Source organism: Gossypium arboreum, chromosome 9 (genome assembly GCF_025698485.1).
Source record: "Gossypium arboreum isolate Shixiya-1 chromosome 9, ASM2569848v2, whole genome shotgun sequence".
NCBI classification, from domain to species: Eukaryota; Viridiplantae; Streptophyta; class Magnoliopsida; order Malvales; family Malvaceae; genus Gossypium; species Gossypium arboreum.
Window position 1 is genome coordinate 24954201 of NC_069078.1, and position 72089 is coordinate 25026289.

The 72089-nt window shown below is 35.9% G+C and overlaps 2 protein-coding genes across 2 annotated transcripts; one reads left to right on the forward strand and one right to left on the reverse strand.

Annotated features, from left to right (window-relative positions):
• Positions 1–25913: 25913 nt before the first annotated feature.
• Positions 25914–28787, forward strand: LOC108454113 (sorbitol dehydrogenase). Its single transcript, XM_017752437.2, has 6 exons — positions 25914–26211; positions 26346–26413; positions 26767–27003; positions 27706–27996; positions 28137–28324; positions 28419–28787. Exons 1-6 carry the CDS (start codon positions 26094–26096, stop codon positions 28609–28611), a joined length of 1095 nt encoding a protein of 364 aa, XP_017607926.1. The 5' UTR covers positions 25914–26093; the 3' UTR covers positions 28612–28787.
• Positions 28788–29957: 1170 nt separating this feature from the next.
• On the reverse strand, positions 29958–34373 carry LOC108457522 (zinc finger CCCH domain-containing protein 48-like). The gene is made up of 9 exons (XM_017756642.2): positions 33449–34373; positions 32992–33087; positions 32430–32519; positions 32214–32315; positions 31661–31807; positions 31421–31540; positions 31266–31325; positions 30630–30727; positions 29958–30533 (listed from the first exon to the last, which is right to left on the reverse strand). Exons 1-9 carry the CDS (start codon positions 33893–33895, stop codon positions 30398–30400), a joined length of 1296 nt encoding a protein of 431 aa, XP_017612131.1. The 5' UTR covers positions 33896–34373; the 3' UTR covers positions 29958–30397.
• Between the last annotated feature and the right edge of the window lie 37716 nt (positions 34374–72089).

Below are 72089 nucleotides of genomic sequence, written 5' to 3' on the forward strand. Positions count from 1 at the left end.
CCATACAGAACTTCAAATGGAGACATTTTCAAACTGGTATGATAACTATTGTTATATGCAAATTCAACCAAAGTAATATGCCTTTCCCAGTTTAGCCTAAAATTAATTACATAACTTCTTAACATATTCTTTAGAACTTGAATAACTCTTTCAGGCTGACCATCTGTCTGATGATGAAATGTAGTACTGAATTGCAACTTAAATCCCAATGATTCTTGTAATTGCTTCCAGAATCTTGAAGTAAACCTTAAATTTCTATCTGAAACTATGAAAGATGAGATTCTATGCAGGCGTACTATCTCAAAAATATAAAGCTCAGCTAACTTCTCCAAGGAATAAGTAGTATTCACTGGTGGAAAATGAGTTGACTTAGTAAATTGATCTACTATTACCCAAATTAAATATTTTTTTGAAGAACTGAGGGCCAGCCCTGACACAAAATCCATGGTGATCCTATCCTACTTCCACTTTGTTATCTCCAAAAGATACAACTTATCTAAGGGAACTTGATGTTCTGCTTTAACTCATTGACATGTTAAATAAGTTGAAACATACTTTTTGATTTCTATTTTCATCCCAAGCCACCAATATGAGCTTTTCAAATCTATATACATCTTGATAGCCCTTGGATAGAGTGAAAAGGGTCACTGATGAGCTTTTCTTACTAGTTCTTTCCTTAAACTATTCCCATCTGGAACAAACATTCTTTCCATGAATCTCAATTCACCATCTTTACCCAGACTAAAATTTGTTGCCTTACCAGACATAATTCATTGTTTATATAAATCATACAGTGTATCTTTCATCTACTCATACAGAATTTGAGAACAAAAAGTTGGCTTAACATTTAATTTTGCAAAAAATGATCCATCATTAACCATACTCGCTCTTACTCGTAGTGATGTCAATAATGCCACTACTTTTCTACTTAAAGCATCAACCAAAACATTTGCTTTACCAAGATGATACTCAATGGCCAAATCATAGTCCTTTAACAATTCCATCCAACACCTTTGACATAGATTCAAATATTTTTGTGTCATCAAATACTTCAAAATTTTATGATTAGAGAAGACACAACACTTTTCTCCATACAAATAATGTCTCCATAAATTCAATGCCAATACTACAACTACCAATTCCAAATCATGAGTTGGATAGTTTTTCGCATGAGAATTAAGCTAGCATGATACATAAACTATAACCTTTCCCTCCTGTATAAGCATACATCAAAGCCCATTCAAAGATGCATCAGTATAAACTATATATTTTGCACCATACTCTAACCATGCTAAAATTGGAGCTTCAGCCAAAATTGATTTCAACTTCTCAAAACTTTGTTAACACTCATCTGTCCACTCAAACTTTCTTTCTTTTTCAACAGTCGAGTAAGAGGTGTTGCTATCTTTGAAAAACCTTTCACAAATCTTTTGTAATAACCTACTAGTCCCAAGAAGCTATAGACTTCAAATACATTTTTGGGCAGATTCCACTCAAGTACTGGTTGTACCTTATTAGGATCTACTTTAATACCCTCAACAAAGATCATATGGCCTAGAAAATGTACTTCTCTCAGCCAAAATTCATATTTACTGAACTTTGGATATAACTAATTATCACGCAAGGTTCTCAACATAATTCTTAAATGTTTCTCATGATCAGTTTCATTCTTAGAGTAAACCAAAATATCATCAATAAAACCTACTACAATCTGATCCAAATATGGATGAAATATTACGTTCATCAAGTTTATAAATACTGCAGACGTATTAGTCAAACCAAAGGGCATCATTAATTCATAGTGACCACACCTCATTCAAAAGATAGTCTTAGGCACATCATCACCTTTAATCTTCACTTGGTAATAACCAAACCTCAGATTAATTTTAGAGAAAATTGTATCCTAACATAACTAATCAAACAAATCTTCAATTATAGGAAGAGGATATTTATTTTTTATAGTTACCTTGTTCAACTGACGGTAGTTTATACATAAGCGAATTGTTCCATCCTTCTTCTTCACAAACAGAATTGGTGCACCCCAAGGTGATACACTTGGTCTTATAAAACCCTTATCCAACAGATCTTGCAACTTTTCTTTCAGCTCTTTTAGTTCTAATGGTGTCATTCTGTAAAGAGTACAAGAGATAGGTGTTGTACCAAGTTTCAATTCAATTGAAAATTCTACATCTCTCTTAGGTGGGATCCTTGTAAGCTCTTCTAAAAACACATCTGAAAATTCTCTCACCACTAAAAATTGACAAACTTCCTTTCTTGACTCATATAAGTCCATTATTTATGCCAAATAAGTGTCTGCACCATTAACAATCATCTTTCTAGTGGATATAGCATAAATTATTCTGTTTGCTAAAGTCTATACGTCGAGTATTAATACTTCCATACCTTTAACAGTTATTATACGTACACCTCTAGCACGGCAATCAACCATAGCATTATGTTTAGTCAACTAATTCAATCCAAAAATAGCATCAAATTCATGAAAACTTAGTAACAACAAATCTACCAAAAATGTGTACCATCAAAACACGAACGAGCAATTCTTTATCATCTTATTCACTATAGTACTTTGACCTAGTGGATTAGTTACTAACACATTTTTTTCAGAATACAACTTCAATTCTTAGACCCTCTATAACCTTAGTACAAATATATGAATGAGTGGATCCTAGATCTATTAAAGCATAAATACTATTTCTGAGAAAAGATGATTTACCCGTTATAACTTCTGGTAGATCAACATCCTACTTTGCTTTCATTATATATACTTGGGCTAACACTCGAGAAGTTGGTTTACTAAAATTTTTCCTTGGTGCTCCCTATATTGAACTAGACTTTGTTGCTATTCCAAACTAGTCTCTTATTGAAACTTCTGAGGTCCTCGGATAGACTACTTTGTGCTTACTTTTATCTTGGAGGGATAATATTTGACCATATGATCACTGGATCCACTTCAAAAACATGCCTTAGAATGTCTCCAACACTCTCCACCATGGTTTCTACCACAATGTTCACATTTAACATTTCTTACCACTTTGGACCCACAATAACTTGCCGTTGAAACAATTGGTCTATTAAATCTTTCACGCCTGAAACTTGTAGACTGTGAATATCTTCTTGAAGTTGAAAAATTTTGATCTCTAGACTTCTTAAAACATGCTAGCGATGAAGAACTAGTCATTCCCCTCTATATCTTTTCTCTTTCAAAATTTTTGTTTCTATCTCTAATAATAGTTTCCATCTTATAAGCCTTGGCTATCATGATTGCTAAGCTTTTATACTTAGAAGCTAGTACTAATGTACAAATTTCATCTCTCAACCCCCATTCAAGCTTATCACACATTTCTTGTAACAGTCCGTTTTTAGTCAAATCGGAACAGTGGTTTCGGGACCACAAATCTAAGGTTAAAATATTAATTTTATTATCATTTTAATGATTACAGCATGATTAAGTGATTACGTGAAGATTTTGTTAAGAAATATTATCGTTAGAATGATCAATTTGATAAAAAGGACTAAATCGCGTAAAGTGTGAAAGTAGAGTTCTATTAGCTAAAAGTATCTAATAGCTATAGAACCTTAATGTAAAGGTCCTTATGTTGAAATTAGACCATTAATGAAATAAGTGGACATATATGGACTTATATTAAGGTGTTTTAAATGGTTTATAATAAGGTTAAAATAGTAAATTACGTATTAACTTAAGTAAATTAACATAAAATAAATTATCATTTTTTTGTTTCTTCTTATTCAACCAAAAATCAAGAAGGGAGGAAGCCATTTTTAAGCATTAGGGTTCGGTCACTTTAAGGCTAAATTGGTAAGTGATTTTGACTCGATTTTTAATGATTTTTATGTTTTTGTGATCGTTGCAACTAGTACTAGCTAGCCCAAGGACTATTTTGAAAAATTGTTAAAGATTTTGAGTGATTCCATTGATGAATACATGTGCATTTTGAAGTTTCTTGATAGATTATGAATGATTGTTGATAGATATGCAAGTTTTGTTAAGTGATTTTTAGTGAAAATGTAAAATAGGGATTAAATTGAGAAATATTGAAAATTTATGGTTAAAATGTGAAATAAATGAAAAATATGGGCTCCTAGGGTCTTAATGGTAATTTGACTAAGCATGGGTCTTTTGAAATTTGCATGAATTTGTGATTTTGTGTAATAAGGACTAAATTGTAAAAATGTGAAAGTTTAGGGGAAAATGTGTAAAATAGCCCTAATGTATATTTTGGATTGAATTGAATAAATAGATGATTAAATAAGTTAATTTTGAATATATTTAGATCAAGAAAAGTGGAATTCAAATCTAGATTGGGGGAAAACTAAAGTTATCGACTAATCGACTTATTTCTTCGTTTCCACATTCGAGGTAAGTTCATATGTGATATATTTCAATAAAAATGTATTTCATATGCTTTGATATTGTATAAATTATGAATACGAGACTGTGGATATGAATGATAGTGATTCGACGATGATTCGACATTCGAAATCCTGATTGAACTTTAGGAATAGTTTAGGATGCTAGTGACATATCATTAGGGGATATGTTGAGTTGGCTTCGGGCCATGACATAGCACTTCAAGTGCAAGTTATAAAGATTTGGCTTTGGGCCATGCATATTGGCTGATATGGCTTCGGGCCATGATATCAGTATTTCGGAGATAAGTTACATTGATTTGGCTACAGGCTACGGTATAGGTACTTATCGTGTGAGACCCTTGAGTATCCGACTTCTATTTCAAATGGTTTAATGGGTAAATGAAAGACGAGAATATGCATGAGATTGATACGAGATAGTACAGATATGTGCATAAACCATTTTAACGTTGAATTGAAAAAATGATGATGAAAGTATATACTTTTGTGAATGAGTATTTGAAAGGTTTGTTAGCTAATGTAAGCTACATATTGGTGTATTTAAAATTATTGAATTATGTTTATATCATTGCTTTAAGCTTATTTCATTCGAGCTTACTAAGCTTTATAGTTTACATCATTTAATTTTCTATGTTTTATAGTGAATACAAAGCTAGCTCGGATTTGTGGATCGTCAGAGATCGCTTCACACTATCCACCTATCTTTTGGTACCTATGAACTTTGGTATTTAAGTATATGGCATGTATAGGTATTTAGAGTCATTTTGAATATGGGCTGATAATGATTTTGGTTATAACTTGTTAATGAATTTAGCCATATGAATTGGCATTGTAAATATGTATGTTTGATTAATAAATATAGCCATTAGATATGGCTTAGTTTGGTAAATTTGGTTGTGTGCATATATGTGCATATATAGTTGATATTTTGAGTTCATGGATGAATATGTGAATGGCTTATATTATGAGGCTTATGGATATTGATATAGTAAATGTTAAATGGTTGATATTAGATTTGAATTGTGCTTGTGAATTGGTGCAAAATGATGAATGTCTGGTAAAGGCTTAGTTAGTTGACTTGTATATGTGTTTTGGTATGTTTTGATCGAGTAAAACATAAGTTATAAGCATGTTGGTTGTTAGTATTGGAAATGATATGAATTAGTCTTGATTGTTGCTAAATTAGATGTTCATTTATACTTTGAATTGGTGTCATTTGGGTTGCGTAGGTACATGCAAATTTGGGTGGCAAATTGGCTTGGTAAATAGCCTATTTTTGTCCACACGTGCAGAGACACGGGCGTCTGTCTCAGCTGTGTGTGACACATGGTCAAGTACACGGTCGTATGTTTTCTGGTGTTAATTTTGAAATTAAGTCAGTATGCTCCACACGACCTCACACATGAGCGTGTGACTTGGCCGTGTGGCATAAGTCAGTATACCCTACAGGTTTGGCACGGCCTAGCACACGGCCTGGCACATTGGCATGTAGGATCATTTTTAGGGCACATAGGCTAGCCACACAGATGTGTGTTTTGGCCGTGTGACCCAAGTCAGAGAGTTACACGGGGTCAGACCACACGGCCAGTGACACGAGCGTGTTTGCTAGCTATGTAAGACACACAGTCTGGCCACACGGGCGTGTTAAAGTTTTGTGAAAGTTTCTTAAGTTATCAGTTTAGTCTCGAACCATTCCCAAAGCATGTTTAGGGCCTAGTAGGCTCGTAATAGGGACAAATTGTTTGAGATTGAATGATGATTGTATGAATTGATTAAATGTATGTGAAAAGTATGTTTAAATGTGATGTAAGTCTGGTAATGCTCCGTAACCCTATTTCAGCGTTAAATACGGGTGAGGGGTGTTACATTTCTTTCTCTTTTGGAACATATTTTTCGTATATCTACTAAGTCTTACAAATTCTCATTCATATTCCATCACAGATATTCTTCCTTGTCTCAGATACATAAATTCTTTCTTCATTTGTTCTACATAAATTTGGTTTACATACCTTTCCCTAAATTTTTCCAGAAATAAGTCCAAGTCAATAATCTCTTTCGGAGTCACACTAATTAACGTTTCCTATCATTGATAAGCTTCTTCTTCTAACAAATATATGACATATAATAGACTGTTTTCTGGTGTACACTTTAATTCTTTTTTCACTCCGTATACACGAGACAATCATTGTTTAGCCACAGTGGGATAATCACTTTCGTCCTCATGAAACTCCTTAGCACCCCTTTTTCGAATTTCTTTCATAAGATCAACTTTAGGAGGAGTTGCAATAGTTACTGTGGGGCAGGTTGTGCTGGGTGAACCACTTCAGGCTATAGTTGCTGAGGTTGTTGTGGCTGAGACGCTTGAGTCTTGTTCCCATAAAATAATCAAACATTTGTGCCATCATTGTAAAGAAAACAATTTTGAAGGCATTTCCAGAAGCGTCCATACTATTTGCAGGAGTCTGCTCTGAGTAGCATGAGGCATATGACTTTCTATTTCCTCTCCAATAGCTTTCTTTGATCCGTTTGACATCTTTCTTATATCATTACAAGAAAATTCAAATTAGTTCAAACAATAAGGACTAAGCCAAAGGCGTATCATGTATGATAGGGTGTGACATAGCCTTTAATTTTTTTGAGAATTGAATCAACCTTAGCTCTGATACCAAATTTGTAACACACCAAATCCGACCCTATAATAGGATTCAAAAATAGTGTATTACTACTTGAAAATAAATTGAATTAAAAACATTTTGGAAGAAGTTTGAAGAATTCTTACAAAGTTATAGATATGGCTTTTTTTAGATGTTATTTTACCAAGTTGAAGGAAATATCATCAAATTGAAAATAAAATACAATTCATATCGCGTATAAATTCAAATACGGTAACTTCATGAAAGAAATGTATTGACTTAAATCCAAATATTAGTACTTTGTAAAAACCTCTTCAAAATAGAGTCTTAATGAACATAAATTCTTTGTACACATCATTTTCAAAACACACCTATGTGCTACCCCCATAAGACATGCATGATACAGGCACAAAGCAGTCACCTCACAATTTTAATAGCACAATGGCGTAGTTCTTGAATAAAATCTTCATTCAATCCGCAAATCCTGAGAAGGAAAAAGGATAACAGAATAAGTTCGAATGACCTTAGTGAGTTCTAAAAAGAAATCATACATTACATAACATAATACATCATCTAAACCCTTCGAGAGATCTTACATGTATAACACAAAGTACACCTACTGGAGTATACATGACACAAACAAACTCATTACGCCAACTCATATAACTTGGGCGTATACTGTACGCCAACTTAACATAACTCATACAGATCCATCTTCATGCCATCCACATACTCAAAATTCAGGATCAGAAGCATATCTTACAAACTTATTCACATTCATTCTCTCGTAACTCCTCATATCATTTTTATTCAGAATAGCATGTATAACCATGATCTGCTAATCCAATTTACAATATATTTTCCCCACCGGTGGCTACACAAACGTATCACCACTTCTCATTCATCAAATATTAGATCATATCATTTCATACACTTCAAAAGTAGGTGGTAGTGGCTTAAGCATGAAGTGTAACACCCCAAACCCAGCCTAGACTTTATGGCCGGATCAGGCGATGTCACATGGTAGTGTGTTTGAAAATCGTGACTATACTTTAAAATAATTTCCGTTTAGAACCTTTTACTATTACATTATCAATTCTAAATCATGTTATTTGCTCAGTCAAAAGTTTATAAAACGTTTATTCGATGCGGAAGCTTTTAAAATGGTTTGCGTATTGGTGAGTATTTTGTTAAAATATTTGTTTCTTTTGAAAACCCGAGTTTTCCTAATACTAGCAGTTATAAACCATCACCAATAAAAATCCCAAATTAAAATAAAAATCCATAGAGGCCATATTACATTAAAATAACCAAATAAAACTAAAAATCATAAATAAGTACGAGACAATGTCAAAGGGGTCGTGTGGCCACCATCGAGTCCTCCGTTGCACCGATCTATCAAGTCTAAGGATTACTTGTATAGATAAAACAGAAGGGTGAGTTTTCAAAAACTAAGCGTGTAATCCCCATGCAAATAAACAGACAAACACAATCTGGGCTTAAGCCCTTTTTCAGTATCGGTCTCAGTCCAGTTTGGGCTTTAGCCCGTCTCAGTACAGAATCAATCATGCAGTAAAGCCTTAGACCATCACAGTAACAATAGCAGTATCAGGTATGCAGTCACAAAATCCTACCCAACCAGCCTCTACACACCATCTCCGTCCAACCCTACACTCTATGTGGGGATATAATCAACCCACCCATCCCTACACTCCAAATAGTACCGAATACGGCACTAGACAGTAATTTGCAGCTATACTGCCAGTAATTTAGGCTCGAAGCCTTTTAGTACATTTGCCCCGCATTGATGATTTGTTCGATCAGTTGAAAGGTGCTGCTTTGTTTTCAAAAATAGATATTCGATCTGGGTATTATCAACTGAAAATTAAAGAATGCGACGTGCCAAAAACTGCCTTCAGAACTTGGTATGGTCATTACGAGTTTTTGGTAATGCCATTTGGTTTAACTAATGCTCCTGCTGCATTCATGGACTTGATGAATCGAATTTTTCAACCTTATTTGGATAGATTTGTGGTTGTGTTTATTGATGATATACTAATCTATTCGAAGACCGAGCCTAATCATGCACAACACTTGAGAATTGTGTTACAGACCTTGAGAGAGAAGCAGTTGTATGCAAAGTTCAGCAAGTGTGATTTTTGGCTACATGAGGTTGGATTTTTGGGTCATATTGTTTCAGCTGAAGGAATTCGAGTAGATCCAAGTAAAGTGTCAGCAGTGGTGAATTGGAAAGCTCTGAAGAACGTAACAGAAGTGCGAAGTTTCCTGGGATTAGTGGGATACTACTGCCGATTTGTTAAAAAAGTTTTAATGATTGCTTTGTCGATGACTCGACTACTTCAGAAGAATGTTGAATTTGTATGGTCTGAAGAATGCCAACAAAGTTTTGACCAGTTGAAGAAGATGTTGACAGTAGCTCCAGTGTTAACTCAGCCAGAATCAGGTATACCATATGTTGTGTATAGTGATGCATCTTTAAATGGTTTGGGTTGTGTTTTAATGCAGTCAGGGAAAGTAGTGGCATATGCTTCTCGGCAATTAAAACCGCACGAGAAAAATTACCCTACCCATGATTTGGAGTTGGCTGTAATTGTGTTTGCTTTAAAAATCTGGAGACATTATTTATATAGGGAAAAATGTTATGTGTATACCGATCACAAAAGTCTAAAATATTTGATGACACAGAAAGAGCTAAACTTGAGACAGAGATGGTAGCTTGAACTATTGAAAGATTATGATCTTGTTATTGATTATCACCCGGGGAAAGCTCATGTGGTCGCTGATGCACTTAGCCGAAAATTATCATTGTTTGCACTTCGAGCAATGAATGTTCATTTGTCTAAGCGAGTGATTCAGATTTTAGAAGATATGTTCAGGTGTTGTATACTTGAGTTTGGCGGCAGCTGGGAAAGGTATTTACCTTTAGTCAAATTTCCTTATAATAATAGTTATCAAACTAGTATTAAAATGGCACCATTTGAAGCTCTGTATGGAAGAAAGTGTAGAACTCCATTATATTGGTTTGAATTAAGTGAACCGAAACTAGTGGGAATGGACTTGATTCGAGAAACCGAAGAAAAAGTTCGTATTATTCGAGATTGTTTAAAAGTTGCCTTCGATCGGCAAAAATCATATGCAGATTTAAAGAGAAGAGATATAGAGTTTAATGTGGGTGATCGTGTATTTTTGAAAGTGTCATCGTGGAAGAAAGTTTTGTGGTTCGGTAGAAAGGGAAAACTCAGCCAACGATTTATCGGGCCGTATGAAATCATTAAAAGAATCGGTCAGGCAGCTTATAGATTGGCTTTGCCCCCGGAGCTTGAAAAGATTCATAACGTGTTTCATGTGTCTATGTTGAGACAGTACAGATTAGATCCATCACATGTAATTCCTCATATGGAAATAGAGCTCCAACCCGAAATGACTTATTCAGAACAACCGGTGAAAATTCTAGCTTGGGAAATTAACGAATTAAGGAACAAACGAGTACCATTAGTAAAAGTGTTGTGGCATCGACATGGTGTGGAGGAGGCAACCTGAGAAATAGAGGAATCAATGAAATCACAATATCCAAACCTATTTTCAGGTAATAAATTTCAAGGACGAAATTTCTTAAGGGGGGAGAATTGTAATAGCCTAAATTTTCAGTGGTGTCGGAGCAGTGACTCGAGATCACTAAATCCAAAAAATGAGTAGAAAATATTATTGATTTAGTGAATATAAGTTAGATATGAAGTTAGGAAAATTTTTGAAGTAGCGAATAGTGGACTAGAAATAAATATTAAAATAATTATAATAAAAAAATGAGGTATCGAGACTTTAAAAATTTTAAACCGAGACATAAATATTTATAAAAATATTTATGGAGTTTTAATAAGTTAGTATTAAAGTTTCGTCAAGAAATTTTAAAGTTCCGATAGTTAATTGAATAAAAAGGACTAAATTGTAACAAATGTAAAATTTTGGAAAATGATTAAATAGCTTAAATGATAAAAGAAAGAGGGTTTAAAAGGCAAATAGACCCAATGTCCATTTGGGCTGGACGGCAAAGGCATGAAATCAACAAGAAAATAAGGAGAATTAAGGGTAAAATTGGAATATTACAAAATTTACTTAATAAAGCTAGGACTAAAGTGGAATTATCTAGATTTCTCTTTATTTTTCTACATTCTCATCAGAAAAAACACCATAGAAGGGTTTCCTTAAGCTGTTTTTTCATATTTTTACTACAAGTAGGTTCAATTCTTGATTATTTCTTGAAACTTTTGTGTTTTTGTGACTTTTACAACTAGGTCCACTTGTTGAATTCATTAGTTTTTGATTCTATGAAAGAAATTGAAAGTTTCTATGAATATGTGCTGAAAGTATATGGTGATTTAGCATGGAATTAAAGCTTTAAATTGTTTATATGCTAATTTTATTGAAAGAATTGAATAGAAAGTGAATGTTTGGGACCTAATAGTGAAAGGGTTTGAAGTTAGGGTTTTATGTGGAAATTCTAAATTTAAATAATTGTGAAATAACTTATAATGTCTAGATAAAGCATTAATTGGGAAAAATTAGCTTAATTGAGGGGTTAATTGAGCAAAGACTGAATTGTATGAACTGTGAAGTTTGGGGAAAAAATCGAAATCAACATTTGCACTAAAACAGTTTTGGACAGCAGCAGTAGTCTAATTTTGAAAAATCACCAAAAATTTTAGAAATCGAATTAGAGAATTAATAAAATATTAAATTAAAGCTTATTGAATCTAGTTTCTTATAGAAAAAATGGTGTAAGCAACAGAATTGTAAATCATGAGATATAATAGATTTTGTGAGACAATGTCAGAATGATTTCAGATTCCCCTATTCTAAATTTGAAAAATCATAAAAAAATGGATAAAAATAATTAGGGGCTTAAATTTATAGTTTTAAAATCCCTAATGAGTTATTTTCAATAGAAATAAACACAGACATCATATGAATTCCGTACGATGCGATAATTAATTTTTAGTGAAGAAGGGTCGGAATTGTCAGACAGCAGAACAGGGGTGACTTTAAAGAATAAACTGTACTTATTGGCTAAATCAAAAATTCTAAAAATTTTATAATAAGAAGATATATGAGTCCAGTTTCAGGGAAATTTAGTGGATCCTAATTTGGAGTTCTGTAGCTCAAGATAAAAATAATTTAGTGACTATGACACAGATGGACAGTATTGGAATATACATAAGTAAATAATGAAATTATAGATAATATTACTTATAAGCAGGTTATAAGCATTAAGAATGTGAAATAGAGTGAAGATGAAGTCAATACTGATAAGTGAATGATTTTACAATGATAGATCGAGAACCCAAAGCAAGTTGAGGAAAAGAAAAAGTAGCTGATTAGTCCCTAAACTTTCACAAATTTTGCAAATCAACCCAGGTAAGTTCATATGGTTGAAATTTAATGATTAAAAGTTAATTTTATGAATTATATAATGTATGATGAGATATATTTATTGATGAATAGAGAATAAAATAACAACCCGAAAACCGAATAAATGATCAAATTGAGCGGAACGTCTACTTCTTATCTGTGACAAGTGATAAGTGGTAGCCTCAGCTACACTTATCTAATCAGTGACAAGTGACAAATGATAAGTGGTAAATTTAGCTACACTTATCTGATCAGTGACAAGTGATAAGTGATAAGTGGTAGCTTTAGCTACACTTATCTGATCAGTGACAAGTGACAAGTGATAAATGTGATCAGTGTAAGACTGTGGCAAGACTATGACTTCAAAAAGTGATAAGTGATCATACGCAAGACCATAGTTATACTATGGCAAAGTGGAAGTGAAGTACTCAATTTTCTGTAACTGTTCCCTAATTTGATTAAGAATGATATGTGACAAATGGGGCCAAAAGAATTAAAGGAAATGGATAAGTGGTAATGAGTTTATACAAGGGAACTCACCAATGACTGTGGTTGACAAGTGAACTTAATAATTGTGTATATTGTATAAGTGTATAAATATTTGGTAAGATTTATGTTTTATGCCTATGAACTTACTAAGCTTCTATAAGCTTACTTGAGTGTAATCAATGTCTCTTGTAGATTGACGTGGAAGTATACGGAGAATCGGATCAACACAGAGGATCATACTATCCAGATTATCTCTGGTAGCTTTTGTAAATTTCCTTTTTGATTTATATGGCATGTATAAGGTTTGATGATTATATAAATGTTAAGACTTGTTTAATGAATATGCATTAAAGTAAAGAATGATGAATATGTTAAATGGTATAATTATAATAGAAGTATAATTTGGTATCAAATTGGTTGAAATGAATTGGTTGGTTGAATTGGTCTCGGTTTTAAAGTTTGTAGGGAAGGTTAGATATTTTTAAAGGGGTTATATCGAGCTTATAAATAATAAAAAAAACTTTGGGATTTTGCGAAAAATTCCCTATGGTTTCGATTTAATTCTGGTTTGGTCCCGAAGTATGTTTTGGGCTTTGAAGGCCCATCTATAGGACGTCATGACATGTTTTAGTAAATGAATAGTATTTAACTCATAATAACGGAAAATTAATTCGGTAAACTCCGGTAATACCTTGTACCCTATTTCGGCGACGAATAAGGGTAAGGGGTGTTACAAAAGAGGTTTTCTGAACTTAAGTTTTCAAAGAATTTTTAGAGAAAATCAAGAAAGAATAAGAAAACATAAAGGTGTTTATAAAGACCACTGTTATCCTTATATACTTAATCTCGGAGACAATAATTGGTGGCAAAATTAGATAATTCCACTTACTCTCTTAATTCCCGTGATTAAATGCTCTTAACTTAATTTAAGTCTTATCATCACAATAGTCTAGTTCCTTTCTAACTAAGTCTCAACTTAACTAACCAAATAACCATACTTACATAATAAACAAATCTAAATAATTGCGAACTTACTGAGTTCACTCAAAACATCTAATTTGGGTGAATACTTACAGAAGAGTCCGTCAAACCATAGAACATGCCAAAACAAAGAGTTTGTCAAATGGCGCATCATACAGAATCCTATACTTAGTCAAGACAAACACTTTACTTACTCATACCCATCTTTATTTTACCAATAACACACCAAACAATAACTAGATATAGAGACTTCATCGGGCGGGTGTTACAGTTTGGACGCTGACTCGGCATTCGTAGGGCTCAGCTCAGAATATTGATTTCTATATAAAAATATTTTAGATTAGTTATTTTATAATTCAAGTTATTTGAAACTATATTAATATTGTAGTGGCATGAGACTTTGTTTACTGTTTTTACTTAGGCATGCATTACATTTAAATCATTTAGGGTATTAGAATATGAATTGTATCTAATTATGCATGAAACATGATTTTTATTAAAATTACGTTAATATTACTTTTTTATGCTAAATTGTAAATGTTTTTGTTAAAAAGCAATTTAGATTTTTAACTAAGTTTTCAATAGTAATTGTTGTTATAATGAATATGTTAAACTTAATTATTTTTCTTAAAACTCCGAGTTTTTTGAAAAGAAACCATAGCTTCTTTCTAAAATAAACAAATGTTTAAAGGTAATTGTTTTTAAAATTATAATAATTTTACCAGGCTATTTCGGTGGCTAATGTAATCCCCCAAATTCGAGTCTAACGTCTAGGCTGGGTTGAGGAGGTTACATTTAGTGGTATCAGAACCAGTATTATAAAACTCGAACTATGAAAATTTAAATAAGTCTACATGCATGTTATAGAAAGGGTGTTTTGGGAAAAACCATGCCATAAAATTCTTTTTAAAGAATTGGTTTTCTTCAAGAAATAAAATTCGAGACTCCAATATTGGTCCTGCTTTAGTTATTAATACTTTTGGGAAACTTTATATAAACTGTGATTGTTAAACTGTTAACTCTCAAGAAGTAGTTAATGTTTGAACCCCTTTGTTTGAAACTTGTAGATATCCTTTAAAACCTATATTTTCATGAGATCATTATGAATACCCAAGGTAGACATGGTAGGGGTAGACCGCATAGGGCTACACCTATAAAGCCACCGATTGTTCAGGGTTAAGACCCAGTTTATGGAGAGGAGTATGTAAAAAATTCCACCACCAATGGTGGTGGAGGCTACGAGAACAACGATGATGCCGTGACATAGGCGATCGTGGATTGATTGACTAAGTCTACGCACTTCATACCAGTTAGGACAGATTATTCTCTGCAGAAGCTGACGAAGCTTTATACTTCTGAGATAGTGAGACTGTATGGGGTACCAGTTTCAATTATCTCTGATAGGGATCTTAGTTTCACGTTTCGATTTTGGAAGAAGGTACATGAGGCTCTAGGTTCAAAGTTGGACTTCAGTACTGCGTTCCATCCTCAGACTGATGGTCAATCGGAGAGGGTGATTCAGATACTGGAGGATATGTTGGGAAGTTGTGTTATCGAGTTTCGAGGCAGTTGAAAGGAGTATCTGCCGCTAGCGAAGTTCGCTTATAATAACAGTTTCCAGTCTAGCATCCAAATGGTAGCTTACGAGGCTCTGTATGGTTGTAAGTGCCGCACTCCCTTGTGTTGGACTGAGTTGGGTGAACGACGTGTTCTGAGTCTTGAGTTAGTTTCTGAGACTGAGGATAAGGTCAGATTGATTTATGGATCGACTAAAAATGGCATTGGACAGATAGAAATCTTATGCAGATTTGAAGAGACGTGAGATTGTGTATTCTGTGGGGGACTTCGTGTTTCTCAAGGTCTCGCCATGGAAAAAGATTCTGAGGTTTGGTTGTAAAGGTAAGCTGAGCCCTAGGTTTATTGGGTCGTACCAAATTCTGAAACGAGTAGGACTGGTCACTTATCAGTTGAAGCTACCTCCAAAATTAGACCATATTCACGATGTGTTCCATGTCTCAATGTTGAAACGCTACCGCTCTGATCCCTTGCATATTGTCCCTGTTGAAGAGATTGAGGTTAGGCCAGACTTGACCTTTGAGGAGGAGCCAGTTCAGGTTCTAGATCATGACATTAAGGTTCTGAGGAAGAATTTCATTCTACTGATGAAGGTTTTGTGGCGTAATCATAACACTGAGAAAGCTACGTGGGAACCTGAGGATGTGATGTGCCAGCAGTATCCTCACCTTTTCTGACCAGGTAAATTTCGAGGACAAAATTTTCTTTTAGGGGGTAGAGTTGTAACGTCCCAAAATTCTTATTTTTTGGTTATTGTGAAAATGTGACACAATTGTATATTTACATTAGTGGTTAAGTGCTCTGGATGTGTCTGAGAGTCTTAAGTTCAAGCCCTGACTTTGGCAAATTCTAGTATTTTTCTTACTTAACCCCTATTTCTGGCTAGTAAACTTTTAACTAAAAGTTTGTAAGTACTTACCAAAACAGGCCTGCTAGTGCGGTGGTTAAGGAGAGTGTTGGTTGGTAGAGGGTTAGGAGTTCGAATCTTTGGGCGAGCGTAAGGACAGATATTTTTATTTGTTCATCGGTTGGAGAGTTTGAGTTGTATTAAAAATCTGAGTAATGGGAGTTTGGTAGAAAGAATTTAGGGGAGTTGATTTTGGGGTTATTAGATTTTCTGATTATTATCATTTTCTTTTTGTAAAATTTTGATTTTTTCAAAACTCCCACCTTTCTGACGCCATCTTTTCTCCTTTTCTTCTTCTCCTTTCATTTTTCTGTGGTCAAGCCCGAATTCTTCTTTCTATTCTTCTTTCTATTTCCGTCTCTTTTTGTTGGCTACAACACCTTCGTTCCGTTAGGTCAATTTTCATCACACGTTCTGCATCTTATGTGGATTAAGGGTCTCATCGTGCTATTGCGTAATCAACTATTTCGAGGTGCTGGGGTTCTAGAGTGCTCAGGGATCGTTGTAGCATCAGGCAAAACCAGGTGTGTACCCGATTGTATAGGAAACAGGGTTGTAGTGAAAGCCAAAACCCTATTTTTGACACCACAAGACGTGTAGTTACCCATGTGGTAGGCCGTGTGCCATAACACGGGCGTGTGATTGACGAGGCCTAGCTGTGAGCATAATATGCCACCGTATGATCGCCAGGTAGGCCGTGTGCGACACACAGGCTAGATTGATTTGGGTTGTGTGGCCACACGGGTGTGTGGGTCCACACCGGTAGTCCATATGAGCGTGTGAAATTCAGGGCCAAGCCATGTGATCCACACGGCCAAGGCCAAATTGGGCAATATGGGCCCACACGGGCAGGTTGCATGGGCATGTGAGCCCATGTATTTGAAATGTGCTCTAAGGTCGCATGGGTCGCCCAAGTCGACTTTGAACTTACTGTAGGGTCGATAAGCACTACTTAGGCCCCTTGTATGTGTGATGATTATATGCATGAATACTGAACTGTATGTATAACTGGAATTCGAGTATTAGCATATCATATATTGTATGTTGCATTGCATTGGGTTGGGATGTTGATATTTAGAGGAAGTGTACTAAAAGGCTCTTAGGCCTATTATCTGGCAGCCAGCTGCAAATTACTGATTATGTGCCGCATTCGGTACTACTTGGAGTGTAGGGATGGGTGGGTGTTTTAAACCCCACATGGAGTGTAGGGACGGTCGGAGATGGTGTGTAGAGGCTGGTTGGGTAGGACTCTGTTTACTGATTGATGTATATTTAATACTATTACTGTGATGGGCTTAGGCCCTAATGCATATCTGATATTGAACTGAAATGGACTAAGGCCCGGACTGCTACTGAAACTGAAATGGGCTTAGGCCCAAACTGCATTTGACTGCTGTTATGATTGACTGTATGCATGTTTTCTATGGGGTTACACACCGATTTTACGTAAACTCACCCATTTCTATTTTTGTCTGTATAGGTAATCCCCAGACTTAAACTGATCGGTGCGGCGGAGAATCTACGGTGACCACTTGTCTACTGAATGGTTTCAATTTCATTTATGGTTTTTATTGCTTATTTTGGGTATTTGATGTAATCTGGGACTTTGGAGTGTTTACCATTATTTTGGGAGTTTAAACTGCGAAACTCAACGAAAACTCGGTTTCACTAAAAGTAACATTTTCCTAAATGCGAATGATTTTCTTAAAATGTCACGGTTTTAAAAGCTTCCACTATAAAGTATGTTTTTAAATAGAACAAATTAACTAGAAAATAGTTTTAAAATTAACGAGATATTAATAGAAGCTAGTAAACGAAAATGGTTTTAAATTGATTAATTTGATTGCAAAATCTATTCCATGTGACATCGCTAGATTCGGTCATAACGTATAGGCCGGGTTTGGGGTATTACACTTTTACACCCCCAGGTCCCTCCCATATGGCAACATGGGGCGTAAAAAGGAAAGAGGAGGATGAGGTTTCTCTCGCTTTTGGCAATCGAAAGCCCGCATGACGGGCTATTAGCTCAGTAGTAGAGCACGCTCTTGATAATTGGGTCCTTGTGCCTGGGCTGTGAGGGCTCTCAGCCACATGGATAGTTCAATGTGCTTATCAGTGCCAGACCCTAAAATGTGGATCATCCAAGGCATATTAGCATGGCGTACTTCTCTTTTTCGAATCAGGGTTTGAAACTAAATTTCTCCTCAATAGGATAGATGGGGTGATTCAGGTGAGATTCAATGTAGATCAAACTTTCTATTCACTCGTGGGATATGGGCAGTCTGGGGGGGACCACCATGGATCCTCTCTTTTTGATAATCAATACATCCCTTATCAGTGTATGGATAGTTATCTCTTAAGAACATGTTTAGGTTCGGCTTCAATGAGAAAATAAAATAGAGCACCTAACAACGTATCTTGGTAGACCAAGAACTATGGGATCACCCCTTTCATTATGGGGTGATGGAGGGATCGTACCATTCAAGCCTTTTCTTTCATGCTTTTCCTGGAGGTCTAAAGAAAGCTGCAATCCATAGGATCTAACCGTAAGAAAAATGTTTGCTTGATAAATAATTCACTTTTTGGTCTTCGACTTTCTCAATCATTATGAATGCCATCGACCAGTGGAAATGGATGTGTCTATTTATCTATCTCTTGACTCGAAAAGGGAGCAGGTTTGAAATAGGATCTTAGAGTGTTTAGGGTTAGGCTAAGAGGGTATTTTAACACCCTTATTTTTTTCTTCCCATCGGAGTTATTTCTTATTTCACAAATACTTGCCATGGTAAGAAAGAATGGGGGAACAAGCACACTTGGATAACGTAGTACAATGAAAAGTTGTATACTGCATTCGGGAAGGATGAATCGCTCTTGAAAAGGAATCTACTGATTCTCTCCTAATTGGTTGGACCGTAAGTGCAATGATTTACTTCATGGGCAAGGTCTCTGGTTAAAGCCCAAAATGGCCTAGCTAGGCCAAGGAAAAGAATAGAAAAAGCATCTGACTCCTTCATGCATGCTCCACTTGGCTCGAAGGATATAGCTCAGTTGGTAGAGCTCCGCTCTTGTAATTAGGTTGTTGCGATTAAAGGTTGGGTGTCTAATTGTCCAAGTGGTAATGATACTATCTTGTACTTGAATCGGTGGCTCAGTTTTTCTAAGTAATAGGGAAGATGACTGAAACATGCCACTGAAAGATTCTATTCAGACAAAGATGGGTTGTCAAGAACGTAAAAGAGGTAGGACGGACGGTTGGTCAGATCTAGTATAGATCGTACATGGACAATAGTTGGAGCCAGTGGCTCCCCTAAGTTCCCCCATCTGGGATCCCTAGGGAAGAGAATTAAGTTGGCCATTACGAACAGCTTGATGCACTATCTCATTTCAACCCTTTAAGTGAAATGTGACAAAGGAAGGAAAATCCATGCACCAACCCTATCGTCTCCACCCTGTATGAACTACGAGATCACCCCAAGGACGCCTTCAGTATCTAAGGGTTACGGACCGACCATAGAACCATGTTCAATAAATGGAATACATTAGTTATCCACTCTCAGGTTGGGCAGTGGAGAAGGGTAATCACTCATTCTAAAAAACAACATTCTTAAGACCAAGGAGTCGGAGGGAGGAAAGCTCTCCACCATTCTTAGTTCTCCTATAGCAGGATCCTTTGGAACCATAAGAATTCTTAGTTAGAATGGGATTCCAACTTAACGCCTTTTGAGATTTTGAGAAGAGTTGCTTTTTGGAGAGCATAGTACGATGAAAGTTGTAAGTTGTGCTTGGGGAGGGAGTTATTGTCTATCGTTGGCCTATATGGTAGAATCAGTCGGAGGCCTGAGAGGTAGTGGTTTACCCTATGGCAGATGTCAATGGTTCGAGTCTGTGACAGCCTTAAAACGACCCTAGTCGGAATGTGGTTTCGGGACCACAAAACCGAGGCATAAAAATAATTTAATATTTATTTTATTGCCTATAATATGTGCTAACTCATGTGTGACATTTTTGATGTTTGATTTAGAGTTATAAATGTGAATTTCACTAGAAAGGACCTAGTAGAAAACTTTAAAAGTATGATGAGGAAATGTGTGATGACTAACTAAAGCATGCATGCAAAACAATGGCCTTGCATGTCAAATATCCCTCTTTTTATAGGAGGTGGCCGGCCATGACAAGGGAGGATGGGCAAAACATGTCATAGACATGTTTTGTTGGTGCATTAGGGAGAAACATTAAACTAAGGGGTATGGGTAATAAAAAAATGAAAAAAAAAATGTGTGTGAAGGCTTCTCCCCTCCCTATTGCCGTGTATTGAAGAAAAGAAAAGAAAAAAATTTGCTCATCCATTTCATTCTCTCTTGACCGAAAATACTAAAGAGGAAGGAAGGAATTTTTGCTTCATGTTTGGTTTGGAAGGGGATTAGGAAGAGATTTGGCTATACTTGCATCAAGATTAAGGTATGTTTGAGGTTGTGCCATGAGATTCATGCATGTTTTTAGTTGCTAGCTTGATGTTCTTATTAGCCCATGGTTCAAATCTTTGCTATGTCATGGAATGATATTCGCCAAAGGGATGTGGTGTTAATGCCATTGCATGCTAAATATCAAGCTTGATAATGATACATGCGATGGGGATTGAGGACTCTTAGATTTTCTTTTAGCATTTTGAATGAGATACTAAGTTCTTTGTTTAACCATGACCAAATTGAAACGGTATGGTGTTGTGGTGTATTCGCCATGGTATATCCATAAGTATGATTCATGCATGTTGCATGGTAGGTAAGATTTGAGCTTTGGATATGTGTTTATATTTGGATATAAGCAACTTGGGATTCGGCCCTTGCACCTACATGAATATATGTTTGCACATGATGTATTGGTATGACATATATGCTATTTCAAAGTGTATATTTGCTTGTGATGATGTTTCGGTTATGAAGTAAATGAGAGATGTGTATTGAGCTACAATATGTAATGCGTTAGTTAGTAAAATGTATGCTGTTTTGTGTGGTATTAAGTGTATAATTGGCCTCAACATGGACATGCATATTCGCCACATGAGGGAGTTGGTGTGCATGCATTCGGTTAGAGGCGAGCATATTGATGCCTATTCTTGGCTTGGAAAATTCGCTAAGGAGAGTACTAACTAATGTGTTGAATTGATTCGTGATTTCATACACATGTGACTCTAATGTCTAATGTATATAAAGGCTAAGTACCTTGAGCTTCACTTTGATGATTGAATGAATTGTATTGAATTGCTTGTTGTGATTAAAAATTGTGCATGACCATTGAGTATTTGAGCTAAAGGATGGCCAAGGCCATAGGACCATTTAAATTTCCTTATCATATTCGGCCATAAGCTATCATAATAAGATTTTAATAAGTTAAATTTGTGTGAATTAGCTCAAGAGCTTAGAGGACCACCGTTGGATAAGGGAAAGGAAAAAGTGATCGAATAGCCGTCGAAATCGTTCGACAACATCCGAGGTAAGTCTTCGAGTAATGACCCTACTTGAATTATATTGAAATCATGCTCCTTGTGTGTGTGGCTATTGAGTCGAAATTGTAAAGGTTTGATAAATATTTTGTGTTTGAGCCTTAGTAACGAAAATGAAATATGGATGTGTCGTGATTATTGATATATGTGTACATGAGCATTTGAATGATATCCGGCTAAGTCCCGAAGGCATTTATGCTAGTGATTATATCCGGCTAAGACCAAGGCATTCGTAGGAGTTGTTATATCCGGCTAAGACCAAGGCAATTGTGCAAGTTACCAAATCCGGGTTAAGACCAAGGCAATTGTGCTTGTGGTTATATCCGGTTAAATCAAGGTACGTGAATTCGAAATGAGCAATCTTGCTGTAAAATTTCAGTTTATACACTTGTGAAAATTCCAGCAATGAGGTATGTTCGTATGTGCTTGAATTAGTTGAGTCCTTACAAGTAAGAATTCGCTCAGTTGATAAACGAGCTACCGCCTTTGGCTAAGTTGTTCTTTTGTGTATAAACATAAGGGTCGGTAATGTGAAGTAAGTATGATTATGAGAATGTGTATTAATAAAGTGATTCATTTAGTTATGTAAACGTAATACTTTAGTCAAAGCTGATTTCATTACTTGAGACTTACTAAGCATTAAAATGCTTACCCGTTGCTTTGGCTCTCTGTTTTATAGATTTTGCTCGTTAGTATCGGATTCGGGATCATCAAGTCGAAGTCATCCACACTATCAAAGCCCCATTTTGGTACAATTTTGGTTGAACTTTGAAATGGCATGTATAGGACTACCCTCGGTTGTAGGTCATGTACCTTTCGGTTTTGTGTAAACTTGGATAGCCATGCGAAAATGGCTTATATACGTTTTTAGCATAGTACTATAATCGTTTGTATGTTGATCATTATGAGGTATGGAATGGTTTTGAAACGATTAGCCATTGGAATGGTTAATCATGATCACACTTTGTGCTATATATGCAAAAAGGGCCAATTGAATCATGGAAATCATGAAATAGGTAAAGCCTACCTTAAAGGCAGATGCTGACAGCAGCAGTGATGTGGATGTGAAAAATCACTAAAAATAGTAGGAATGGTATTAAATAGTGAATAAATTATGTAAATGAACCTTGATGAATCTACTTTCATATGGAAGAAACGAAACGGTCATATGAGTTATATGTTAAGAGATATTAAAGTTCTCGTGAAACAGGGCCAGAACGGTTTCTGGATCCCCTGTTCCGACTTTGGAAATTCATTGTAAATTAACCAGAGATAATTAGGAGTCATTACATATATGTATAGATTCCTCTCTGAGTCTAGTTTCTATGGAAACAAACGGCATCAGTATTGAAGCCCTGTACAGGGAGATATCCAATTCGTAATGCGTGAAGGTCAGTGTAGTCGAACCCTGGATTAGGGGATACTTTAACTAATAAACTGTACTAATTGGCCTGACCAAAAATTCTAGAAAAAATTATGTTGATGGACTTATGAGTCTAGTTTCAGGGAAAATTTACGAAACTGATTTTCGAGCTTTAAAACTCAAGATATGATTTTTAAGGCGACAGTGATGCAGTAACCAGCTAGTCTGGAAATTTATTTTTATGGACTGTGAAACAATTAAGTTAAGTCTGTGTGCACCTTGTGTTCGACTCCGGTAACGGACTCGGGTACGGGGTGTTACAGAGTCTGCTTATCTCCAACTCGTGAACTTAGCCAAAACAAAGCTATATGATAGTGTCCAATTTTTTTTGATTCAATAGTTAGTTTGATCAATGATTTATCATTCATGGACGTTGATAAGATCCTTCCGTTTCATTTAGTAGCACCTTACGATGGCATAGCCTTAAATTAAAGTAAAGTAAAGTTAAGGGTGAGGTTCAAACGAGGAAAGGCTTACGATGGATAGCTAGACACCTAAAGACGAGGAAAGGCATAGTAAGCAACGAAATGCTTCGAGGAGTTGAAAATAAACGTAGATCTGGAGATTCCTGAATAGGTTAACCTTTTGAATTGTTGCTTAATCCATGGGCAGACAAGAGACAACCTGGCAAACTGAAACATCTTAGTAGTTGGAGGAAAAGAAAGCAAAAACGATTCCCATAGTAACAACGAGCAAAATAGGAGCAGCCTAAATTGTGAAAATGGGGTTGTGAAGGAACAATAAAATTGTCATGCTACTAGGCGAAGCGGTGAAGTGCCGAACCCTAAATGGTGATAGTCTAGTAGCCAAAAGCATTACTAGCTTACGCTTTGACCTGAGTAGCATGGAACACGTGGAATCCTGTGTGAATCAGCAAGGACCACCTTACAAGGCTAAATACTCTTGGGTGACCGCTGGCGAAGTAGTATCGTGAGGGAAGGGTGAAAAAAACCCCATCGAGGAGTGAAACAGAACATGAAATCGTAAACTCCCAAGCAGTGGGAAAAGCCCAGGGTTCTGACTATGTGGCTGTTGAAGAATAAGCCGATGACTTATAACACTCTTATTCGGTCTTTAAATAAAATTATTGGTGTTGCGCTTGCTCCAACCTTTAAGGATTTCTCTCGGTAGTTCTCAATGATCATAGCACACTCCTCGTATCTTGTAACAAGATAGATTGTGATAAATAATGTGGGTATGTAAATATCAATTCTTGAATGTTTATTACCTAAATTCTTTGTAAATAATTGTTTGAGATATTCAAACATGTTATACCATTGCAGATAACGAATCTATTATTAATTAATTTCGATATCCAAATCTATTATTATTTTTATTTATTTTAATTCATTTTTAGATATTCAGATTTGCTATACTGATAATGATATCTAAATTCATTATCTATCTTTAAATTTTTAAAAAGCAACCAATAGTATTAAAAAATTAACCCAAATCACAAGTAAAGCGTCGAACCATTAAAGAATCATAAAGTACACTAATCCAAACCATTAGACATACCCTGTACACCCAATCCTACATCTATCTTCAATGAGAATAATACTATTAGTATTAGGCTCTAATACAATCATGAATAAAATCACTCAAATTATAGTCAGCATGCAACAAAGCACTCTTAACAAATTTATGAGTCCCCCTATTAACTGTTCTATGAATCTAGTAAAGACATTTAATGATTCATATTCGAATAATATTAATTTTTCTTTTGTAATTAAGTATTAAATAATTAAATTAAGACATTTAATGAATGGGAATAATATTTAAGTTTTATATGAATGGTAAATTCAACTTCAGATTATCATTAAACTTGATGGCATGGCACCCATAACATTTGGATAAGGGTTTTAGACTATAAGAGAATATGGCACACGGCAGATGGCTTTCACACGTCATGGTTGATAAATGTGTATTAATTGGCTTCCAGTTCTATTGCCGATCGTCCACTCCAGTCATCGTCCATACCAAACACATTTTGATAAATCGTCTTACTCCAAAACAAGATAAATAAATAAATGATGACGAGTGATAAATGCAAGCCAACATTCAATATCATTAAATTATAAGTAAGTGTATGTTTTAATTATTCGTTACAAAACAATTATTAAAATATTTAAAATTTTTATTTAAGTTATTAAACTATTAAAATAATTGATATATAATTTTATTTAGTCACACTATCTACATTAATTAAAAACTCTTCATTTCCTTTTTCTACAATTCATCTTTTTTATAAAATAGATTTGACAATCATAAATTCACAGACAAGATTTAAACAATTTTCTTTTCTAATCCTTAAAATTAATCGTCGAGATAGATTTAAATTTAAACATTAATCGTCAAATAAATTTAGAATTTAAATTATGTTAACCAATCTACCATACCAATTATAAAATTATTAATTGAGCTCACTAATCAATTTTTTAAAAAATTAATAATCTAAATAAAAATTTTAAATAATTTAATTATTTAAATAAAAACTTTCAAATAATAATTTTAGTATGCTACAGCCCCAAAAAGAAAACCCAAAGGGACCAGCTGACACTTTAAAACAATTATTTCGTATATAAAATCATATCTTTAATATTATTGATTTTATCCGCCACCTCTGATTCTTATTCACAAACATTTTGAAGAGGGATGCTAAAAGGTTTCAACTCTTAAGTACATAAAATCCACTTCTTTTTAGGCAAAGTGCAGCTTTGTGTGTGTCTATCCAACGAAAGCAAGAAGATGGGTAAAGGAGGGAAATCTCACGAAGAAACCAAAAGTGGAGAAGATGAAAACATGGCTGCTTGGCTTGTGGGTCTCAACACCCTCAAGATTCAACCATTCAAGCTCCCTCCATTGGGTATGCCATCCAATCCATATCACCATCTATTTTTTACTCTGGGTTCTTTATGTTGGTTTCTATTTTTAGATTTTATAACACTTTCGCTCGCTTTCTTTCTTATTGACTAAATTTGCGATAAATATTTTGTGAAGGACCCCATGATGCCAGAGTTAGGATGAAGGCTGTTGGTATCTGTGGAAGTGATGTTCACTACCTAAAGGTATATCCTTTTCCCAGCAAGTTCTTTCTCTTCTTAATTCTAATATGGATTAATCAGATATTGTTCCTACTAAGATCTGCCCTTTCATGCTGAACTCTAACAAATGAATTAAAGACAGAATTTTGGTCTTCCTACAAGTACTTGGCTTGAGTATATTGCTTGGCCTCCTTTTACAAACAATAGTATGCAACAGTAGTTAGGATTGCTGCTTTTTCGATCCCTTACCTCCATTTCAATGCCAATCAAATAGTTAGTGATAAAAAGGAACCAGGATAATGGCTAAAATGATTTCTGTATTGTTTCTCTCATCTTTCCCATTAGTTTTATTTGTATTTCTTTTCTGTTTTTTATAGACAATGAGGTGTGCTGATTTTGTGGTGAAAGAACCAATGGTGATTGGGCATGAGTGTGCTGGAATCATAGAGGAGGTTGGGAGTGAAGTCAAGAATTTAGTGCCAGGAGACCGTGTGGCTTTGGAACCGGGGATCAGTTGCTGGCGATGTGATCTTTGCAAGGATGGTCGATACAATCTATGCCCTGAAATGAAGTTTTTTGCCACTCCACCAGTTCATGGTTCTCTTGCCCATCAGGTTAACCTTTAAACTGCATTTCAGCATAGGTTCTGGTTTACTTTTCGGTGCTTATTTTGCTACTAAAATAGCATGTTTATAGTACCCAATTACAATACCGATTAAGTGATGCTTATTAAATAAACTATCAATAGTGTGAAACTAAGAGTGCTGCATACTCATTACAGTGACTTAATATTTTCTTAGGGGACCTTGATACAAAAATCCTCAATTTTTATTTTCGAGGTTTATTAATGGGTGATTTTCAAGGTTCAGATTCAAAAGGCTTCCAGGATACAATTGTTATAGTTAACTCATTTAGTTGTTTCTGTTGTGGTCTCCATTGAATATAATGTTTGCTGTAGTTCTAAAAGCCATTTATTACATCTAAAATGATGCTTCATGTGAGACTTTAAGACATTAACAAGCTAAGACTTTCCATATTGTGTAGAGTATGAGAACCGAAAAAAAAGGAAGTGTTATAAAAGATATCTAACTATGCGATCTTCTTCAAAGCTAGCATAAAGGTGGGAGATCTGACCTACAGTCAAGTTGGTTTGAAGCTTCGGCTTCATGTCTGACATCATACTTGGCAGCTGTGATGAGAAGCTTATTGTGCATGTTGGTCATTTTCTTTTGCATTTTCCTTGTATTGGAAATAAATTTGATGGAATCAAATCTTTTGGGCTGCTGAGTTAATATATAAGTTGATTGTCAATGTAGGTTGTGCATCCTGCAGATTTGTGTTTCAAACTGCCAGACAATGTGAGCTTGGAAGAAGGGGCCATGTGCGAGCCCTTGAGTGTGGGGGTTCATGCTTGTCGCCGAGCTAATATCGGCCCTGAGACAAACGTGTTGGTTATGGGGGCGGGACCTATAGGTCTTGTTACAATGATGGCAGCTCGTGCTTTTGGGGCACCTAGGATCGTCATTGTAGATGTAGATGATAATCGCCTATCTGTTGCTAAGAATCTTGGTGCTGATGGGATTGTTAAAGTTTCAACTGATATGCAGGTTCATAACATCCTTGAAGTCCACTTTTGCTTTTCCTAGCTAAATATGCCAAGAAATTGAATCATTATTGTTTGCCACGAGGCTCTTTTACTCCATTGTCAGACTGTTAGAGAGTTTCATGTTTTCATTATATATTACAGGACGTAGCTGAAGAAGTTGAAAGAATATGTAAAGCAATGGGAGGAGGAGTGGATGTAAGCTTTGACTGTGCAGGCTTTAACAAAACAATGTCAACTGCTCTGAGTGCCACTCGTGCTGGTGGCAAGGTCTGCCTTGTGGGAATGGGCCATCATGAGATGACTGTTCCGCTTACTCCAGCTGCTACAAGGTACTTATTTTGATGATGCAGTGAAAATTTTGTTTTATGAAGCACTTGCTATATGCTTTGAACACCAATCATGGGTTGATGGTTTAAAATGCAGGGAGGTAGATGTGATCGGAATCTTCCGGTATAGGAATACATGGCCTTTGTGCATCGAGTTTCTAAGAAGTGGGAAGATTGATGTGAAGCCTCTGATAACCCACAGGTTTGGGTTTTCACAGAAAGAAGTGGAAGAAGCTTTTGAAACCAGTGCTGGTGGCGGCAGTGCCATTAAGGTCATGTTTAATCTGTGATTTCCAACAGCATAAAAAGAATAAGCGTTTATCAGCATCTAAGATTGCATGTTGTAATAAAATAATATCAGTGGATAGTATGTACACAGTGGACTTTGTTTTAAATCACTTGGAGGTATTTGATGCTCTTGCAATCCTTTTATGCTAGATATCTGTCTGAGTTTCTTGGCGTATAAGCCGCTGTGAAGTACTTTTACATTGTTTTTCAAAAGCACTTCTGACTCCAGAAGTACTTCTGAAAAGTAGAAACTAAAATTTTTAGCTTTTCCTCTCCTAAAAGTACTTTTAGTGCTTAATTATTTTTTCACTCTTTCAATAACGTAGTACTTTCCCTTTTTTCTTGATATTTAATTATAAATGTGTTAAAATCATTAATTAAAAATAAAAAATATTTTTAAAATACTAATTACAAATATTTAATAGCTATATTTAAATATTTAAAATATAGTTTATGTATTCTAATTAAATTTTATAAATAATTAATATTTATTGCTTAAAAATATTTAAAATTTATATTTTATTCATTAAAATATTAACAAGAAGTTATAATAATTATTTTATATTCTTATTAAAATATAATAATATTAATTAATTTAAATATTATTTAAATGCATATTTGTTACTTAATAATATGTTTAAAATAGATATTTTATTTCTTAAAAGTACTTTTTGACAGCAATACTAAACATTTAAATTTTAAACTAAACTTTTGAAAAGCACTTTCTAAAAGTATTTTTAAACTTTTCAAAAGACTTTTTAAAAGTACTTTTAACAGTACTCTTCAAAAATATTGTCATACTAACCTTATTTTCACTGGAAACTACAAGTTTCTTTAGGAAAAAAGTGCAATTCAAAAGATGAGGCAGTGGACATCCGGGATTCATCTTTTGCCTAGGGAATATTAAGAAAAATAACAAAAGTTTTGCTTTTATCAATCAAACTTAAATCTGTCGATCCATTTTGAAATATTACATAATATATAAAAATTTAAGAATATCTGATTAAAATATACAAAATAACTAAAATGCTATAGACCTTTTATAAACATTAAAAAATAGTTAAAATAAGTAGAAAAAGTTATAAAATTAAAAAAGAGGGATGTTTCGATAAATTCATCAAGGCAGATGGATTGTAACTAAATCCAGAACCCAAAAATTTCCTAACCAGAATTTCACAAGGAAAAAAAAAATCAAAATCCTTAGAATTTGAATTGTTTTCATGGCTTGATACTAATGTCTTAATATTTTGTTCTACAACGCAGGGAACGATTAAGTTAATTTTGATTTTCATTTTCACTTAAAAGAACACGATGAAGCAGAAGTAGTATAAAAAGAAAAATAAAAAGATGAAGCAGAAGACATCCAACAATTTTATTTTATTATACAGAGTTTTGCTTCTCCCATTTGTTTACAAGTAAAAGAATTGCTGAGGCAATTTAATAAACTCAACGCCAACAATCATCAGCTGATTTCCATAGAAAAAGGCAGGGACATATATGAGATGTAATGTAATGTAGCTTCATCCCCTACAACTTCAATACAGTGACTGCTAGACATTTATGAGCGTTCTATTGGCACACACTTAAGGTGAAGGGCTTGGTTGGTTGGTGCTATTAAACATTCCACCACCACCCCATAATTGTTTTCTCTAACTCAAGTAATTTCTCCCGCAAACTTAAAAAAAAACCTACAAATGACCCCTCACCGGATGGATGACAAGAAATAAAATGATCAACACCAAAAATACATTATCGATTGATTAATATGTTATCCGTTGCTGCAACACATCAGGGCTTGGGAACCGCTTCTGCCCACTTCCACACTCTAAAACCAGTTCCATCTCCAGTGAAAAACAGCCCCCCAGGGCCTACCTCTATCGCACGAATCTCCTGCTTTGCAAATATTTTACCCTTCTCCGAGAACCTTCAATCACAAGGATAGCAAATTCATATACCCCCAATAGGTGAAACAACAAATAGATTTGTACTAAGATCAAAGGCCAAGTCTCTGTTAACTTACGAGGGCAGATCATAGAGCCGGACAGAATTGTCGTTGCATGAACACATCAATACAGGCTTGGATTCTGAGTCAGGCATTCCACGAAGGTTCAGCAAGCCCTAAAAAGGAGTAGGAAACAGTTCAAAAACTTCACAAGAGCCTAAGAAAATAATAATAAAAGATAAATCTCAAAATTATACATGAACTTTGATTTAATGTGCAATTGTATACATGAACTTTAATTTGGTGCAATTATTCAATTGAAACTCTAATTGTGGTTCAAATATATACTTGAAACTTCAATTTTAATCTAATTATACATATTTAAAGAAATAAATACATCAAATTATTTTATATTGGATAAATATAATTATTTATGTATGCAATATATAAACATAAAATGATGTTATATTAATAATTGTGTTAATAATTTACAAGAATTGGATCAAATCAAAATTTCATGTATATAATTGCACATTAAAACATAGTTCATGTATAGTTTTGAGATTTAATAATAATAATAAAGACCATTGCTGATCTAATCTCCTCTACCTTCAGTCTTTACTTCTCCCATTGTGTCCCCAAACCCCTTCCCATTTACAGCTAATTTCATTAAATCAAAATGCAGCATGCATATGTAGTAATGAAACAACATACATGTTCTTCTTTGTGAGAGTATGTTACTTCCAAGTTTCCACTCTCAGTAGCTACCCACACCTGCACAAAAAAAGATAACCCAAACATCTTTAATATCAGGAAAACAGGATAACAAAATAGAAAGGATTAAGAATAAACCATAAAATAGCACTAACCTTTATTGTTTGGTCCAGTGAACAAGATAAAAGAAATTGTTCCCAGCAAAGCAAGGACATCACAACATTAGTGTGCTCTGTCAAAGTCTGTAGACACTGCAAAGTTTCTAGACTCCAGGCCTGAAAGAAAACAACTTATATGTTAGCAAAAATGATAATTTTCTGAAAGAAAAAAAACGAAAATAACGGACTAAAGCAAAAATGATAATTTCTAAACCAGGATGACTAAAATACTTTTACCTTTATAGAATGGTCCATGGAACCAGAGTACAGTCTATTAGCCCCAACAACTAATGATACAACTGCGAGGGTGTGACCCTTAAGTGATGCTGCTGGTTCAAAGTTGTTGGTGACGGCATTAAATTTCCATGCTAAAATAGTACCATCCTGCAATAAACAGATACTGTTCCCTGAGGATCCGGACTGGAATGCTAGAGAAATAGAGAGATGGTAGTAAATGATATAAGTATTGACATATAAATGACCCAGAGTGAGACTCATCCTACACAAACTCCAATTCCTCCTCAAATCTATGGCTCTTTCAGAGAAAACTCATTTCACATACAAGAGCTATTTCAAGGTAAGTAGCAATTTTATGAGATGATGACTGTCAGACAACCAAAACGGGAAAATTGGCTCAACTAGTGAGGTTTTTTTTTTTTTTTTTGCAAAATACTATGGCAGAAGCCAAAACAGAAAAAACATGATGATGAAAACATGACTGACCATACACAGAACATGGAATTTAAATGAAAAGAAATTTTAAAAAATATACTAATATTTAGAACATTACCTGTGTACCAGCAAAGAGCAAATCGTTACCCACAACCATAGTATAAACTTGCCCAACAGGTCCACTAAGACTGAGCTCTTGATTAGTTTGGGTGTTCCATGCCTGCAAAATGATTGTCATCGAGTAAAAAATTAGGAAATCATCATTCTTCTGACTTCAAAAGAGAAAACATAATAAAGAAGAAACAATTGCTAGAGAATTTGCCTTGAATCTTACCTTGACAACATTAGGTATGCCAACAAACAGCCAAGGACCTTCACTGATCATGCAACCAACTTCACCACCAAGATTAATCACACCCATACACTACATAAAAGGCCACAGGGAATATCAGCCAAAAACATAATAATTAAGAGGATTTACTTAAACAAAAACTGCCAACAAACACTACAACAAGAAGACTACTGAAAGCAACTTCCAGCTAAAAGTGACTCTCGTTTTACTTTCACAGTACAAAGAAATAGAAGGTACTCTTCGTGATCCTTGGGTATTTAGCAACAAAGAAACATAAATAGTCTGTCTTTAAGTATCTTATTATTCACATGGACACTTTTAAAAAGTAATTCAGCTAGGTACCTTTTCTTTGATAATTTGATCACACAGGACAGGATAAAATAAAATAAAAAAAATCTCAGAACAGTTTCAAGGAGATTCCTGTTCTTGGAAATTGATTAAAGTCTCATGAATAATCAAAGTTTGAAGACAAACATAAATTTCCCATTTTTTCATTCTAAGAAGCAGAAGACTAACTAAAACTGCCAGAGAGAGAGAATCACACCAGACCAGTGTTGGTATCCCAAGCCCTCACAGTCTCATCTTTACTCCCTGTATAGAGCTTATCCATACCTGCCGGTAATGCAATTCCGGTAACAACCTGCGCAGAAAACAATCCCATCATCATACACTGCTAAGAATATGTTATGTGCCTAACAACATGATAAAGACTTGAATCCCTCATCCAAAGTATGCGATGTTATGCTTTCCCACCCTAACACTTAGTTTTTCTGTGTGGTTCCCCACAGGTTTATTATATCTACTGGCATCAGAGTCATTCACCATAAGTATTTGTGGCAATCGTGAGGCTTGATTCCACATGGAAAGCATGTTATTTTCTAGTGAGATTCATATGAATGCAGGCTCTACCCACCTAATAGCTAGCTTTTGCAGTGAGGTACTTCAAAAGTTCATACCAAAATTAACAGCATAAAAGAAAAAGAGAAGGCAATTACACTTACTTTCTGGTGTCCATCAAGGTGATTCAACAAGGTAAAGCATTCCCCTAAACTCCAGGAATGTAAAAACCTACACTTGTCTCCGTAATTACAGTTCCCCTGGACCCAATAATTACACACTTTCTCCGTTTTCCGAACCACCTTATTAGCCCCCATTCTCCCCCAACTATTGTTATGATTATTATTGAAGTTGGGGCCTCGTCGTAGGGCCGGACCCGAAAACCCAGAATCATCGGCGAAACGTTTGGGGGCACCGGATCCATTAGCGGTAGCGGCGGCGGGGCCAGAAGGATGAGGCAGTTCACGGTGCAAGAAAGGGCATGGGAAACGGGAGCACTTACCGGCCCTCCAATGATAACAAACTTTCTGGTTTTTTGAGGAGTCCGGTGCGGCAGCTGAAGAACCTCCGAGTCGGTTAAAAACGCGCCTGTTGCCGCCGTCTAAATCCATAATCCCCAATTTTTGTATCGGTAACAGAAGATGGATGGAAGAAGCTTAGGATTAAGCGTCTGGGAATTCTTGGAGTGAAAGAATCCGATCATGAAAGAGACCGCTGAAACCCTAAATCAATCAAAAATCGGTCGCCCTTTTTCTTCTTATTGATTATGCAATAATACAAAAAAAATAATTTCTTCAAAAACAGAAAAAGGAGGTGGATGGTTGAGTGCTGCGGTGACCGTTGCCGCTGGAGAGAAGGGGGAGAATGGCTGGGAAAGGAAAACTAGACAAGATCGCGTCAGCTTTACGTTAAATAAATCGGTAAGTGAAAGATTATATAATCCATCTACTCCTTAAATTGTTTTTGGGCCAAAAAGCATCTTGAGTAAAAACTAAAACTTTTTAGTTCTGATTTTAATTAAAAGAAATTTGCAAAGCTTTTTTTTTCTTCGGAAGTCCTTTCAGAAAGCTTAAAAACATAGTGTTTGTTAAAACAATATTCATATTAATATGGTACTTCGAATTGTTGGCTAAATTATAAAAATAATCATTTTATTTAATTCATATTATATTTTAATTATTTATATTTAAAATATTATATTTTAGTTATTTACATTATCATTTTATTATGAAGTAGTCACCCTGTTTTAAGTTTCGTTACCTCCCTAACAGAAATCCTATATGACAGTTCAAATGAATTTTAAATGTCAATTTAAATGTTCAAATGGGATGAGAACAATTTTTTTAGTCAAAATGGAAAAGAAAACTGAAAGAAAAAAGATACAAATGGTTTTTCTTTTCCAATTCAAGGTGTAATTAATTTAAAAACTTGAATTAATTAAATTTATTTAATTAAAAACCTATTCTCATCCCAGTTAGACATCTAAGTTGACATTTAAAACTCATTTGGATTGCCAGGTAGGATTGCATTAGGGAGGTAACGAAGTTTAACGGCTGTAACACCCAAAAACTCTTACTTTTGATTTTGTTTAATTATGAAAATTGTGTATTTGCTTTAATGGTTAAGCGTTCTGGGTATGTTTGGGAGGTCTTAAGTTCAAGCCTTGTCTTGGGAAATTTTTGGCATTTTTCTAAATAAAGCCTTAACCTTGTTCAGTAGGCTTTTATTTAATTGGTTATGAGTTTATAACAGAATGGGCCTGCTAGTCTGATGATTAAGCTGTATGTTGGTTTATTGAAGGTCTGGAGTTTGAATCCAAGGCCAATTTGGGCCATGTGGGCCACACGGGCAGGCCACATGGGCGTGTAAACCCATTTTTACTGAAATGACTGTTAAGGTTGCACAGGTCGCCCAAGTTGACTGTGAACCTTCCATAGGGTCGGTAAGCACTACTTAGACCCTTATCTGTGTGAAATTGGCTATGTGAATTATATACTGAGCATGTTGTATATATAAGCATGTGACAGCCTTAAAACGACCCTAGTCGGAATGTGGTTTCGGGACCACAAAACCGAGGCATAAAAATAATTTAATATTTATTTTATTGCCTATAATATGTGCTAACTCATGTGTGACATTTTTTATGTTTGATTTAGAGTTATAAATGTGAATTTCACTAGAAAGGACCTAGTAGAAAACTTTGAAAATATGATGGGGAAATGTGTGATGACTAATTAAAGCATGCATGCAAAACAATGGCCTTGCATGTCAAATATCCCTCTTTTATAGGAGGTGGCCGGCCATGACAAGGGAGGATGGGCAAAACATGTCATAGACATGTTTTGTTGGTGCATTAGGGAGAAACATTAAACTAAGGGGTATGGGTAATAAAAAAATGAAAAAAAAATGTGTGTGAAGGCTTCTCCCTTCCCTATTGCCGTGTATTGAAGAAAAGAAAAGAAAAAATTTGCTCATCCATTTCATTCTCTCTTGACCGAAAATACTAAAGAGGAAGGAAGGAATTTTTGCTTCATGTTTGGTTTGGAAGGGGATTAGGAAGAGATTTGGCTATACTTGCATCAAGATTAAGGTATGTTTGAGGTTGTGCCATGAGATTCATGCATGTTTTTAGTTGCTAGCTTGATGTTCTTATTAGCCCATGGTTCAAATCTTTGCTATGTCATGGAATGATATTCGCCAAAGGGATGTGGTGTTAATGCCATTGCATGCTAAATATCAAGCTTGATAATGATACATGCGATGGGGATTGAGGACTCTTAGATTTTCTTTTAGCATTTTTGAATGAGATACTAAGTTCTTTGTTTAACCATGACCAAATTGAAAGCGGTATGGTGTTGTGGTGTATTCGGCCATGGTATATCCATAAGTATGATTCATGCATGTTGCATGGTAGGTAAGATTTGAGCTTTGGATATGTGTTTATATTTGGATATAAGCAACTTGGGATTCGCCCTTGCACCTACATGAATATATGTTTGCACATGATGTATTGGTATGACATATATGCTATTTCAAAGTGTATATTTGCTTGTGATGATGTTTGGTTATGAAGTAAATGAGAGATGTGTATTGAGCTACAATATGTAATCGTTAGTTAGTAAAATGTATCTGTTTTTGTGTGGTATTAAGTGTATAATTGGCCTCAACATGGACATGCATATTCGGCCACATGAGGGAGTTGGTGTGCATGCATTCGGTTAGAGGCAAGCATATTGATGCCTATTCTTGGCTTGGAAAATTGACTAAGGAGAGTACTAACTAATGTGTTGAATTGATTCGTGATTTCATACACATGTGACTCTAATGTCTAATGTATATAAAGGCTAAGTACCTTGAGCTTCACTTTGATGATTGAATGAATTGTATTGAATTGCTTGTTGTGATTAAAAATTGTGCATGACCATTGAGTATTTGAGCTAAAGGATGGCCAAGGCCATAGGACCATTTAAATTTCCTTGTCATATTCGGCCAGAAGCTATCATAATAAGATTTTAATAAGTTAAATTTGTGTGAATTAGCTCAAGAGCTTAGAGGACCACCGTTGGATAAGGGAAAGGAAAAAGTGATCGAATAGCCGTCGAAATCGTTCGACAACATCCGAGGTAAGTCTTCGAGTAATGACCCTACTTGAATTATATTGAAATCATGCTCCTTGTATGTGGCTATTGAGCCGAAATTGTAAAGGTTTGATAAATATTTTGTGTTTGAGCCTTAGTAACGAAAATGAAATATGGATGTGTCGTGATTATTGATATATGTGTACATGAGCATTTGAATTATACCCGGGCTAAGTCCCGAAGGCATTTATGCTAGTGATTATGTCCGGGCTAAGACCCGAAGGCATTCGTGCGAGTTGTTATATCTGGGCTAAGACCCGAAGGCAATTGTGCAAGTTACCAAATCCGGGTTAAGACCCGAAGGCAATTGTGCTTGTGGTTATATCCGGTTAAATCCCGAAGGTACGTGACTCGGAAATGAGCAATCTTGCTGTAAAAATTTCAGTTTATACACTTGTGAAAATTCCAGCAATGAGGTATGTTCGTATGTGCTTGAATTAGTTGAGTCCTTACAAATAAGTATTCATTCGAGTTGATAAACGAGCTACGGTCTTTAGCTAAGTTGTTCTTTTGTGTATGAACATAAGGGTCGGTAATGTGAGGTAAGTATGATTATGAGAATGTGTATTAATAAAGTGATTCATTTAGTTATGTAAATGTAATACTTTAGTCAAAGCTGATTTCATTACTTGAGACTTACTAAGCATTAAAATGCTTACCCGTTGCTTTGGCTCTCTGTTTTATAGATTTTGCTCGTTAGCTATCGGATTCGGGATCATCGAAGTCGAAGTCATCCACACTATCAAAGCCCCCATTTTGGTACAATTTTGGTTGAACTTTGAAATGGCATGTATAGGACTACCCTTTGGTTGTAGGTCATGTACCTTTCGGTTTGTGTAAACTTGGATAGCCATGCGAAAATGGCTTATATCGTTTTAGCATAGTACTATAATCGTTTGTATGTTGATCATTATGAGGTATGGAATTGTTTTGAAACGATTAGCCATTGGAATGGTTAATCATGATCACACTTTGTGCTATGTATGCAAAAAGGGCCAATTGAATCATGGAAATCATGAAATAGGTAAGGCCTACCTTAAAGGCAGATGCTGACAGCAGCAGTGATGTGGATGTGAAAAATCACTAAAAATAGTAGGAATGGTATTAAATAGTGAATAAATTATGTAAATGAACCTTGATGAATCTACTTTCATATGGAAGAAACGAAATGGTCATATGAGTTATATGTTAAGAGATATTAAAGTTCTCGTGAAACAGGGCCAGAACGGTTTCTGGATCCCCTGTTCCGACCTTGGAAATTCATTGTAAATTAACCAGAGATAATTAGGAGTCATGCCATATATTTATAGATTCCTCTCTGAGTCTAGTTTCTATGGAAACAAACGGCATCAGTATTGAAGCCCTGTACAGGGAGATATCCAATTCGTAATGCGTGAAGGTCAGTGTAGTCGAACCCTGGATTAGGGGAGACTTTAACTAATAAACTGTACTAATTGGCCCAACCAAAAATTCTAGAAAAAATTATGTTGATGGAATTATGAGTCTAGTTTCAGGGAAAATTTACGAAACTGATTTTCGAGCTTTAAAACTCAAGATATGATTTTTTAAGGCGACAGTGATGCAGTAACCAACTAGTCTAGAAAATTTTTTTTATGGACTGTGAAACAATTAAATTAAGTCTGTGTGCACCTTTTGTTCGACTCCGGTAACGGACTCGGGTACGGGGTGTTACAAAGCATGTACACTGAACTGTATGCGTATCTGATAGATCTGTGATAGCATGACATTCAATTGTATGTTGCATTGCATGGGGTTGGGATGATGATGTTTAGAGGAAGTGTACTGAAAGACTCTTAAGCCTAATATACTGGTAACTCAGCTGTAAACTACTGTTTGTGCCGCATTTTGTGTTATCTGAAGTGTAGGTTGATTTAATCCCCACATAGAGTGTAGGGTTGGACAGAGATGGTGTGTAGAGGCTGGTTGGGTAGGACTTTGTTACTGATTACTGTATTCATGACTTATACTGTGATGGGCTACGGCTCTAGTGCATAACTGATACTGATTACTGAACCTGAGTTGGGCTACAGCCCAAACTGCTACTAGGACTGCTATAAGCTTAGGCCTAGACTACATTTGACTGTTTACTGATATTGACTGTATGTTTTTTTTTGTGGGGATTACATACTGAGTTTACGTAAACTCACCCCTTCTGTTTAATCTGAACAGGTAATTCCTAAACTTAGATGGATCGGTGCGACGGAAGACTCAGCAATGGCCACACTTTTCTTAGAGACTGTTTCTGTTTCAATATGATTTAAGGTTATTTTTGCTTAATTATTTTTGGGGATATTTTATGTAATTTCGGGAATTTTGGACTATTTGACTTTCTGCTGGATTTTTGATTGTTTAATTGGTTTTTAAAACTGTAAAACTCGACGAACAAACGATTTTCTCTAAAATGAAGGGTTTTTCTAAAATGGACGGATTTACTTAATTAATTCGATTTTCATAAAACAAATGGTTTTTTTTAAAACTTCCACAACGAGTCACGTTTTAAACAATTAATTAAATGAGTAAAACAAATTTTGGAACTAATAAGAGAAAAGGATAAGCAATTTAATGGAAACGGTTTTATCGCGATGACATGGTTTTCAAACAACCTATCATGTAACATCGTCAGATTCGGCCATAACGTCTAGGCCGGGTTTGGGGTGTTACATTTAGTGGTATCAGAGCCAGATTACAAAACTCGGCTGTGGATTTGGGTTTAAAACTTAGTTTTTAAAAACTGATTTTCAAATGATTTGAAATGTTTTACTGAATAAGTAGTACACCAAGTCTCCAGTGCCGATCCTGTAAGTATTCTAAACTGTGAATTATTTTAAACTAAAACTATTATTAATAGTATATTTTGAAACTACTATAGGTGGTATACTGTACTGAAAACACTTAGTTAGTGTATACAAAAAACTGTAATGAAGCTGTGATATACGAAAACAAACTCTGAATTACCGATAATGTTCTACATAAAACATATGTTAATAAATATTAAACTGTAATTGATTCATAAAATTTTTTAAACACAGATAATTCGATTAGATATGAACACACGAGGTATCCGCGGACAGGGTACTAGAAGCTGTAGTAGTTGTCGTAGAGGGGCTCAAGCTGGGTCCTCATCTTCTAGCAACCTGCCTAACTTGGATACTAGTGAGAAGTCGGTTTCACCTGCGACTGAGACTAGGCCTCAAGATTGCATGGCTAAGGACGATGCATTATCCCAGACTATGCTAAGGATTTTAGAGAGGGTCGCTAGGGGTCGGTTACAGAACCACTCCAGTTCAATAGGGCTGAGTTATCCAGGGTTGTCTTTGGAATTGCCCCTAATATGGTCGAGTACTGGATTGAGGCCACGAGAGGATCATGGACAATCTAGATTGCACCTCAGAGTAGAAATTAAAGGGTGTTTTAAGACCGCCTAATATCAGTGGTGGCTTACTGTTAAGAAAGACACTCAACCCGAACGATTGACCTGGGAGTTTTTTAAGACCGCCTTCTAGGGAAAATATATGGGAGCTAGTTACGTAAATGCCCGTAGGAGTGAGTTTCTAAATTTAACTCAGGGAGATCGATTAGTGGCTGAGTATAAGGCCGAGTTTCTAAGACTGAGCCGTTATGCGTGAGGTATGGTGGCATCTAAGTACGAGCAATGTGTCCGCTTTGAGGATGGCCTTAGAGATAACTTGCGGGTTTTGGTAGCTCCACAAAGGGAGCGGGATTTTTCTGCCCTAATTAAGAAGGTGAAGATCGTCGAGGAGGTTAAGCGAACTAAGCGCCAAAAACGCGATAGAGAGAGAAAGGTAAGAATAAGAGGGATTCGAAACCCTCAGGTGTGGTGCAGAGGCTTAGAAAAAAGGCCTAGAAAAAAGGCCAGAGTTGATGGACCGGTTAGAGTTGGGCCCCCTGTTATTGCTACTGGACTGCAGCCATGTATTGATTGTGGTAGAAACCATCAGGGCGAGTGTTGGAGGAGGACTGGGGCATGCTTGAGATGTGGGTCGTTAGAACATCGCATTAGAGAGTGTCCGCTGAGGGTCGATTAGATGCAAGCTCAGGGTACTGGTACTGTACAACCATAGAGGGTAGTACAGCAACCACCGAGAGGCCGTGGTTAGGCTAGGGGTGGTAATGGTATGAGTCGTGGACATAGGGCACCAGGTAGAGGTGTTGGACAGACTAAGGCGAGGCAGCCTACTCTTGTTTATACTGCACGCCACCGTGAGGACAAAGATGCTCCTGATGTCATCACGGGTATGTTCCTTATTTTTTATATGCCCTGCATTGTACTGATTGATATAGGATCTACGCATTCCTATGTTGCTTGTTCTATTTCTGAAAATCTGGGGATTCTGGTTGAGAGCATTACAAGTGATGTTACTGTACTAAGTCTGTTAGGGCAATCTATAAGGGTTAACAAGCTATTTAGAGACGTTCCTTTAGAGGTTAAAGGAGAAATCTTTTTGGCTGATCTAATGGAGCTTCCCTTTAGGGAGTTCGATTTAATTCTAGGGATGGACTGGTTGGTCAAGCATCTTGTTAGTTTGGACTGCGCGACTAAGAGAGTCGTATTGAGAACCAAAGAGGATAATGAGATAGTTATAATTGGGGAGCGTCGAAATTATTTGACTAATGTGATCTCTACACTGGTGGTTGAGAAACTGGTTCATAAGGGATGTGAGGTGTTTTTGTCCTATGTGAGTGTTTCCACTTCTGGGGGCTCTACTGTAAAGGATATCCACATGGTAAGGGATTTTTCAGATATCTTTCCTGATGAGCTATCCGGTTTACCTTTAAATCGGGAAGTGGAATTTGGAATTGAGCTTTTTTCTGGTACAGCTCCAGTGTCTATTGCTCCTTATCGAATGGCACCGAAGAAGCTTGTGGAGCTAAAGGCTCAGATTCAGGAGTTATTGGATTGTGGGTTCATCTGCCCTAGTGTATCTCTATGGGGAGCATCGATACTATTTTTGAAAAAGAATGATGGATCCATGCGATGTGTATAAACTATCGGCAACTGAACAAGTTGACCATTAAGAATAAGTACCCCCTATCGAGGATAGATGATCTGTTTGATCAGTTTCGAGGAGTTTCGGTGTTCTCTAAGATTGACCTCCGATCTAGGTATCATCAATTGAGGGTCAAGAAGGCTGACATACATAAGACGACGTTTAGGACTCGTTATGGTTACTACGAGTTCCTAATAATGCCATTTGGATTGACTTATGCACTGGCAGCTTTTATAGATTTGATGAATCGAGTATTTCAGCCTTATCTGGATTGGTTTGTAGTGGTGTTCATCGATGATGTATTAGTTTACTCAAGAACTGAAGATGAGAGTGATGAGTATCTTAGAGTTGTTTTGCAGACTTTGAGGGAGAAATAACTCTATGCTAAGTTTAACAAGTGCGAGTTCTGGCTACGTAAAGTGACATTTCTGGCTCATATGGTTTATGCTAAGGAGATTCGAGTTGATCCTCGAAAGGTTGAGGCTGTGTTGGAGTAGAAGCAGCCTAGGAACATATCTAAGATCCACAGTTTTCTAGGACTGGCGGGTTATTATTGGCGATTTATAGATGGCTTCTAATTGACTGCAGCACCCTTGACTAAGCTACTACGTAAGGGTGTACCATTTAACTAGACTGATGTGCAGAAAAAGAGCTTTGAGAAGCTCAAGACTGTACTGACTGATGCCCTTGTTTTGATACAGCCTGAATCTAGAAAGGAGTTCACGATTTATAGTGATGAATCACATGTCGGTTTAGGATGTGTGTTGATGCAGAATGGTAAGGTGGTTACATACGCGTCTTGTCAGCTTAAGATTCATAAGGCGAATTATCGATGCATGACTTGGAGTTGGCCGCAATAGTTTTCGCACTGAAAATCTAGAGGCATTATTTGTATGGTGAGAAGTGTATCATCTACACTTATCACAAAAGTCTCAAGTATCTCCTTACTCAGAAGGAGCTGAATCTTAGGTAGCGTAGATAGATGAGCTACTTAAGGACTACGATTGCATCATTGAGTACCACCCTGGCAAGGCCAATGTGATGGCTGATGTACTGAGCCGTAAAATTATGACCGATTTAAGGGCGATGTTTGCTCGCTTTAGTTTTTTTATGATGGTAGTCTGTTGGCTAATTTTTAGGTTAAACCAATTTGGATAGATCATATTAAGGATAAAAAGTTGCAGGACAAGTCTTTGGGTCCTCGGTTCCGACAGATTGAGAGTGTTAGCACTACAGATTTTGGGTTGAACTCTGAGGGTGTGTTATGTTTCCTTGGATGAATTTGTGTACCGAATGACACCGATTTGAGACAGTCCATATTGAGGGAGGCGCATAGCAGCCCTTATGCTATACATCTTGGCGGAAATAAGATGTACCGAGACCTTTGAGAGTTATACTGGTGTCCAGGACTAAAATGAGAGGTTACCGATTTTGTGGGGAGATGTCTGACTTTCCAGCAGGTTAAGGCTGAGCATCAGTTACCTTTGGGTTTGCTACAATTGGTTAAAATTCCTCTTTGGAAGTGGGAGCATGTAACTATGGATTTCGTAAGTGGGTTGCCCCAAACACCCACTAAAAAAGATTCAATATAGGTCATCGTGGATCAATTGACCAAATCCGTCTACTTTATACCGGTTCGTACAGATTATTTTCTACAAAAGTTGACAAAACTTTACATATCTGAGATAGTGAGACTGCATGTAGTACCGGTTTCTATCATCTATGATAGGGATCCTCGCTTCACGTCTCGATTTTGAGGGAAGTTGCACGACGCTCTGGGTTCAAGATACTGAAGGACATATTGAGGAGCTGTGTTATTGATTTCCGAGGTAGTTGGAAGGATTATCTGCCCCTAGAAGAGTTTGCCTATAATAATAGCTTCTAGTCTAGCATCTAGGTGGCACCTTACGAGGCACTGTATGGTCGTAAGTGTCGCACTCCTTTATGTTAAACTGAGTTAGGCGAGCGACGTGTTCTAGGTCTTGAATTGGTTTCCGAGATAGAGGATAATGTTAGATTGATTCAGGATCATTTGAAAGCTTCTTCTGACAGAAAGAAGTCTTATGTGGACTTGAAGAGACGCGAGATCGAGTATTCTATGGCGGGCTTCATGTTTCTCAAAGTCTCACCATGGAAGAAAGTACAGAGGTTTGGTCGTAAGGGCAAATTGATCCCTAGGTTTATTGGACCTTACCGTATTCCGAAGCGAATGGGACCGGTCGCTTGTCAATTGGAGCTACCTTCAGAGTTGAATCGTATTCATGACATGTTCCACATCTCTATGTTGAGGCGCTACCGCTCTGATCTTACTCACATTGTTCCTGTTGAGAAAGTTGAGGTTAGGCTAGACTTGACCTTTGAGGAGAAGCTTGTCTAGATTTTAGATCGTGACATTAAGGTTCTAAGGAGGAAGTCTATTCCTTTAGTGAAGGTTCTATGATGTAATCATAGCATGAGGAGGCTACGTGGGAGCCTGAGGATGTGATGCGTCAGTAGTATCCTCATCTATTTTGATCAGGTAAATTTTGGGGCCGAAATTTTCTTTTAGGGGGTAGAGTTGTAACGCCTTAAAACTCTTACTTTTGATTCTGTTTAATTATGACAATTGTGTATTTGCTTTAGTAGTTAAATGTTCTGGGTGTGTATGGAAAGTTCCAAGTTCAAGCATTGTCTTGGGAAATTTTTGGTATTTTTCTAAATAAAGCCTTAACCTTGTTCAGTAGGCTTTTATTTAATTGGTTGTGAGTTTATAACAGAATGGGCCTACTGGTCTGGTGGTTAAGCTATGTGTTGGTATGTTGGAGGTCTGGAGTTTGAATCTTTGTAGGAGCATGGGTTTTATTTTTGCTCGATAATGGGTAAGAATTTAGGCAGAGTGGGGACTCTGGAATGGTTGTAGTTTAGTGGATTTGTAGGAGGAAAATAAGGGGTGGTTATCTCATCTTTTAATTTTCTTTTTTATTTTTACTTCCTCTTTTCCCAAAAATTTTGGCTTTCTCCAAAAGTTTCTGACGTCCCTTCCGTTTATTCTCTTTTCTTTTCTCTACTGCTATTTTCCTCTTTGATTAGTACTCTTTTTACATCCTTTCAAACTGCGATGTTTCTATTTATCGTTTCAGTGCAATTTGGTAGGAGTTAAGGGGCTGTGGTCAGCCAGTCGGTACTTCAATGTGCGAAATCGCTGTTCTTGCTGGAAGGTTCTGGAGGCTCAGGAGTGCTTATGCATCGAAAACAACACAGGTGTGTACTTGATTGCACAGAAAATGAGGTTTTGGCAAAAGCCAAAAACCTCATTGTCGACACCACACGAACGTGTGGTCCCCCGTGTGGTAGGCTATGTGGTGGACACGGGCGTGTAATCTACGAGGCCAGGCCATGGGCACATGACACGGTCGTGTGAAGGTTAAGCAAGTCGTGTGCGACACACGGGCTGGACTGATTTGGGCCGTGTGGGCCACACGGGCGTGTAGGTCCACATGGATAAACTACATGGGTGTGTGTGATTTTGGGCCAGGCCGTGTGATCTACACGACCAAGGACAATTTAGGCCGTGTGGGCCACACGGGCGTGTAGGCCCACATGGGCAGGCCACATGGGCGTGTAAGCCTATTTTTACTGAAATGACTGTTGAGGTTGTACGGGTCGCCTAAGTCGACTGTGAACCGACCTTATATTCTTATCTGTTTGAAATTGGTTATGTGAATTATGTACTGAGCATGTTGTATATATAAGCATGTATACTGAACTGTATGCATATCTGATAGATCTGTGATAGCATGACATTCGATTGCATGTTGCATTGCATGGGGTTGGGAGGATGATATTTGGAGGAAGTGTACTGAAAGGCTCTTAAACCTAATTTACTGGTAGCTCAGTTGCAAACTACTGTTTGTGCTGCATGGGTGGGTTGATTTAATCCCCACATGGAGTGTAGGGTTGGATGGATATGGTGCGTAGAGACTGGTTGGATAGGACTTTGTTACTGATTACTGTATACATGACTTATATTGTGATGGGTTACGACTCTAATGCATAACTGATGTTGATTACTTAACCTAAGTTGGGCTACAACCCAAACTGCTACTGGGACTGCTATGGGCTTAGGCCCAGACTGCATTTGACTGTTTACTGAGATTGACTGTATGTTTGTTTTCTGTGGAGATTACACACTAAGTTTACGTAAACTCACTCCTTTTGTTTAATCTGTATAGGTAATCCCCAAACTTAGACGGATCGGTGCGACGAAGGACTCAGCAGTGGCCACACATTTGTTAGAGACTGTTTCTGTTTCAATATGATTTAAGGTTATTTTTGCTTAATTATTTTTAGGGATATTTTGTGTAATTTTAGGACATTTTGGACTGTTCGACTTTCTGCTGGATTTTTGACTGTTTAATGGGTTTTTAAACTGCAAAACTCGACGAACAAACGATTTTCTTTAAAATTAAGGGGTTTTCCTAAAATGGACGGATTTACTTAATTAATTCGATTTTCATAAAATAAATGGTTTTTTTAAAGCTTCCGCAACGAGTCACATTTTAAACAATTGATTAAATGAGTAAAACAAATTTTGGAACTAATAAGAGAAAAGGAAAAGTAATTTAATGGAAACAGTTTATCGCGATGACATGGTTTTCAAACACCCTATCATGTGATATCATTGGATTCGGCCATAACGTGTTGGCCGGGTTTGGGGGTATTATAACAGCAGAGTAACTACTTTGTAATAAAACGATAACGTAAATGACTAAAACATTACATTTCAAACATAAGTGACCAAAATGTAATATAAAGCAAACAAAAGTGGCTGTTTGTGTAGTTTATCCTTTAATTTATAATATTTATTAATTTGGTATGATATCAGAAAAAATAAAATAATATTTGTCTTGAGATAAGAAATCCTCCGTAACATGATGAGTTGAATCATTATGTATTAAAATTATTTGTTTTTTTATACAATAGTTGAAATTATTCATAATATTTTCTCAATCTTTAAATAGAAGGATAAACATGCTTCAGCATGCTCAAACCCACATCCTCCCGCACAAACAATAATATCGATGCAAACCGAGTTAAAACTTAATCGGCATTAAAATTATTTATTTTTATACATTATCCCCACAATATATGTTAGAGATTGTTTTAATATATTGAACTTGAAGAAAGATTAACTATTGGGTTTGTCATGTGTCATTCTAGTAAGTATGCCTCCAATATGGACATCATTTTTCAGTAAAAAGCTTGTTATAGAACGTGTGTGAGAAATTTTATTTTTATTATTATTATTTTAGAAAATACAATAACTTTCTTGTTTTAGTCCCAGAGTAAATGCCATTATTTACTTGTAGAAAATATAATAAATTTTATTATTATTATTTTAAGAATTTTATTTTTAATTTTATTTATTTATTTGTATTATTTTGGTGAATTACAATAATAAAGTAAAGTTTGAACAAAAAATGCAATTAAAACACAGACTACACTTGAGGCGGTGAACACTTTAACCATCAAGCCATCACATGATATTTTTATTCAATTGTATTTTAAATGAAATTATTATATCGTTTAATGATATTTCACTGAAATTTTTAAGGTTACATGCAGGTTTAACTAAAGACAAAAAAGGGATTTCATTATGTAAATTTCATGGTTCTTTTAATTGATGTGAAATGAAAATTTAAATTTTATTGCTGATTATCCGTAATATTAAACTATTACCATTTACCTTCCCATTAATAAATAGTTGAGATTTAAAAAAATATATTATTTAGAAATGAACAAAAATAAATGTCAACATTAAAAGTTAAGGAATGCCAATGTTTATTAGGTTCCAAAATTATTGGAAGATATTTATAATTTTACTCCATATAAATGTTAGGTTCCAAAATTATGGGAAGATGTTTGCAATTTTATGAAAAAAGGTAATTGTAGAGTATTTAAGTATATTCTCTACTTCATATTTTATTTTGTTACCATACATTTATATAGAATGTTTATAAAACAAAGGTACAATTTAGGGTAGTGCAAAGTTGATAGAAAAGGTAAATATAAAATATTTAAAATTAATCTTTAATTTTCACCAAAAAAAAGTAATCTTCAATTAATATATTATTTTGGTATCATATAGGGTTGAGCGTTTGATCGAATCGAGTGAAAGTTTTTGAATTAATTGAGTTGAAAAATCTTATTTTATCATCCTAACTCGATTTGAAATTTTTTCGAATCAAGTAAAATTTTTGAGTTAAGTTAAAAAAATTAAACATGTCACATTAAATCTTGTTACAATATAATTATTTTCATGTTAGAGCACATAAATTTGAAAAATAAGATACTTTAGTATGATAAACTCAAATAATTAATTAACTTATTTAGATCTCAAAATTATTATTTAAGAAAATTTTAAAATTTTAACTTTTTATATATTATTTAGAATTTTTTAAAAAAATTATAAATTTTGTAATTTTATAAATATTTTAATTTTAAAATTATTTTGAATTATTTGTTGAGAGAGACTAATTTGCTCATTTTCAAAATTGAGAGACCAAAAGAGTATTTACACCAATCAATTATTTGAATTATTCGGATTATAAAATTTAACTCGACTCAAACTTGAAAATTGAATTACTTATTCGAGTTAATTTGATTAACTAGAAATTTAAATTTTTTGAGTTTTGCTCACCCTAGTACCATATATTTAGAAAATTAAAATTTTAAATTGTAATGGATAATTATATTGCAGGAAAAAACTTTATGAAAAAGTTACATTAAGAATATTATAATTTACTACTTTAAAATAATTTTGTTCTTACAAAGTAAAAATTTTGTGTCATCCAACGCTGTATAAGTTTTAGGTTCCGTCAGTATGGAAATATCTTTAAGAATAGTAAAATTACATACTAAATAATTTGTTCTGTGTAATTATATTCAAGGTATACAATTTTGGAAAGTTGACAACTATCTTGTCATGTCAAAGATTTATGGTGACAAATGACCTGAATAAATTATATACTATTTTAACATTATTTTAATTATATATATAATAAATTATTAAAAATTATTTTCTTAACTTCAATTATTACAACCTCGTATTTTTAGTAAAAGTTCTTCAATTTTCCCTTGGTTTTCATAGCCATGATGAGTTCCCTTTTTATTCACTTGTGCGTTGATAAGCTTGAATAGAAAATATTTTCGTCATCATGCTAGTAATACTTTTATTTGACACTTTTTTATATAAATAAAAACATGAGACAAAAGCATTTGGTTTAATTCCGAAAACACCTTCCTTTATGAAACAACGAAATTCAATGGTATTTTCCTAGCTTCTTGACTCTATAAATTCATGTTTCCAGCTAATCATCTTTGTTATATTATTCTTAATATTTTCTAGGAAATAAACTTTGGTTTTCTGTTAGAATTAACCTTGTGCTTAACATATTCACACTTATTAATCAACCCACATTCACATATGTAAGATCGGTTAATATGCTAAAAAAAGTGTTTGAAATTAAGCCTGAGTATTTAAAATTTATGTTTACTTGTTAACAACCTCTTAATCTAATGGCAAAAGCATTATATTGTAGGCATAAAAATTTGAGTTCAATCTTAACTAACTCCATTCTCCTCTGCCAATTATCAAAATTTATGCTTACTTGACATTTATTTATTTGATATTAGTCTTATATTGGTGAAGTTTGAAAACTTAATATATCAATTTGTGATCGACAAAATCTGAAATTGCTTAAATGGAGGGGATGTCAAGTTCTTACAGGTCTTTCGACAAGGTATTTATAAATTTGAGATAATTTTTATTACCAAAATTTAGTAAAAATAAAGTATGTTAAATATTTAATTTGTATTAAATATTATAATTATTTAAATTTATTTTTACCTAATTAATATTTAAATACTATTTATACTTAAATATTGCAATTATTAAACTTTACTTTATCAAATTAATATTTAGAATACTACCTTGTATTAGTTTGCCAAATTAAACCAAAAATGTTACTAATTTAACATTAAAATTATAAATCCTATAAAAGAAAATAAATTTAAAAACTCTCAAAAACTTTGGGGGTCAAACACAAAATTTTCATGTTTTTAAATACTAATTATAATATTGAAACAAAAATTTTCAAAACTCAAAAGGGCCTAAAAAGAAATTTTACAAATTTTAGAAGGTCAAGACCTTTGCCAGGCTTCCTGGATTCACCCATGGTTGGAGTAAAAGTTATGATTTTTAAGAGTTATAAATGGGTGGGGGGGGGGGGAGGGAGGAGAAAAAAAAAAGGATGACACACCAAAGCTTTCAAGCATCAAGAATTGAAAGGTTTCAATTAAAAGACAAAGTTTCTCCCTCATTTTCCCTCTTGTTTCCTTTTATTATGTCTAGTTATTGTTTTAATTTAAAGAAGTTTCCCGAATTCTCCATGAATTAAATCTCTTTTCTAGTGATACAATCATTTTCAAGCTTAGTTAATTGAATGCTATCTATTTCCATCTCGTTTTATTGTTAATAGAGTTTCAATTAGTTAGTCATTCTTGTTCTTCTTTGATAATAGTCTAGCCAACTATTAGTTTGACAAAACCTAAAGAAATTGGAAAAGGACTTTTCATTTTTGGTCTAGAATGATCAACTCTTGGCCTTAATTAGAAGGACCAATTTATGATTTGTAATTAGGATAGGAATATACCTAATTACCTTGGGTCGCCATAATTGAGGTAGTTCTTAATCAATCTGGTCTATATTATTGCCATATGAATATAACTCAATTGAAATATCCCTAACTCGGTCCAGTCGCTGGACCTGAGCTACAAAATGCCATAACAGATCATAGAACATATAATAGTTGAAAGCATAGTTTAAATTTAAATATTTTATACAACATCATGAATAATCTTGTTTCACGTCAATTATAACCAAACTAGATCTCAAACAGACTTACAAAAGCTTTTAAATCAAACCAGAACATGTAAGGACTTAATTGTAAACTAAATGAAAAGTATAAAAATTTTGAAAAATAAGGGTCACATGGCTATGTAACTAGGCCGTGTGATAGGCTATGACCGTGTGTGCCAAATTAACACAACTGTGTTTCCAGGCTGTGTAATAAACTGAAACCGTGTGAAAGAGAGTCACATTGCCGTGTCCTTGGACTGTGTAACAAACTGAGACCGTTCTAGTCTATTAATAACAAAACATATTCTTCCAATGTATAAAATAAAAATTTAAATGGCTTTTGCTATTCTAACTGTCTCAACCAAAATTTTTTCTTTTTTTTAGTCATTTCATTTCGCCTTGAAATAAGAAATTGTATTGATATTAGGTATAAAAAAAAGCATCTTAACTAAAATAAATGAGTAAATAGAAATGGATAAATAAATAGTGGGTTCCATCATTTACCATGTGCCACACGGGCGTGTTTGTCACATCCCAAAAACGAGGTTAATAGAAATTGGGTTAATGAATCGAGAGTGGTCATGCCCGAATTTTTTTTAGATGATCTTTTGCTCATTTGATAATAAATAAGTATCAAGTATAATGATTGAGTAGTGGTGGAGCTGTCCTTAATGATCTACGTTTGAATCCCTTCCCTCATATTATTTTCTATTTTTTTACATTTTGTAACAATTTATTAATTTCAACTAATTTCTTTACAATCATGTATTTTTTGTAAATTTTATTTTTATAATTTTTATAATTTTTTTCTAGATTATATATATTGAATTTTTTATATATTTATTTCCATATTTTATATCTTTTAATGTGTAAATACATTTAGTAAAAGAAAATATTTGTTTTTATACATAAAGACATCATATGACACATTGTGATTGGCTATAAAATTTTTTTTAATGTTTGTAAAAAATGGACTAAAAAATATAATGAGTCATACTTTAGGTACCAAATTAGGAATTTGAGTGTTATTTAAGCACCAAATTGAGACAAAAAAATTAATTACCAAAATGAGAAAACATATATACTTTAAGGAGACAAATTGTTAATTAAAGAACACTCAAATTTTTATCAAATCAATAGATAAGATTTCAAACATGCTTTCAGATCTTAATTAGACATATCTCATAATCGAAACAAAATCAAAATATATCAGATACATATTCAAAATCCTACATCCATCCGCTACATACCAATCTCCGACCATCCCTGCACACCATATAGGGTATTAAATACTCATCTAGCCTTCACACTGCTTAGTGTCGGTATGACTATTTTTAGAATATTTGTAGTTAAATTGCCAAATCAATAGACGATATAGCGCTAAATACAGATATGCGTGTTGTTGTGCTACTAGACATGGGAGATAAATTAAATTGCCCACATTTTCTCCATAATATACTTCCCATCCCAATGCACATGTAGAACTAACACATATTAGAAATGTATATGACATACATGCTTTTACATCAGAATTAGACTATACTTATAATAATACTAATCATACTTATTAAAATTCAGATCATACAGAGCATATAACAAATGAATCATGCGTATATAAATCATATTTAATGTAAACATATTATCAGATATAGTGATTTACAACCTAATATGTATCTTCAGGACCCTACGAAAGGCTTCCGTTCGACTCATATGACGAAAATAGCCCTAGGAATTTTTTTTTCAAATTTTGGTCCCATACGTCCGTGTGGCCCACACAACCCAATTAGCCCAAACCGTGTGGCTTACACAGTTTATCACACGGCTGTGTAGCGTAGATAGTTTCTAATTTTGACTTTTGTAGTTTGTTGTTTTCTCGTGTTTTCATTACACACCTGGTCAAAATCTGATGTTGATTCAATAAAAAGTAATCCAACACCTAAATCAATAGTATACACAAGTTAAATGACACGAAAACCCCAATCTAATATTCTAACATACACATTACTAAACTGAAAATTAACCCCTTTTTGGGTTCTCGACCACTTACCCAAATGATCACAACAACCGGTAAAAGTTTAATTCCCTAAAGGATCCGACAATCCACGTTCATCACCTGACCATTATTACAAAATGTTTATTAACCTTAATAATTCAACGATAGAAAACATTCTAAGAAAATGTACAAAACTTTAAACCACAACAAACTCACAAATCCAAAATCCAAAATACTTACTACCCAAAGTCGTCACAAAATAATTGGCAACAGAAAGATGAAATTAAAGATGATAGGAACTAAAGTAACAACCCCCTCCCGAAAAAAAAAAAGAAACCAAATAGGAGGAGATGCGATAGAAAGAAAAACTAACAGAGAAGCCAAATAGGGAAAGGTGTGGGAAAAGAAAGAAGAACAAGAAAGGAAAATAAAATAAAATAAAATAAAAGAATAAAGGGGTGAGGAAATGTGCCACAATTGTTTTGTTTTGGGAAATTAAAAAAAATAAAACAAAACAAATCAAAATAATAATAATAATAATAATAATAATAATAATAATAATAATAATAATAATAATAATAATATCCAACCAGTAGATTTAATTATGATATTTTATCAAATTTTCACCCAAAGTTTGAATTTAACTCAACTACAAGCATTAGGCAGCACTACACATGGGACTAAAAATTTATTTTCATTTTGAATACATGGGGATTCAAATATAGAACAAAAGGGTAAGCTGAAACCTTACCACTGAACCAGCAAGCTCAGTCTATCATAAGTTGATCGTAAATAATATTTAAGTCAAAAGATCAGATATAGGAATAGAGACAAAAATAACAAAATTCTCCAAGAGTGAGATTTGAACCTATGACCTCAAACACACAATCAAGGCCCTTAACTGTTAAACATGTACTTAATTTATGTCTGAATTTAGCAAATCAGAAATATAAATTTTTGGGGCGTTACAACTCTCCCCTCTTAAAAGGAATTTTTAGCCTCGAAATTTTACCTTATTCAAACAGATGCGGGTAATGTCGAATTAAGTCCTCAAGTTCCCAAGTGGCTTCCTCAGTGTCATGATTCAATCACAAAACCTTAACCAAGTGAATGGTTTTCCTCCTCAAGACCTTAACATATCGATCCATAATCTGAACTGGCTCCTCCTCGAAGGTAAAATCCGGTCTTACCCCAATCTCCTTAACAGACACAATATGAGATGAGTCAAATTGATACCGCCTCAACATAGAAACGTGGAACACATCGTGAATACGATCTAACTTTAGAGGTAGCTCTAGCTGATAGGAGATCGGTCCAACATGTTTCAGAATCTGATAAGACCCAATAAACCTAAGGCTCAACTTGGCCATACATTCGAACCGAAAAACTTTCTTCCACGAAGATACCTTAAGAAAGACTTGGTCACCCAAAGGATACTCAATATCTCTCCTTTTTAGATATGAATATGACTTTTTTCTATCAGAAGTTGCCTTAAAATGATCCTGAATCAGTCTTACCTTGTCCTCAGGCTTAGAAACCAACTTAGGATCTGTAATAGCTCGTTTTTAGTAAAATCAGAACAGTGATTTCGGGACCACAAATTCGAAGTAAAAAAATTATTTTATTATTATTTTATTACCTATAGCATGATAGTAATACTGTATAAAAATTTTGTTCAGACATTTTACCATTTACATGCTCAAATTGATAAAAAGGATTAACACATAAAGTGCAAAAGTTGAGTTCCAGTAGCTAAAAGTATTAAATAGCTATAGAACCCTAAGTTTTGAGTCCTTAAATGGCAATTAGACCATTAATGGTGTTAGTGGATGAACATGGTTTGGCATTATTGAAATTTTGATTAATTTTTAAGGTTAATTAAGTAAATTGTAAAATAATGATAATATTAATCAAATAAAACAAAACTATCATCCATATTCATCATCATCAACTGAATTTAGAAGACAGAAAGAAGCCATTGTTGAGCTAGGGTTCGTCCACCTTGTTTTCTTGATTAGGTATGCATTTTTGTCATGTTTTTATTGATTTCTATGTTTTCGGGATTGTTGTAGCTTAGTCTAGCTAGCCTTGAACTAATTTTTAAAATTGTTAAAATATTAGGGCTTTGCCATTAATGAATATACATGAGTTTTGCTATTTGATGATTGAAAATGGATAGTTTTTGATAGATAAACAACTTTTGTAAAGAGATTTTTGATGAAATTGTCAAATTAGGGATTAAATTGAAAAATAGAAATTTTACATGGTAAAACGGTGAAATAAATGAAATATAAGGCTTGCTAGGGACCTAGTTGATATTCAACCTTAATGGGTTGTGGTGAAATTTCATGAATGTAACAGCCTGATTTTGGGCTTAGTCAAAATAGTGGTTTTGGGACCACAAATCTGAAGTTAGAGAAATTGTTTTATTATTATTTTGGTGTTATATCATGATTATATTAGTGCATGAAAAATTTGGTGAAGTAATTTTAGCATTTGTGAGGTTAATTGTGAAAAAGGACTAAATCGCATAAAGGGTAAAAGTTCTATTTTACTTGATAGACATACCAAATAGCTAGAGAACCAAAATTGGGGGTCTTTAAAGTGAAATTAGACCTCTTAAAGAGGCAAGGCTGGCCATAGGGACAAGAGAAATCAATTGGTCAAATGGTTAGGGGGGTTGATGACCTAATATCTAGAAATAAAATAAAGAGAAAAATTTTGTCATCCTTTTACTCTTCTTTCTTCCACCATTTTTTCCTCCAAGAAATAGCCATGGGAGCTTGAAACTTTCAGCCATTTAATCCTCTCTCAAGTAAGTGATTTAGATGGTTATTTTTGATGATTTTGGTACTTTTGGAACTCTTGTAGCATGAGCTATTTATTGAGGGGACTATTTTGCAAAATGGTTGAGAGTCTAGGGTTTTGCCATGAAAGAATTTATGTTGTTAATTAAAATTTTATGGAAGAATATGAGTTATGGTTGTGAAATAAACAACTTTTGTGAAAGAACTTCTCATGAAAACCCTAATAGGACCATTTTGTAAAGATTATAAAATAGATAGTAATGTGGATAAATAATGAAAATTTTGAGTTTCTATAAGAGTAAAAAGGGTTCGGCTAGGCTTTTGGCATGAATAAATTCAATAAAAATCGATTTTTGAGCCTAGGGGTAAAATGGTCATTTTGTGAAAGTCTAGGAGTAAAATGGTCATTTTGCTAAAAAAGTGAATTTTTGATTGTATAAATTTATCCAGTGATTAAATGGATGAATTTTTATTATTTTAGATCAAGAAATACAAAATTTGAACCTAGACTGGGGGAAGGCCAAACAAGTAGACTAAAATTGACTAGTCGCCTAGATTTTGTAATCCGAGGTAAGTTGTATGTCAATAATGCAACTATATTGTTATGGTGTATGATTGAATTGATATTGCATGAGGTTTTGATTGTGAATATGAGAACGCATGCTAAGAAATTAATGTAATAAAGACTTTCGGTTGAACATTTGGAATAGACTTGGATATTCATACCATGTCATTGGGTGGTACGTGTGTCAGTGTAAGACATGTCTGGGACATGCATCGGCCACATTATGAGAGCCAGTGTAAGACAGATCTAGGACATGCATCAGCATTGAGACGAGAGCTAATGTAAGACATGTCTAAGACATGCACCGGCCTCAAGATATACAAGCTAGTATAAGACCTGTCTGGGATATGGCGTTAGCTTGTTGTGTGTTAGTGTAAGACCTGTCTGAGACATGGCATCAACACTGATGGATGGGAGCCAGTGTAAGACCTGTTTGAGACTCGTCATCAGCCTTGATATATGAAAGTCAGTGTAAGACCTGTCTAGGACATGGCATCGACTTTGATGTGCAAGCTAGTGTAATACCATGTCTGGGACATGGCGTCGATATTGTAACACCCCAGACTCGTGACCGTCGCCGGTGTCGGATACGAGGGGTTAACGGCCAAATCCTCTCAAGGTACCAACCAATTTGACATTTCCAGTCAGGCTGGAAAACTGTGTCACCGTCGCCTTAAAAATCATATCTCGAGTTTCAAAACTCGGAAACTGGTTTCGTAAATTTTCCCTGAATTTAGACTCACATACCCATTCATGGATTTATTTCTAGAATTTTTGGTCGGGCCAATTGGTACAGTTTATTAGTTAAAGTCACCCATGTTACAGGGATCGACTGCTCTGACCTTCGCGCGTTACAACTTGAATATCTCTCTGTACAGGGCTTTAATAATGGTGCCGTTTGTTTCTAATGAAACTAGACTCAAAATGGAATCTGTACATATAAGGTATGACTCCTAATTCTTTCTGGATAATTTATGGTAAATTTTATAAGTCGCGACAGGGGACCCAGAAACCGTTCTGGCCCTGTCTCACGAGAACTTTAATATTTCTCAGTATACTGCTCATATGGTCGTTTCGTTTCGTCCATATAAAAATAGATTCATCAAGGTTCAATTTCATAATTTACTCACTATTTAATTATACTTCTACTATTTTTAGTGATTTTTCAATCGCATCTCACTGCTGCTGTCCGCAACAGTTACTGCAGTAGACTATGCCAATTTCATGAATCTTTCCTTGGCCTTAATCATCCATCATACATGACACAAATTATGGCCACCTTATCAAAATTAGAGTTTCTAAGACTCGTGGCTATAGGTTCTAGCATCCCACTCGGCGACCACATAGGCCATTTTCACATGGCTTAAAGTTTACAACCCACAGTTCGACAAAATATAATAGCCTATACATGCCAAATGTTCTTCAACAACGAAGACAATACCACAAGATTTCAGCCGGTGTGATGACTTCAACGACGGTTCCAAGCACATAAGCGAGGCGAATCCAAGGGACCTAAAATGGGTGACAAGAAAACACCGAGTGAGTTTATAACTCAGTAAGTCCTAAGCATTCGACAATCATCCATCAATAAAATTATCACAACATGAAATAATGTACGAGGCTAGGTACTCCATCCATATCGAAAATATACCATAGTTCCTCGGACCTTTCGGTTCATTCTCATACCAATTCACCCAATGACATTTTATATCTTTGTTCAATGGAATAATAGAGGCATTTCCATACATCATCTCATTTCCGCAATAATCATGCAATCAAATGAACTTTCATCTATTCCACGATACTTTATTTACGGAATGCAATTGAAATCATCACATAGATTTAAAACTTACCAACTCAACCCCGAGCATGAACACAGCATCTATTAGCCATGAACTCAAGGTACTTACTTTTCCGCTGTCCGTACTCAACTCGATAAAGTCACTCTTTCCGTATAAATATTCAATCGGAAATATATATATAGAGTTCGCACACATAGTGCTTAATACTCGATCACGCACACTTAGTGCCATATATTCAGCTCGCACACTTAGTGCTATATAATCAAACTCGCACACTTAGTGCTGTACAAATTTTAAACCCGCACACTTAGTGCCAATCTTGTCACCATGCCCATTTAGACCCGCACACTTAGTGCCGAAATCAACAACTCAATACATCACACCTCTTTTCTTTTCATTCAATACCTTCAACACCACATACATACATGTATATAAATTTATCATTCCTTTCGGCATAATTACATAGACATTATGTCTATTTAAATCAATACCAAATACATGCTTAGTGACTTACCTCGGATGTTGTCGAACGTCTTCAACGGCTATTCAATTACTTTTTCTTTCCCTTATCCAACTTGATCCTTTAAGCTCTTGAGCTTGTTTAAGAACAATTGAATTCATTTAATTCCAATTCAAATAGACGATTTAATATAACACATGTATATTATAAGGTTGAGGTACATATGACTTATTGGTTAACTATCAAACACCATACGCATATACACATATATTCTCTAGTCATGCACAACCCAACATCTTACTTGGGCATTAACAACTTTATAGATATATGCATATCTATGTTAAGGCCGAATATATATATTTAACACATTCTACAATTATGGTTATTTATAATGACTAACACCGTTTTATCTCAAGTCACACTCATAAACACATCCATCCAAATACATTCGTACTTAAACATTATTAGGACTTAACACTCATATCACATTTATAAAACTACAAGTCGAATATACCTATACTTACATTACTTAAACATCAACCCTCAATTTCTTTGACAAAGCACATTCCGGAAATGATAAGACAATATAACAGCCTTTAATCCAACTTATAATTCATTTACATCACATTCCAAGCATTCACTCTATTCTATCACTTAAAATACAAACATTACTCAATAACTTCCTAGTTCAACTTGCAATTTCACATACACACACAAGCCGATTTGTTTTCCTACCACCCAAACCACCTATATGAACATTTAACTAACTCATACTTCACCCATCCACAATTACTCATTCAAACATGAAGAAGGTAATCAAATTTCTTCACTATCAACCATGGTAGAATGCTTCATTCACCACCCAAAACCAAAATTTTAGCATGGGCTAATTGAAGAACTTAGTAAATAACTTAAGTTAAGCTAAAATCCCAAAATCTAACAAGAATTACTAACCTTGTTTTTGAGCTTAAGATGACCGAATGCCATATCCCCCTTCCTTCTTTAACTTTCGGCTCCTAAGGTAGAAGATGAACACCAATATTTTTTTTTTCAATTTCCTTTCTTCTATTCGGCCAAGGCACCCAAGGATGAGCAACAAATTTTTCTTCCCCTTTTTTTTCTTTGTTTCTCACGGCAAAAGAGCATCCACACCCATTTTTTTCATCATTATCTTTTTTTTTCCATTTCTTTATTCTCCCTTACATCATGCACTAGGCCAACATGTCTAGGACATGTTTTCCTTGCCCATCACCTAGTCATGGCCGGCCACTCACCTTAGGAAAAGGGGTTATTTGACATGCAAGGACAACCCTTTTCCCACATGTATTAATAGGCCACCTTACATTTGCCTAGCACATTTCTAAATTTTCTCACATAAGTCCTAATCACTAAAATTCACCTATAATTAAGCAAAAATTCAATAAAGAAATTATCACACATGCATATTCACATATTTAGACAGTAACTATCATACTCAAATAATTTAGTGACTCGGTTTAGCGGTCCAAACCGGTTTCGACTAGGGTCACTTTAGGCTGTCACAACTCTCCCCACTTAAGAAATTTTCGTCCCGAAAATCTTACAGTAAATAGGCTCGGTATCGCTCTTTCATAGAGTCCTCAAGTTCCCAAGTGGCTTCTTCCATTCCGTGTTTATGCCACAACACCTTCACTAATGAGATTTTCTTATTAGCAACTCTTTTACTTCACGCATCGAATCTGAACCGGCTCTTCTTCATAACTCAAATTAGGTGAACCTCGACCTCGGATGGAGTGATTACGTGCGACGGTCAGACCTATATCGTCAAGCATCGAGACATGAAAAACATTGTGAATCTTTTCGAGCTCGGGGCAAAATCAAACGACACGCGATGGACCGACTCGTTCGGATATCTCATATGGCCCGATGAACCTCGGGCTCAATTTGCCCTACGGTAGAATCTGAGTATCTTCTTCCAAGGCGAAACTTTAAGAAACACTTTATCTCCCACTTGATACTCAATGTCTTTTGTTTTAGATCCGTCACGACGACCGACGATCGGAGGCTATCTTGATTTTCACGGATTACTTTTACTTTACATTCAGCATCTTTAATCAAATCCACTCCAAAAATTTTGTTCTCACCGAGCTCGGTCCAAAACAATGGTGTACGGCATTTATGCCCGTACAAGGCCTCGTAAGGCGCCATCTTAATACTTGATTGAAAACTATTGTTGTAAGCGAATTCAATCAAAGGCAAATATCTTTCCATGAACCACTAAAATCAAGGATGCAACATCTCAACATATCCTCCAGATTTGAATTATCCGTTCAGATTGACCATCGGTTTGGGGATGAAAAGTGCTAAAATGCGCTTGGTACCCAAAGCCTCTTGCAACTTCTTCCAAAATCGCGAGGTAAATCTCGGATCTCTATCCGACACGATGGAAATAGGCACCCGTGTAGTCTCACAATCGAGAAGCGTACAATTCGGCTAGTTTGTCCATTGAAAAATCCGTGCGTCACGGGACAAAGTGAGCCGACTTAGTCAATCTATCTACAACGACCCAAATCGCATCCTTCTTACTTGCGACAATGGCGGTCCGGATACAAAGTCCATTGTGACTCGATCCCATTTCCACTCGGGTATCGTGATCGGTGAAGTAATCCCGATGGCACTTGATGTTCCGCTTTCACTTGTTGACATATTAAACATTTCAAACAAAATCGAGATGTCTCGTTTCATACCATGCCACCAAAACCGACGTTTCAAATCGTTGTACATCTTCGTACTCCCCGGGTGGATTGCCATTCGGCTACAATGGGCTTCATTTAGAATTATTGAAATAAGTCCCGAATTCTTTGGAACACACAGACGATTTCTGAACCTCAAACAATCGTCATCATCAATTTGAAACTCTGATTCCTTGTTCAGAACACACTCAGCCCGTTTTGCAAGCAACTCCTCATCAACTTTCGAGCTTCCGAATTTGATGAGCCAACAATGGTTTGGCCTTTAATTGGCTACTAACACATTGTCGGGTAGGATAGACAAGTGTACATTCATCGCTCATAAAAGCAAGCAGTGATTTCGACTTAAGGCATCCGCAACCACATTAGCCTTTCCGGGTGATAATCAATGACGAGTTCATAATCTTTTAACAACTCGAGCCATCGTCTTTGTCGCAGATTTAAGTCTCTTTAAGTCATCAAATATTTGAGACTTTTGTGATCTGAATACACATGGCACTTCTCACCAAATAAGTAATGTCGCCATATCTTTAAGGCGAATCGATGGCGACCAATTCGAGATCATGGGTTGGATAATTTTTCTCATGTGGCTTTAATTGTCTCGATGCATAGGCCACAACTCGACCTTCTTGCATCAATCGCAACCTAACCCAAGTAGGGAGGCATCACTATAGATGACAAACTCTTTGCCGATTCGGTTGTACTAGAACTGGAGCTTTCTTCAAATGGGTTTTCAATTGGTGAAACTTTTACGACACTTTTCCGTCCATTCAAATTTGACATCTTTCAAGCGTTTTGTCATGGGTGTGGCTATCATCGAGAATCCTTTACAAACCGTCGGTAATAACCGACAAGCCCCAAAAGCTCCTAACCCGGTAACATTCCTTGGAGGTTTCCAATTGACTATGGCGAAATTTTTCGGGTCCACCACGACACCGATCACGGACACCACGTGCCCCAAAAAGCTAACCTCTTTCAACCAAAATTCACATTCTTGAACTTTGCGTATAACTGCTTATCTCGTAAGATTTGCAACACTAGCCTTAGGTGTTCAGCATGTTCAGTTTCATCTCTCGAATAGACCAAAATGTCATCGATAAATACAACTACGAACCGATCCAAGTATGGCCTGAAAATTCTATTCATTAAATCCATAAACACCGCAGGGGCGTTAGTGAGCCCAAACGGCATCACCAAGAATTCGTAGTGACCGTACCTTGTTCTAAAAGCGGTTTTGGGTACGTCCGATTCTCGGACCCTCAACTGATGTACCCCGACCTCAAATCTATCTTTGAAAACACCGAGGCTCCCTTTAATTGATCAAACAAATCGTCAATTCGTGGCAAGCGGATATTTATTCTTTATCGTCACTTTATTGAGTTGACGGTGAGTCGATGCACAACCTCATGCTTCCGTCCTTCTTTTCACAAACAATCTTGGTGCGCCCCATGGAGAAAAACTCGGTCGGCGAAACCTCTATCCGTCAATTCTTGCAATTGAACCTTCAATTCCTTTAACTCCGTTAATGCCATACGATACGGAGCTATTGAGATCGGCGTAGTACCCGGTACAACTTCAATGCCGAATTCCACTTCTCGAACCGGTGGCAATCCCGGTAACTCCTCCGGAAAAACATCTGAATACTCACAAACCAATCGATACCGATTCGAGTTTCTTTTCCGTCTCTTTACTTTCCAACACATACGCAAGGTATGTTTCACACCCTTTTCACATATCTCGGCGGTCATAGATGATATTATCATTGGCACTCCTTTTAAATCGAGAGACTCGACTCGGACTACCTCATTATTTGCACTCCTCAAATCAATGGTTTTCCTTTTGCGATCTACCACTGCATCATGTACGGATCACCAATCCATACCAAGAATAACATCGAATTCATCAAATGGTAGAAGCATCGGATCGTAGGAAAACAGATTCTCGAATTATTAGGGGCATCTCTTGCACACTTTATCAACGAATGCGTATTGACCCAAAGGGTTTGACACTCGAATTCGAACTCGATGAGACTCAACGGTAGAGTCTTCTTGGATGCTAAAGTTTCACATACATATGAATGAGTAGAGCGGGGTCAATCAATGCAATCACACTAGTATCAAAGAGAGTAAAAGTACCGGTGATTACGTCGGGGAGGATGCCTCCTCTCGTCTGCGCGGATGGCATATGCTCTAGCAGGAGCTCGGGTCTCGGATCGAACAGTAGTATCGGTGGCTCCCCTCGATTACCACCCCTACCTCCACGAAACCTTGGGGTCTACCTCTAGCTGTCGCCCCACTAGATCTCGCACCTTGCATCTTATTCTTCTCATCTAGCTCCGTGCAATCCACGATGAAGTGGTCCTTGAACCACATCCGTAACAGAGCAGGTTAACAGACTTACCCCAACATTCACCTAGGTGTCGTCTTCCACATTGGGGACATTCAGGTCTCTCTTGACGATTATTGCCCACACTAGCTACCGATGTAGCTCGGGAGTCCGTTAATGGTCGGGCTCTAATGGAAATTCCCGCAGTCGCCCTCGACTTACTGGTGTCCTCCCTGAACCTCTTTACCGCCGAGAACGGAGCTTTACTCGCCAATCTTTTACGATAATCTCTTGCTTCAAATTCAGCCTTCTTCTTCTCCTTTCCAAGTTCTTCCGCCTTGCGAGCTCGTTCGACTAGTGTTACGAACTCCTTTATCTCCAAAATACCCACTAGCGACTTTAAATCTTCATTCAATCCTTCTTCAAATCTTTTGCACATAGCAACCTCATCACCACACACTCCCGAGCATACCGACTAAGTCTTACGAACTCATGTTCAGATTCGAATCTGATCATACTGGCCTTGCTTGAGCTCCAAGAATTCCTTACGCTTCCGATCGATGAACCGTTGACTAATATATTTCTTTCGAAATTCTGATTGAAAGAAATCCCAAGTAACTCGTTCGTTTGGGACTATGGAAATTAAAGTCCTCCACCAATAGTAAGCTGAATCTCGCAACAAGGATATAGCACACTTAAGACATTCATCGGGTGTGCATGTCAGTTCATCCAACACTCTAATGGTGTTATCCAGCCAGAACTCGGCCCTTTCGGCATCATCAGTAACTATGGCATTACGGGCTCTTGGGGGGGTATTTAAATTCGGGAATGGTTGGACAGCCGGATTGGTTCGGGCATATTGCGCGACCCACTCATTCATCATGGTGAAGAAGGCTTGTTTCGCCCCTTCAGCTTGATTATTCGCGGACGACTGAGGCTCAACAGGCGGTGTCCCTTGCTCAGGAACAGCCGCTACACTTTCAACGTCATCCGCCAAGGGTCTCTCTACCCCGGGTTCCATTTGTTAATCAAAACAAAAACTTCAACCGTCAGGAGTCATCACATTTTTAAGCACTAACATTTTGGCATGTATAGCTAGACTCACACGCGCTATGGTAGTCCTAGAACCGACTAAACCATAGCTCTGATACCAATTAAAATTGTAACACCCCGGACTCATGACCGTCGCCGGTGTCGGATACGAGGGGTTAACGGCCAAATCCTCTCAAGGTACCAACCAATTTGACATTTCCAGTCAGGCTGGAAAACTGCATCACTGTCGCCTTAAAAATCATATCTCGAGTTTCAAAACTCAGAAACTGGTTTTGTAAATTTTCCCTGAATTTAGACTCACATACCCATCCATGGATTTATTTCTAGAATTTTTGGTCGGGCCAATTGGTACAGTTTATTAGTTAAAGTCACCCATGTTACAGGGATGGACTGCTATGACCTTCGCGTGTTACAACTTGAATATCTCTCTGTACAGGGATTTAATAATGGTGACGTTTGTTTCTGATGAAACTAGACTCAAAATGGAATCTGTACATATAAGGCATGACTCCTAATTCTTTCTGGATAATTTATGGTAAATTTTCTAAGTCGCGACAGGGGACCCAGAAACCGTTCTGGCCCTGTCTCACGAGAACTTTAATATTTCTCAGTATACTGCTCATATGGTCGTTTCGTTTTGTCCATATAAAAATAGATTCATCAAGGTTCAATTTCATAATTTACTCACTATTTAATTATACTTCTACTATTTTTAGTGATTTTTCAATCGCATCTCACTGCTGCTGTCCGCAACAGTTACTGCAGATGAACTATGCCAATTTCATGAATCTTTCCTTGGCCTTAATCATCCATCATACATGACACAAATTATGGCCACCTTATCAAAATTAGAGTTTCTAAGACTCGTGGCTATAGGTTCTAGCATCCCACTCGACGACCACATAGGCCATTTTCACATGGCTTAAAGTTTACAACCCACAGTTCGACAAAATATAATAGCCTATACATGCCAAATGTTCTTCAACAACGAAGACAATACCACAAGATTTCAGCCGGTGTGATGACTTCAACGACGGTTCCAAGCACGCAAACGAGACGAATCCAAGGGACCTAAAATGGGTGACAAGAAAACACCGAGTGAGTTTATAACTCAGTAAGTCCTAAGCATTCGACAATCATCCATCAATAAAATTATCACAACATGAAATAATGTACGAGGCTAGGTACTCCATCCATATCGAAAATATACCATAGTTCCTCGGACCTTTCGGTTCATTCTCATACCAATTCACCCAATGACATTTTATATACTGTTCAATAGAATAATAGAGGCATTTCCATACATCATCTCATTTCCGCAATAATCATGCAATCAAATGAACTTTCATCTATTCCACGATACTTTATTTACGGGAATGAAATTGAAATCATCACATAGATTTAAAACTTACCAACTCAACCCCGAGCATGAACATAGCATCTATTAGCCATGAACTCAAGGTACTTACTTTTTCCGCTGTCCGTACTCAACTCGATAAAGTCACTCTTTCCGTATAAATATTCAATCGGAAATATATATATAGAGTTCGCACACATAGTGCTTAATACTCGATCACGCACACTTAGTGCCATATATTCAGCTCGCACACTTAGTGCTATATAATCAAACTCGCACACTTAGTGCTGTACAAATTTTAAACCCGCACACTTAGTGCCAATCTTGTCACCATGCCCATTTAGACCTGCACACTTAGTGCCGAAATCAACAACTCAATACATCACACCTCTGTTCTTTTCATTCAATACCTTCAACACCACATACATACATGTATATAAATTTATCATTCCTTTCGGCATAATTACATAGACATTATGTCTATTTAAATCAATACCAAATACATGCTTAGTGACTTACCTCGGATGTTGTCGAACGTCTTCAACGGCTATTCAATTACTTTTTCTTTCCCCTTATCCAACTTCGATCCTTTAAGCTCTTGAGCTTGTTTAAGAACAATTGAATTCATTTAATTCCAATTCAAATAGACGATTTAATATAACACATGTATATTATAAGGTTGAGGTACATATGACTTATTGGTTAACTATCAAACACCATACGCATATACACATATATTCTCTAGTCATGCACAACCCAACATCTTACTTGGGCATTAACAACTTTATAGATATATGCATATCTATGTTAAGGCCGAATATATATATTTAACACATTCTACAATTATGGTTATTTATAATGACTAACACCGTTTTATCTCAAGTCACACTCATAAACACATCCATCCAAATACATTCGTACTTAAACATTATTCGGACTTAACACTCATATCACATTTATAAAACTACAAGTCGAATATACCTATACTTACATTACTTAAACATCAACCCTCAATTTCTTTGACAAAGCACATTCCCGGAAATGATAAGACAATATAACAGCCTTTAATCCAACTTATAATTCATTTACATCACATTCCAAGCATTCACTCTATTCTATCACTTAAAATACAAACATTACTCAATAACTTCCTAGTTCAAATTCGGCAATTTCACATACACACACAAGCCGATTTCTTTTCCTACCACCCAAACCACCTATATGAACATTTAACTAACTCATACTTCACCCATCCACAATTACTCATTCAAACATGAAGAAGGTAATCAAATTTCTTCACTATCAACCATGGTAGAATGCTTCATTCACCACCCAAAACCAAAATTTTAGCATGGGCTAATTGAAGAACTTAGTAAATAACTTAAGTTAAGCTAAAATCCCAAAATCTAACAAGAATTACTAACCTTGTTTTTGAGCTTAAGATGACCGAATGCCATATCCCCCTTCCTTCTTTAACTTTCGGCTCCTAAGGTAGAAGATGAACACCAATATTTTTTTTCAATTTCCTTTCTTCTATTCGCCAAGGCACCCAAGGATGAGCAACAAATTTTCTTCCCTTTTTTTCTTTGTTTCTCACGGCAAAAGAGCATCCACCCCATTTTTTTTCATCATTATCTTTTTTTTCCATTTCTTTATTCTCCTTACATCATGCACTAGGCCAACATGTCTAGGACATGTTTTCCTTGCCCATCACCTAGTCATGGCGGCCACTCACCTTAGGAAAAGGGGTTATTTGACATGCAAGGACAACCCTTTTCCCACATGTATTAATAGGCCACCTTACATTTGCCTAGCACATTTCTAAATTTTCTCACATAAGTCCTAATCACTAAAATTCACCTATAATTAAGCAAAAATTCAATAAAGAAATTATCACACATGCATATTCACATATTTAGACAGTAACTATCATACTCAAATAATTTAGTGACTCGGTTTAGCGGTCCCGAAACCGGTTTTCGACTAGGGTCACTTTAGGGCTGTCACAGATATCTTATCCCATGTTTGGGGCTAATGAATATCCTACAGTATTCCAAATAGTTCAACGGAAGATTCCTCAATTATATCGAAATGAGAAAAGTTATGACCATATGGTGAGTGGTAAAGGTACCTACTTGAAAAATATAAGATGTAGGCTCAATATATGCCATATGAATTGTGTTTAATTGTGATGAGTAAGTTGTACTTATGTGTATTTATTATATTCATGGACAAGCTATGAAATGTTATGAGCATATTGTTTTATGATAAATAGTTGATGTTGATTTACATGCAGCTTACTAAGCCTTATTCTTACCCCTTTTTGCTTTCCCTTTTCTTATAGTGCCGCCAAAGTAGCTCGTGAATCATCACCTTATGTCAAAGAAACTAGTCACACTATTATTTGAAGCACTTGGTATAGTTAGTTCTTTTATTCTTGATTATGACATGTATAAGAACTAGTCTTTTTGTAACGGTCACATTATTTTGTGCCAAACGAGTGGTTTGTCATAGCTTTTTAGTCATTTTGTATAATGCCATGGATGGTGGCTAATATTGGTTATTGATGAATGCAAATGATGATGATTTCATTCATAGATTAGTAAATCACATGACTAATCAAGTTCTTGTTAGATTGTTAAAGTGTAATGTGGTTGTATTAGATATCTTGTTGTAGTTGATTTGGCTTTGTGTTGCCGTGTGAATTGGTGGTAGGTATTGTTTTATGGGTAGGTGTAAGTAAGGGTGGCAAAAAGGCTTGGTAGATAGCCTATTTTTGTCCACACGGGTAGACACACGGGCGCGTGTCTAGGCCATGTGTGACTCAGGGTTAGCCCAATGAGCGTGTTGTGTGGCCGTGTGTCCCCTACACCTCGAATTTACAAGTTAGTATGCATGATAGTAAACACACGGGTAGAGACACAGTCGTGTGTCTCAGCCGTGTAAAGATACAGCCTCTGGCCACGGGCGTGTGCCTTGGTCATGTGCCTCTATTTGGCTGCTGACATTAGAAACAAAATGTCAAGGTTTTTAGACATGGGCCAAGACATGGGCGTGTCATGGCTGTGTGAGGGACACGAGCCATGGACACGGGTGTGTGTCAGGCAGTGTGAAAACCCCTATAAGTTCAAATTTAGAATTAAATTCATATGGGTTTGGGGCACTAGCGTGTTCCCTTGTGCTTAGGCCGTGTGAACGACACAGGCCTTCAGCACAGCCAGTTCAAAAGGGCCACACGAGCGTGTGCCCCTGTTTCAAGTAACATTTTTTTAAAGTTTTCAAAGGTGTTCGAATTAATTCTAAATAGTTTCAAAAGCTCGATTTGAGCTTCGTAGGCCCATATTAAGGATTTCTAGAGTAAGAGTGAAAATTTTTAAATTTGATCAAGTTTTTATGACCCGAAATGATTGTATGCATGTGTTTAAGTCAAGTAATGCCTCGTGCCCAGTCCCGGCCTCAGACTTGGGTGAGGGGTGTTACATTTAATGCTATCAGAGCTATGGTTTAGTTAATTCTAGGACTAACCTAGCGTGAGTATGACTCTAGCTATACATGCCATAGTTGTATATTGATAGTGTGACGATTCTTGATGAAATAAATTGCATTTTTATATATAGTAAATAGATCCTGACGTGGCTACGACGGATGATGTGGAAAGTAATGCGCCGGCTCCCGCTGAAGGGACCGCGCTATTAGATAGTGGGCTCGTGACAATGAGTCAAGGTGGAGGTACTAGAGAAGCTTACCTCCATATGATGATGCTTGGTACTCGGAGTTTATTCATGCGAATCTGAATACTCCACCTCTCCCACTTCCCCCAATTCCTTAACCCATTCATATAACTCCCTAAGGAGCAGAAATGGCTAGAAGAGAAAAACCTCCAGCGGATAGAATTAGAAAGCACGGGGTTGAGGAATTTCAGGTAAACATAGATGATGACCCAAAAAGAGCAGAGTTTTGGTTGGAGAATACTATTAGGGTCTTTGATGAGCTATCATGCACACTTGAGGAGTGCATGAAGTGTGTAATGTTGCTCTTACGAGACTCGGCCTACCAATGGTGGAATACTCTCGTGTCTTTCATGCCGAGAGAGCGGATAACGTTGGAATTCTTTCAGGAAGAGTTTTGAAAAAAGTACATTAGCCAAAGGTTCATTGACCAAAAAAGGAAAGAATTCCTCGAACTGAAGCAAGGCCGTATGACAGTGACAAATTATGAGCACGAGTTTGTGAGACTCAGCAAGTATGTGCCAGAGTGTGTATCCACAGAAGCCACGATATGTAAAAGGTTTGAAGATGGATTAAACGAATACATCCGTCTATTAGTTGGTGTTTTAGAGTTGAGGGAGTTTGTAGTACTTGTTGAGAGAGCTTGCAAGGCTGAAGAATTGGCCAAAGAGAAGGGAAGAGCTGACATCGAGTCTTGTGACTCAAAGAAAAGATAGATGGGGAAATCACACCAGACCTCATCCAAGAGATCGAGAGAGTTTTTTACTCGATCAAATGCATTAGTAGGATTTTCGAGCAGAAACAAGAGCAAGCAGCATGCAGTGTCTAAAGCTCAAACCAGTTCTATCGCATCTGTTGGTAGTGCTCGACCAAATAGACCAAAATGTTCACAGTGCGGTAAATGTCATTTCGATGAGTGCCGAGGTAATGAAAGAGGCTACTTTAAATATGGGTCGTTGGACCATTTTATTCGTAGCTATCCCGAGATGGTCGAGAAAGATAAGGATCAAAATGTGAGATTAGGTAATGGTTCTTCAAGGGGTAGACCACATAAGAACCCGAGAAGTGGGGTTAGCAGTAGAGGTATGCCTAGAGATACTGCTTGGAGGTCTGAGGGCAAAGCGCTTGCAAGGACTTACGCTATACGTGCCTGTGAAGAAGCAGAGTCTCCCGATGTGATTACGGATACCTTTTATATCCATAATATATCTGTTGTTGCTTTGATTGACCCGGGGTCCACTCATTCCTATATTTGTATGAAATTGATACCCCGTATGAATATGCTAGTCGATTCCACTGAATTTGTGGTAAAAGTGTCCAACCCGTTAGACAAACATGTGTTAGTTGACCAAATATGTAGAAATTGTCCTTTGACAATTACAGGTCATTGTTTTCCAGCTAACTTGATGTTATTGCCGTTTAATGAATTTGATGTAATCCTTGGGATGGATTGGTTAACTTCTCATGGTGTTGTGGTAGACAGTGGACGAAAAGTTATCGAGATGAAATACGGGAACGGGGATGTTCTTCGGGTTAAAACGGGTAAACTAGGTAATTCGCCTGTAGTGATATCGTCCATTTCGGCAATGAGATATTTAAGAAAGGGGTATGAAGCTTACCTCGCTTTTGTATTGAATACTCAAGCATCTGAATTGAAGATCGAGTCAGTACCAGTGGTATGTGAGTTCACGGATGTGTTTTCGGAGGAATTAGTCGGATTTCCTCCAGTGAGGGAAGTTGAATTTGGAATTGAGTTAGTCCCTGGCATGACACCCATCTCGGTTACTCCTTATAGGATGGCCCCGATGGAGTTAAAAGAGTTGAAAGTTCAACTACAAGAATTAACAGATAAAGGTTTTGCGAGACCGAGCTATTCTGCATGGTTTGCTCTGGTACTTTTTGTGAAAAAGAAAGATGGGTCGATGAGGTTATGTATAGACTACAAACAGCTTAACAATGTGACCGTAAAGAACAAGTATCCCTTGCCAATGATAGACAATCTGTTTGACCAATTAAAAGGAGCCATCATGTTTTCTAAAATAGACTTACGGTCCGGTTATTACCAGCTCAGAGTAAAGGAGCAAGATATACCAAAAATCGCATTTAGGACAAGGTATGGGCACTATGAGTTCCTTATTATGCCCTTTGGTTTAATGAATGCCCTTGCGGTGTTTATGGATTTGATGAACCATGTTTTCCAGCCGTATTTCGATAAGTTCGTGGTGGTCTTTATCGATGATATATTGATTTATTCTCAAGATGTGAGTGAACACGCAGAGCATTTGAGAACTATTTTGCAAACCTTGAGGGATAAGCAGCTATATGCCAAGTTTTGTTAAAGTGAGTTTTGGCTCTGAGAGGTTGGATTCTTAGGACACATTGTGTTGGGTGATGGAATTAGAGTTAACCCTAGCAAGAT

Coding starts and splice junctions, on each gene's coding strand:
- LOC108454113 (XM_017752437.2), top strand. CDS start 26,094: ATGGGTAAAGGAGGGAAATCTCACGAAGAAACCAAAAGTGGAGAAGAT. Junction 27,997..28,136: donor AAGTTTCAACTGATATGCAG/GTTCATAACATC, acceptor TATATATTACAG/GACGTAGCTGAAGAAGTTGA. Junction 28,325..28,418: donor CTTACTCCAGCTGCTACAAG/GTACTTATTTTG, acceptor TTTAAAATGCAG/GGAGGTAGATGTGATCGGAA.
- LOC108457522 (XM_017756642.2), bottom strand. CDS start 33,895: ATGGATTTAGACGGCGGCAACAGGCGCGTTTTTAACCGACTCGGAGGT. Junction 32,520..32,991: donor GGGATACCAACACTGGTCTG/GTGTGATTCTCT, acceptor CCTTTTATGTAG/TGTATGGGTGTGATTAATCT. Junction 31,808..32,213: donor TGCTCTTTGCTGGTACACAG/GTAATGTTCTAA, acceptor TGTTTATTGCAG/GATGGTACTATTTTAGCATG.